We start from the raw sequence: 72,089 nt of genomic DNA, 5'->3' as shown, positions 1-72,089 counted from the left end.
GCAATGTTGTGTGCAGTCCCCATGGCTAATACCTCTATTTCTACAGGTGAGGAGGAATTTGAGTTTTAATCTGATCTGAGATACAAGGGGTTAGTAAACACAGGGAATTGTGTTTTTTTGTTATTTTGTTAGCAATCCCCACAACTGAGATATACTCAGGACCACTTTGGGGAGTGAAGTAGAGAGGGTCCCTTAATGCCTTCTAGAGTGCTTTCCTAAAGGACTAAGAAGGGGGACTCCAGACAAGATTGGAGTCAAGGAAGAATTAGCAAAAATTTGCTGTTTACCTAGTTTGTTTTTCCTTTTTTTTTTTTTTTTCTTTTTTTCTTTTCATATAGGGTAAATTCCTGAATTTATTTCTAATGTTTCAGGATTTTTTCTTGCAATTTTAAGATGACTAATTGCCAAACTTCTTAATTATTGTTTTCAAAATTTTGAGATTCTTCTAAAATGTTATTTTAATTTTAATTAGCTAATTTTTTTTTAATGTTGTCCCAACCTTGGCCAGAGTTGAAGTCCACAAGAAAAAAGTTATGTTTTTTAAGAAATTTTATCAGCATTCTAACTAGAGCATAGAGGCTTTTTCTTTCTGGTTGCATTTTAAATCTTTCCAGTAACAAAATTCAGCTCACAGAACAAACATGAGACAGACATTCTGCACAGAAATGCAGACACAGACAAAATGACATGAAAGAGTACTGTCCCATCTTTGCCAAAAGCTACAAAATTTTGCCAAAAGCTATCCTATAGCATGTCTTCTCTGGCATCCCAGAGCAGGTGAAAGGGTTGCAAAGATTCCCTAGAAACTTTGCCAAATATGACAAGAATTTCCCAGTCTTGGTGTCCCCAGTCAAGGAAAACTTGCTGAGCATGAAATTCACAATGACCTAGATAAGCCCTTTCCCAGTGGCTTGGAGTGTTACAGCTATAGGACTGTGGGAGAAAAAAATGGGGGTCTTACCTTAACAAGCAGGCAATCAAGCCAGGGAAGGTCAAACTGTCCCATACTGGGCCCCCAAATGTTGAAGTTGGGAAGGGATGACTCCAAAAGGTTGAGGGTTGCAGTCTGGTGTCTCAAGATATCTCAAAAGAATTTGCAATTTTGAACCTATCTCCAAGTCAAAGGGCAAAATTTATTGTAATTACATCAATTCAAATGGTCTAAATTCCAAGAGAATTTGGCAAAGAAACAGTAGTAAAGAAACACATTTATCTATTTCTTCATATTATAGATATGCCAATTTTATGGCTCAGTAATAGAACCAAGTAGAGGTCTCTGGAATTTGGCTATCATTGATCAACAGATTATTGACAGAACAATAGCATTTTTAGATCAGAGGGCCTTAAGATCATAGATTCCAAAGCCAAAAAGATTTAGAATCACTGACATTGTTAGAACAGAAGTCCCCTAAGGTCAGGGGATCTTAAAATTATTTCTGTCTCCCTTAGAAGCTACATTACATGAAAAAACTTACAACCAATCTGACATATGGACTGAAGACAGAAGAAAAAATAGATGATAAGAAGGGACTAAGACTTTGGATATCTTTTAAAGGGCCTTTTAAAGATGACTATTGTTTTCATTATAGTATTACTAGGATTCTGCTCATCAAATATCATTGGTAAAGTAGCCCTCAAAAAAATACGGGATTAAAAAATAGTTTTTTAGTGCCTCATGAAACAGTATAATCAAGCATTTATTTAGCAGTGAGAGCTTTCAGTGAGAGTAACAACACATTTGAATGTCTTGTATTTAGTAGGTAAGGACCTCAAAGAAAATGGGCAATTGACTGGCCAAGATCCAGTTATTTTTTGTTTCTTCCAGAAATAATCAACAATTAAAGGTTTGTCTCTGTGTTAGAAGAGAAAGTTTGAAAGTTCTTGAGAAAAACCTCTCTATTCTTTGGCTTATGATAAAGAATTAGTTGTTCCGGGGCGGAGCCAAGATGGCGGAGAAGAAACACACGACTCAGTGAACGTCCTCACTCCCTCACAACCAATTAGATAAATTAAGTCTCAAAATTAGCTCAGGACTGATAGATACCACAAGGACTGGAAGCACGACTTACCAGCTGAAGAGAATCTGGAGTTTCAACAGGAAAGGTCAGTTCTCAGGGGAGGAATAAGAAAGACCAGCACAGACGGTGGGGTAGGGGCACACTGCGCCCATTGCGCTGGGAAGGGCTCTGGGATCAGAGAAGCCACTGAGGTAAAGGAATCTGGCACAGGCTGTTAGCTCTTCTCTGCTAATTATTTAGCAGTTCAGAAGAGAAAGCCAAAATATTTTAAAACTCAGATTAGATTTCCCCCCCCCCCCACCCTGGGGGTGACTCAGCAGAACTCTTGGCACCAGGGGGTGTGGCCTCAGCTACCTCCTGAGAATAGTTAAGAGACTGACAAGTGGGTGGATACGGCCCAAGGCAACACACACTGCCTAGCTTAGCTGGAGGGAGTGGAACTCAGCTCCAGGAAGTCCCAGAGAAGCGGAACCTTTGAACTAGGGACCGCGGTTTCTGGCAGACACTTCCAGTTTGAGCGCAGGGGCTTCTCACGTCACCTGCTGCAGACATCCACTCCCCACCCGGACACATAGGCTGGGCTTCCTGCAGTCTTCACTATTCTACGCCCTCGAAGCACAGCAGTGCTAATCACCTCTGAGGCACTTCCAGGGAGGGGGTGGGGAACTCTCTCCCAGAGCTCTCTCTTAGCGCGGGCGCAGGGGCGGCTGCATCCATCCGGTCTGGGAGGAAGCTGGTAAAGAAGTAAATAATTTCCTACCCCAGGGACAGACCCCAAAAGATTTTTTTAAGTATGAGGAAAAAAGCTAGAAAAACCATAGATTCCTTCTATACAGAGAAAGAGCGGGTGTCCAACCCCGAGGAAGTTGACAGCAGAGAATCAGCAGACAACAACCTAAAGGGGAACGATTCCTGCCCCCCATCACATAACTCTCTCCTAGAAGAAGCTCTTAAAAAATTGAGGGAGATCGAAGAAAAATGGGGAAAGGAAAGGGAAGTTATGATAGAGAATAACAATGTCCTGAAATTGGAGTTGGAAAAAATAAAGAATTCACAGGAGATGCAGGGAAACAAAATTAGTGAATTAGAAAAGGTTAAAAAAACACAGGAAAGTAGGATTTCTGAATTGGAAAAGATAAAAAAGTCTCAAGAAAATAGAATTTCTGAATTGGAAAAAGAAAATAATTCTCAAAAAAAAAATTAGGGAAATGGAAAAAAATTCAATAGAGCAAAATAATTCATTTAAAAACGAAATTGGGCATTTACAAAAAGAACTAAAAACTGTGAAAGAAGAAAATAACTCCTTAAAAGTCAGGATGGAACAAATAGAAATGAATGATTCACAGAGAACCCAAGAATCAGTCAAACAAAACAAAAAAAATGAGAAGCTGGAGAACAACGTCAAATACTTACTGGGAAAATCTATAGACCTGGAAAATAGATGTAGGAGAGATAATCTGCGGATTATTGGACTTCCAGAAACTATGACCAAAAAAAGAGCCTAGATTCTATTTTACAGGAAATTATCAAAGAGAACTGTCCAGAGATAATAGAAACAGAGGGGAAAGTAGATGTGGAAAGAATTCATCGAACTCCTTCTGAAATAGACCCTAAAAAAAGAACTCCACGGAATGTTGTGGCTAAGCTGCAGAATTACCACACAAAGGAGAAAATCCTGCAAGCAGCTAGAAAAAAACAATTTAAATACCAAGGTGCCACAATAAGGGTCACCCAAGATCTGGCTGCCTCCACATTAAAAGATAGAAGGGCCTGGAACCTGATATTCCGAAAGGCAAAAGATCAAGGACTGCAACCAAGAATGAACTACCCAGCTAAGTTTAGCATCTTTTTCCATGGAAGAAGATGGTCATTCAATGAAACAGAGGAATTCTATTTGTTTCTAAGAAAAAAACCAGACTTAAACAAAAAATTTGATCTACATCCACAAGACTGAAGAGAAACAGAAAAAGGTACACAGAACCCTTGAGAACTGTAACTCTGTTGTGGGTATATAAAAAATACTCAAGGATAATTTGATTTTACTGATATAAAAGAAAAAAAGGGGGGTGTAGTAAAGGGAAGGAGGTCGGTTCAGAAAAAGGGGAAGGAGTGATAAAAAGAGGGAAACTACATCCCAGGAAGAGACACAGAAAATACACCATATCTGAGGGAACTTAGTGAGGGGGAGAATCATTGTGTGAATCTTACTCTCATCAGAAGAGGCTCAAAGAGTAAATAATTAACATATTTGTTTTTCAGAGAATTTTCTCTCACCTCATTAAAAGGGGGGAGAGGAAAAGGGGAAAGGAAAAGGAGAATAAGTGAAGGGACTTGGAGGGAGGGGGGAGGGATCCTAAAAAAAAAAAAAAAAAAAAGAGGGAGGGTTGCGCGTCACAAGGGGGGTCTGTAAATTAAATATCGGGGAGGGGGATCAGGGGGGTCAAGGGAAAATGTATAATCTGGGGATAATACGATGGCAGGAAATACAGAATTAGAAATTTTAACTGTAAATGTAAATGGGATGAACGATCCCATCAAACAGAGACGGATAGCAGATTGGATCAAAAAGCAGAACCCTACAATATGTTGCCTACAGGAAACACACTTAAAGCAGGGAGATACATACAGAGTAAAGGTAAAAGGTTGGAACAGAGCCTATTATGCTTCAGGTAAAGCCAAAAAAGCAGGGGTAGCTATCCTTATCTCAGATCAAGCAAAAGCAGAAGTTGATCTAGTTAAAAAAGATAAGGAAGGAAACTATATCCTGCTGAAAGGTAGCATAAATAATGAAGCCATATCAATACTAAACATATATGCACCAAGTGGTATAGCATCTAACTTTCTAAAGGAAAAGTTAAGAGAACTGCAAGAAGAAATAGACAGTAAAACTATAATAGTGGGAGATCTCAACCTTGCACTCTCAGATTTAGACAAATCAAACCACAAAACAAACAAGAAAGAAATTAAAAAAGTAAATAGAACATTAGAAAAACTAGGTATGATAGACCTTTGGAGAAAACTGAATGGCAATAGGAAGGAATATACTTTCTTCTCAGCAGTTCATGGATCCTATACAAAAATTGACCATATATTAGGACATAAAGATCTCAAAATTAAATGTAGGAAGGCAGAAATAATAAATGCCTTCTTCTCAGATCACAATGCAATAAAAGCTACATTTAGTAAAAAGTTAGGGGTAAATAGACCAAAAAGTAATTGGAAACTGAATAATCTCATCTGAAAGAATGACTGGGTGAAAGAGCAAATTATAGAAACAATTAACAATTTCACCCAAGATAATGATAATGATGAGACATCATATCAAAATCTTTGGGATGCAGCTAAAGCAGTAATAAGGGGAAATTTTATATCTTTAGAGGCTTATTTGAAGAAAATTGAGAAAGAGAAGATTAACGAATTGGGCTTACAACTTAAAAGGCTAGAAAAAGACCAAATTATAAACCCCCAACCAAAAATTAAACTCGAAATACAAAAATTAAAAGGAGAAATCAATAAAATTGAAAGTAAAAAAACTATCGAATTAATAAATAAAACCAAGAGTTGGTTTTATGAAAAAGCCAATAAAATAGATAAACCTTTGGTAAATTTGATCAAAAAAAAGAAAGAGGAAAATCAAATTGATAGTCTTACAAATGAAAAGGGGGATCTTTCCACCAATGAAGAGGAAATTAGAGAAATAATAAGGAGTTACTTTGCCCAACTTTATGCCAATAAATTTGATAACTTAAGTGAAATGGATGACTTTCTCCAAAAATATAGGCTCCCTAGATTAACAGAGGAGGAGATAAATTGCTTAAATAGTCCCATTTCAGAAAAAGAAATAGAACAAGCTATTAATCAACTCCCCAGGAAAAAATCCCCAGGGCCAGATGGATTCACATGTGAATTCTACCAAACATTTAAAGAACAATTAGCCCCAATGTTATATAAATTATTTGAAAAAATAGGGGATGAAGGAGTCCTACCAAACTCCTTTTATGACACAGACATGGTACTGATACCTAAACCTGGTAGATCGAAAACTGAGAAAGAAAATTATAGACCAATCTCCTTAATGAATATTGATGCTAAAATCTTAAATAAGATATTAGCAAAAAGACTTCAGAAAATCATCTCCAAGATAATACACTATGATCAAGTAGGATTTATTCCAGGAATGCAGGGCTGGTTTAATATTAGGAAAACTATTAATATAATTGACCATATTAATAATCAAATTAATAAGAACCATATGATCATCTCAATAGATGCAGAAAAAGCATTTGACAAAATCCAACATTCATTCCTACTAAAAACTCTTGAGAGTATAGGAATAAATGGATTATTCCTTAGAATAATCAGGAGTATATATTTAAGACCGTCAGTAAGCATAATATGCAATAGAAATAAACTGCAACCTTTCCCAGTAAGATCAGGAGTGAAACAAGGTTGCCCACTATCACCATTACTATTCAATATAGTACTAGAAACGCTAGCCTCGGCAATAAGAGCCGAGAAAGAGATTCAAGGAATTAGAGTAGGAAATGAGGAAATTAAACTATCACTTTTTGCAGATGACATGATGGCATACTTAGAGAACCCCAAAGACTCTGCTAAAAAGCTACTAGAAATAATTCAAAATTTCAGCAAAGTGGCAGGATACAAAATAAATCCACATAAATCCTCGGCATTTTTATATATCACTAACAAAATGCAACAGCAAGAGATACAAAGAGAAATTACATTCCAAACAAATGTTGAGAGTATAAAATATTTGGGAATCCATCTACCAAAGAAAAGTCAGGAATTATATGAGAAAAATTACAAAACACTTGCCACAAAAATAAAATCAGATTTAAATAATTGGAAAGACATTCAGTGCTCTTGGATAGGCCGAGCGAATATAATAAAGATGACAATACTCCCCAAACTAATCTATTTATTTAGTGCTATACCAATCAGACTCCCAAGAAACTATTTTAATGACCTAGAAAAAATAACAACAAAATTCATATGGAAGAATAAAAGGTCGAGAATTGCAAGGGAACTAATGAAAAAAAAGTCAGAGGAAGGTGGTCTAAGTGTACCTGATCTAAAGCTATATTATATAGCAGCAGTCACCAAAACCATTTGGTATTGGCTACGAAATAGACCGGTAGATCAGTGGAACAGATTAGATACAAAGGACAAAAAAGGGTACATCTATAGCAATCTAATCTTTGACAAACCCAAAGATTCCAACATTAGGGATAAAAATTCATTATTCGGAAAAAACTGTTGGGAAAACTGGAAATTAGTATGGCAGAAATTAGATATGGATCCACACTTAACACCATATACCAAGATAAGATCAAAATGGGTCCATGATTTAGGCATAAAGAGGGAGATAATAAATAGATTAGAGGAACAGAGGATAATCTACCTCTCAGACTTGTGGAGGAGGAAGGAATTTATGACCAGAGGAGAACTAGAGATCATTATTGATCACAAAATAGAAGATTTTGATTACATCAAACTAAAAAGTTTCTGTACAAATAATACTAATGCAAATAAGATTAGAAGGGAAGTAACAAATTGGGAAAATATTTTTAAAAACAAAGGTTCTGACAAAGGTCTCATTTCCAAAATATATAGAGAACTGACCATAATTTATAAGAAACCGAACCATTCTCCAATTGATAAATGGTCAAAGGATATGAACAGACAATTCTCAGAGGAAGAAATTGAAACTATATCCACTCACATGAAAGAGTGTTCCAAATCACTACTGATCAGAGAAATGCAAATTAAGACCACTCTGAGATACCACTACACACCTGTCAGATTGGCTAAGATGACAGGAACAAATAATGACAAATGTTGGAGGGGATGTGGGGAAATTGGGACACTAATACATTGCTGGTGGAGTTGCGAAAGAATCCAGCCATTCTGGAGAGCAATCTGGAATTATGCCCAAAAAGTTATCAAACTGTGCATACCCTTTGACCCAGCAGCGCTACTACTGGGATTATATCCCAAAGAAATACTAAAGAGCGGAAAGAGACATATATGTGCCAAAATGTTTGTGGCAGCTCTTTTTGTTGTGGCTAGAAACTGGAAGATGAATGGATGTCCATCAGTTGGAGAATGGTTGGGTAAATTGTGGTATATGAAGGTTATGGAATATTATTGCTCGGTAAGAAATGACCAGCAGGAGGAATATAGAGAGGCCTGGAGAGACTTAAATCAACTGATGCTGAGTGAAATGAGCAGAACCAGAAGATCACTGTACACTTCAACAACAATACTGTATGAGGATGTATTCTGATGGAAGTGGAAATCTTCAACATAAAGAAGATCCAACTCACTTCCAGTTGATCAATGATGGACAGAGGTAGCTACACCCAGAGAAGAAACACTGGGAGGGGAATGAAAATTGTTAGCACTAATATCTGTCTGCCCAGGTTGCATGTACCTTCGGATTCTAATGTTTATTGTGCAACAAGAAAATGATATTCACACACATGTATTGTATCTAGACTATATTGTAACACATGTAAAATGTATGGTATTGCCTGTCGTCGGGGGGAGGGAATAGAGGGAGGGGGGGTAATTTGGAAAAATGAATACAAGGGATAATATTATAAATATATATATATATATATATATATATATATATATATATATATATAATAAAAAAAAAGAATTAATTGTTCCTTAATAATATGAAAGAAATTATTTTGGAGGATAGATGATATTAAGAGGAACTGCAGGATATTCTTAGTCACCACTAAATATACCCCTGACAAAGTCTCTCCCTGTCTGGATCCACCTTCAAATTCTGGTTGACTCTCTTTCCTTGTCCCTTTCATTTTGCTCCAGGGCCCTATGATAGATTCCAGAAGGTTTTGTATTCTTCTTCCCTCACAGATTTCCCTTCTCTACAATTCTCAAATACCTAACTCCTTTCTCTCATCCTCTCTAGCCCAGACTGAATTTTTGTTTTTCATTGACCACCAATAGATTACAGGTCACGTTGGGGGAACTGATTGACTCAGATTGAATGTAAATAGCAATTATTTCTGCTTTAGTTAGAAACCCTGAGGGTCTTCTCCTCCCAGATTCATAGATTCATTCACCACTCCTTCATTCCTTCATTCTTTTGTTTATTTGTTAATTTATAGATTCTTTGCCTCTATTGTTACCTAGCCTTAATCACTGAATGGGTGTGACCTCAGTGGAACTGGCTGTTGTAGACCTTAGCTTTAAAAGGCCAAGGTCTCCCATTTTATCCAGGGCTATCTCTTGTCCTCTTGGTCTACATCAAGCCATTGGACCCAGATGGCTCTGGAGGAGAAAGTGCAGCAGGTGACCTTGTCCAGCCCTCCCTTACTGAAACACAATTTACTTACACATTATGGCATCACCTCCCTGATATCATATCTCTTCGAGAATGAAAGACAACAGCAACCTTATGTGCCTTGGAGTTTGCAGCCTTATTTTTTCCTGGTGGTGATCTATGGATTCTTTCTACTGGTATTTTCTTTTTTGTGTTCAGAAGTTCCGAGCACTTTTCTTGTTGACATTTTAAAAAAATTATCATTTTCTAGGATACCTATAATCCTTAAGTCATCTATGCATTAAAATAAATGTGAAAGCAGCACAATCAACATGTTTTGCCTTAAAGAAAACATTTTCTTTTAAGTTAATGCTTTTTGCTTCTTTTCTTCATAAATGCCCTTTATTTCTGTGTATTTTTGATGCCAATCAATTATTTCTCTGTTGTTCCTTTTGTAGGACTTGGTATTGCAGCATCAAATTTATTTTATTCTTAATTTTTTTCACAATTGTTTCTGCTGTGCAAGCCATACATTCTTTTCTCATAATTCTCATCTATCTTTTGTTAATCACCGAGGTATAGCATATTGTGGTTCCATGTTCTCAAAATCAACAATGCCCTCTGCCTCATCAAATAATGAATATTTTTTTTCTCATTTTGCAGTATTTATTCACAAATGTGTGAACTTATATAAAGGGAAAGGGAAGGAAGGGAAAAGAAGGTAATAAGCATTTAAAAACATCAAATTCTGCAAATTACCAGGAAGATCTTCAAATAAATAATTCAAACAATATAAAACTATTCTGCATCCACATAAACAAGAGCTTATCCCTTTTCTCTCTTTCACATACATGCATGTATGTATTTCTATAATACACATATTCATCTATATGAAACATATACTCACATACGTACATATTCATATATACTTAATTATCTATATATCTAGATAGATATATTATGGAGAAAGGCTAGAGGAGTTTCCAGTAAAATCATAAATGAAGACATAATTTATATTATTACCTTATTATTTTTATAGGGCCAGAATTATCAGTGAGATATTAAAAATAATTAGGTGCCATAAGTATCATGAAATGAAACAAATTTTTACTCACTAATATGGCAATTCAAAAAACCTTAAGGAGTCAACAAAATGACTAATGAAAATATCAACTTCTAGCACAATTGCATGGTATAAAATAATCTTACATTAATCATCAACATTTTGATACAGTTTTAAAAAAAGAAAAGGAAGAGTTAGAAAGAGGAATTACTTTTTTTTTCTTTTTAAAATATTTTCATTTTCCTGTTACACTTAAAATAAATTTTAACATTTATTTTTAAAATTTTGATTTCCAGATTCTCTCTTTTCTTCCTCATCCCCAACCACCATTAAGAAGTTATATGTGAAGTTATGCAAAGTATTTCAATAAAAGTCATGTTGTGAAAGAAAACATAAATTTACAACTAGCATAAAAAAAACTTCAAGAAAAAAAAGTTAAAAAAAAAAGAGTATGCTTCAATCTGTAGTCAGACACAATCAGTTCCCCCCCTCTTTGGTATGGATAGCATTTTTCATCAAAAGTATTTCAGAGTTATCATGCATCAATTATATTGTGGAGAATAGCAGTTATTCGTAGTTGATCGTTCTACAGCATTGTTATTACTTTGTACACAGTAAACTTTGCTTCAGTTCATTGAGGACTTTAAATATTTTTTCTGAAAGCATCCTGCTTATCATTTCCCTTAGAACAATAATATTCCATCATAATCATATACCACAATTTATTCAAACATTACCCAATTGATGAGCAATTCTTCAAATTTCCAAGTTTTTGCTGAGAAGAGAGCTGATATAAATTTTTTTTCACATATTGTTTCTTTACCTTTAAAAAAAAAATCTATTTTAGAACTCATGCCTAGTAGTGGTATTGTTAGCTCAAAGGACAAGCACGATTTCATAGCTTTTGGGGCATGTTTCATATATTTTAGTCATTTATCAATTAAGAAATGGCTCTTTTTTTTCTTTTAATAAGTATGACTCAATTCCCTATATATTTGGGATATGAGGCATTCATTAGAGAAACTTGATTCAATATCTGTTTCCCAACTACTACTGCTTGCTATATTTCTCCTCTCTATCCCATTTATTGTGCTTTTCTACTGACTATCCCTTTATTCAATATGCACTTTTTTCTATCACTCCCCTCTTCCTTTCTACTTTCCTGCAGGATATGTATGCTATTTCCTCTTTGAGCCAATTATGATTATAGTAATTAAGATTCACTCTCTTCTCTCCTCTCTCTCTTCCCTCTCCACCCCCATTGCAAAAGTTTTTTCCTTGCATTTTTATGGCAATCAATTTATGCCATTCCTTGTTTTTCTTTCCCTTTCTCTTAGTACATTCCTAGAAAAGAGAAATTTCATTCAAAATAAGAATATAGAAAATACTTGAGAATCCACTTGCTGGGACACACAAGGTAACAAAATGGATGCAATTACCAATAGTTTTTGGTGAAATAAAAACAGATCTAAATGACTGGAGAAATATTAATAGTGTGAGATCAGGCTTTATTAATAAGGTTAAAATGGCAGTACTTCCTAAATTAACTTACTTATTCAATGCCATGCTAATCAAAATACCAATGAAATACTTTATAAAGCTAAAAAAATGGCTTGGTGGAACAAAAGATCAATAAAACAAATGAAAATAATTTAAAAATAAGAAAAAAATTTAGGGATGTATGCATGTGTATTTGTGTGGGTGTGCAAGTGTTTGTGTGGGTGTGGGTGGTACCCCATCTCAAACTATATTACAAATCAGAAAACATCAAAACTACATGATACTACTTTAAAAATAGTTCAACTGAGGGTTAGATTAGGTACAAAATATAAAGAAGAAAACAAAGACAATATGTTTTGTAAACTGAAAAAATTCCAACTAATGTAATAAAGATTTATAATTTTGATCCCCAAATGGAGAAAAATTGGAAAGCAGTATGAAAAAAAAATCTTAAGGTAAAATAAAATAAGCTCCAAATAAGTAGATAATATAGATATTTTGATCATAGAAACAAATGAGGACAACAAGGAAGAAAATTCCTTTTTCAACTACGTAATGAGGAAGAATTCAGTGCAAAACAAAGGACAGATACTATTAGTTAGCTTTTATATACTTCTTTAAGCACTTTATAATATTTTAAGATTAGCAATATTTATTAATATCTCCCTTTATCTTGGAAATATTATTTTTTTTTACCATTTTACATATGAGGAAACTTGCAGAGATCTTAAAGGTTCGATTTGAACTTAAATTTGTTACCCAAACCTTTCTTATATTAAAATCAGAAGGCAATTGGTTACCAAAACCATTTGGTATTAATTAAGAAATAGACTAGTTGATCAGTGGAATAGGTTAGGTCCAAAGGACAAAATAATCAATAACTTTAATAATCTAGTGTTTGACAAACCCAAGGACCCCAGCTTTTGGGATAAGAACTCAATGTTTGACAAAATTGCTGGGAAAATTGGAAATTAATATGGCAGAAACTAGGCATTGACCCACACTAACACCATACTCCAAAATCAGGTCAAAATGGGTTCATGACCTAGGCATAAAGAATGAGATTATAAATAAATTAGAGGAAAATAAGGTAGTTTACCTCTCAGACCTGTGGAAGAGGAATGAGTTTATGTCCAAAGAAGAACTAAAGATCATTATTGATCACAAAGTAGAAAACTTTGATTATATCAAATTGAAAAATTTTTGTACAAACAAAACTAATGCAGATAAGATTAGAAAGGAAACCATAAACTGGGAAAACATTTTCCCAGTCAAAGATTCCAATAAAGGCTTCATTTCCAAAATATATAGAGAATTGACTCCAATTTATAAGAAATCAAGCCATTCTCCAATTGATAAATGGTCAAAGGCTATGAATTATCAGATGAAGAAATTGAAACTAAGTCTAGCCATATGAAAAGATGTTTCAAGTCATTATTAATGAGAGAAATGCAAATTAAGAGAATGCTGAGATACCACTAAACACGTGTCAGATTGGCTAGAATGACAGGGAAAGATAATGTGCAATGTTGGAGGGGATGTGGGAAAACAGGGACACTGATACATTGTTGATGGAATTGTGAATACATCCAGACATTCTAGAGAGCAATTTGGAACTATGCTCAAAAAGTTGTCAAACTGTGCAAACCCTTTGACCCAGAAGTGTTACTACTGGGCTTATATCCCAAAGAAATCTTAAAGAAGGGAAAGGGACCTGTATGTGCAAGAATGTTTGTGGCAGCCCTCTTTGTAGTGGCCAGAAACTGGAAACTAAGTGGATGCCTATCAGTTGGAGAATGGCTGAATAAATTGTGGTACATGAATATTATGGGATATTATTGTTCTGTAAGAAATGACCCACAGGATGATTTCAGAAAGGCCTAGAGAGACTTATATGAACTGATGCTGAGTGAAATGAGCAGGACCAGGAGATTGCTTTATACTTCAAAAACAATATTATATGATGATCAATTCTGATGAATGTGGCCATTTTCAATAATGAGGTGAACCAAATCAGTTCCAATAGAGCAGTAATGAACTGAACCAGCTACACCCAGTGAAAGAACTCTGGGAGATGATTATGAACCACTACATAGAATTCCCAATCCCTCTATTTTTGTCTGCCTGCATTTTGGATTTCCTTCATAGGCTAATTGTACACTATTTCAAAGTCTGATTCTTTTTGTACAGCAAAACGACTGTTTGGATGTATACATATATTGTATTTAATTTATACTTTAACATATTTAACATGTATTGGTCAACCTGCCATCTTGGAGGGGGGAGCAGGAGGGGAAAAATTAGAACAAAAGGTTTGGCAATTATAGGGGCAGAGCCAAGATGGTGGAGAAGATACATGTGATTTTGTAAGCTCCCTTCTTCCCTCAATACCAATTAGTTAAATCAACCTCAAAAATAACCCTGGACTGATAGATACCACAAGGACTGGAAGCACGACTTAACAGCTGAAGAGAATCTGGAGTTTCAACAGAAAAGGTCAGTTCCCAGGGGAGGAAGAAAAAAGGTCAGCACAGACAGGGTTAGGTGCTGAGCACACTGCGCCGATGGAGCTGGGGTGAACTCTGGGATCAGAGAAGCCACTGAGATAGAAGAATCTCGCACAGGCTGTTAGCTCTTCTCTGCTTATAAAACAGCAGTTCAGAAGAGAAATCAAGCTACTTTAAAATATAAAGCCAGATACTAGAACCACCCCAATCTGGAAGTGACCTAACATCAAGGCTGTGCAGCCGCTTTCTGCTGCCAAGCTTCACCTTGGGGTAGTTAAGAGCTTGAAAAGTGGGGACACAGCCCAAGGCAACATCTAATCCACATAGTGCCGGACTTGGTTAGAGGCTGTGGAACTCATCCTCAGAAGTCCTAGAGAAGCGGAAACTTTGAAATAGGGACCGCGGTTTCTGGGCAGACACTTCCAGTTTGAGTGCAGGGGCTTTTCATAGCAGCTTCTGATATCCACGCCCCACAGGACACGCTGGGCTTTGTGTCGCCTTTACTGTAGTCTTAAACCTCAGGGAAGTCTCTAGGACACACAGCGGGGTCCTTCACTGGGCAACTCTCACAGCGCAGCTGTACTAATCACCTCTGAGGCACTTCCAGGGAGGGGGAGGGGAACTCTTTCCCAGAGCTATCTTTTAGATCAGGCACAGGGGCCGCAGCATCCATCCAGTCTGGGAGGAAGCTGGAAAATAAATAAATAAATAAACTTCTTAGCCCAAGGACAGACCCCAAAAGATTTTTTAACCATGAGTAAAAAGCTAAAGAGAACCATTGATTTCTTCTACACAGAGAAAGAACGGGTATCCAACCCCAAGGAAATTAATAGCAGAAAGTCAGCAGATAACAGCCTAAAGGGGAATGATACCTGCCCCCCATCACATAATTCTCTCCTAGAAGAGACTATTAAAAAGTTAAGAGAGTTTGAAGAAAAATGGGGAAAGGAAAGAGAAGCTATGGTAGAGAATCACAATGTTCTGAAATTTGAGTTGGAAAAAATAAAGAATTCACAGGAGATGCAGGGAAATAAACTTTGTGAATTAGAAAAGGTTAAAAAATCACAGGAAAGTAGGATTTCTGAATTGGAAAAGATAAAAAATTCTCAAGAAAGTAGGATTTCTGAATTGGAAAAGATAAAAAAGTCTCAAGAAAGTAGAATTTCTGAATTGGAAAAAGAAAATAATTCTCTAAAAAAATTAGGGAAATGGGAAAAAATTCAATAGAGCAAAATAATTCATTTAAAAACTCAATTGGGCATATACAAAAAAAGAACTAAAAAATATGAATGAAGAAAATAACTCATTAAAAATCAGGACAGAACAAATAGAAATGAATGATTCATGAGAACCCAAGAATCAGTCAAACAAAACAAAAAAAATGAAAAGCTGGAAAATAATGTCAAATACTTACTGGGAAAATCTATAGACCTGGAAAATAGATCTAGGAGAGATAATCTGAGGATCATTGGACTTCCTGAAAACTATGACCAAAAAAAGAGCCTAAATTCTATTTTACAGGAAATCATCAAAGAGAACTGTCCAGAGATAATAGAAACAGAAGGGAAAATAGGCATTGAAAGAATTCATCGAAGACCTTCTGAAAAAGATCCTAAAAAAAGAACTCCACGGAATGTTGTGGCTAAGCTGCAGAATTACCACACAAAGGAAAAAAAATATTGCAAGCATCTAGAAAAAAGCAATTCAAATATCAAGGGCCACAATAAGGGTCACTCAAGATCTGGCTGCCTCCACATTAATAGATCGAAGGGCCTGGAACCTGATATTCTGAAAGGCAAAAGATCAAGGATTACAACCAAGAATACACTACCCAGCTAAGTTTAGCATTTTCTTCCATGGAAGAAGATGGTCATTCAATGAAACAGAGGAGTTCCATTTGTTTCTAAGAAAAAAAACAGACTTAAACAAAAAATTTGATCTACATCCCCAAGACTGAAGAGAAACAGAAAAAGGTAAAAAGAACTCTTGAGATCTGTATCTCTGTTGTGGATATATAGAAAGTCCACAAGGATAATTTAATTTTAGTGATATTAAAAAAGGGGGGGAGTAGTAAAGGGAAGGGGGTAGTATCAGAAAAAGGGTAAGGAGTGATAAAAAGAGGGAAACTACATCCCAGGAAGAGCCATAGAAAATATACCATATCTAAGGGAATTTAGAGAGGGGGAGAAACATTGGGTGAATCTTACTCTCAGCAAAAGAGGCTCAAAGAGTAAATAATTAACATATTTGTTTTTCAGATAATTCTCTTTCAGAAAAGGGGGGAGAAGAAAAAGGAAAAGGAAAAGGGGAATAAGGGAAGGGAGTTGGAAGGAGTGGAGAGGGATACTAAAAAAGGGAGGGCTCCGTGTCACAAGTGGGGTCTATAAATTAAATATTGGGGAAGGGGCTCAGGGGGGTCAAGGGAAAAAGCATAATCTGGGGATAATATGATGGCAGGAAATACAGAATTAGTAATTTTAACTGTAAATGTGAATGGGATGAACTCTCCCATCAAACAGAGATGGATAGCAGACTGGATCAAAAGTCAGAACCCTACAATATGTTGTTTACAGGAAACACACTTAAAGCAGGGTGATATATACAGAGTAAAGGTAAAAGGTTGGAGCAGAATCTATTATGCTTCAAGTAAAGCCAAAAAAGCAGGGGTAGCAGTCCTTATCTCAGATCAAGCAAAAGCAGAAGTTGATCTAATTAAAAGAGATAAGGAAGGAAACTATATCCTGCTAAAAGGTAGCATAAACAATGAAGCCATATAAATACTAAACATATATGCACCAAGTGGTATAGCATCTAACTTTCTAAAGGAAAAGTTAAGAGAGTTGCTAGAAGAAATAGACAGTAAAACTATAATAGTGGGAGATCTCAACATTGCACTCTCAGATTTAGACAAATCAAACCACAAAACAAATAAGAAAGAAATGAAAAAAGTAAATAGGACATTAGAAAAACTAGGTATGATAGACCTTTGGAGAAAACTGAATGGCAATAGAAAGGAATATACTTTCTTCTCAGCAGTTCATGGATCCTATACAAAAATTGACCATATATTAGGACATAAAGATCTCAAAATTAAATGTAGGAAGGCAGAAATAATAAATGCCTTATTCTCAGATCACAGTGGAATAAAAGCTACATTCAGTAAGAAGTTATGAGTAAATAGACCAAAAAGTAATTGGAAACTGAATAATCTCATGTTAAAGAATGACTGGGTGAAACAGCAAATTATAGAAACAATTAATAATTTCACCCAAGATAATGACAATGATGAGACATCATACCAAAATCTGTGGGACGAAGCTAAAGCTGTAATAAGGGGCAATTTTATATCGTTAGAGGCTTATTTGAACAAAATAGAGAAAGAAAAGATTAATGAATTGGGCCTGCAACTTAAAAAGCTAGAAAAAGACCAAATTAAAACCTCCCAACCAAAAATCAACCTTGAAATACAAAAATTAAAAGGAGAAATCTAATATTGAAAGTAAAAAAAAAAACAATTGAATTAATAAATAAAACCAAGAGTTGGTTATATGAAAAAGCCAATAAAATCTTTGGTAATTCTGATCAGTAAAAGGAAAGAGGAAAATCAAATTATTAGTCTTACAAATGAAAAGGGGGATCTTTCCACCAATGAAGAGGAAATTAGAGAAATAATGAGTTACTTTGCCCAACTTTATGCCAATAAATTTGATAACTTAAATGAAATGGATGACTTTCTCCAAAAATATAGGCTTCCTAGATTAACAGAGAAGGAGATAAATTGCTTAAATAGTCCCATTTCAGAAAAAGAAATAGAACAAGCTATTAATCAACTCCCCAGAAAAAAATCCCCAAGGCCAGATGGATCCACATGTGAATTCTACCAAACATTTAAAGAACAATTAGCCCCAATGTTATATAAACTATTTGAAAAAATAGGAGGTGAAGGAGTGCTACCAAACTCCTTTTATGACATAGACATGGTACTGATACCTAAAACAAGTAGATCGAAAACTGTGAAAGAAAATTATAGACCAATTTCCTTAATGAATATTGATGTTAAAATTTTAAATAAGATATTAGCAAAAAGAATTCAGAAAATCAGGTCCATGATAATACACTATGATCAAGTAGGATTTATACCAGGAATGCAGGGCTGGTTTAATATTAGGAAAACTATTAATATAATTGACCATATTAATAATCAAATTAATAAAAACCATATGATCATCTCAATAGATGCAGAAAAAAGATTTGATAAAATCCAACATTCATTCCTACTAAAAATGCTTGAGAGTATAGGAATAAATGGATTATTCCTTAGAATAATCAGGAGCATATATTTACGACCGTCAGTAAGCATAATATGCAATAGAGATAAACTGGAACCTTTCCCAGTAAGATCAGGAGTGAAACAAGATTGCCCACTGTCACTATTACTATTCAATATATTACTAGAAACGCTAGCCTCGGCAATAAGAGCCAAGAAAGAGATTCAAGGAATTAGAGTAGGAAATGAGGAAATCAAACTATCACTCTTTGCAGATGACATGATGGCATACTTAGAGAACCCCAAAGACTCTGCTAAAAAACTATCAGAAATAATTCAGAATTTTAGCAAAGTGGCAGGATACAAAATAAATCCACATAAATCCTCAGCATTTTTATATATCACCAACAAAATGCAACAGCAAGAGATACAAAGAGAAATTCCATTCCAAACAAATGTTGAGAGTATAAAATATTTGGGAATCCATCTACCAAAGAATAGTCAGGAATTATATGAGCAAAATTACGAAACACTTGCCACAAAAATAAAGTCAGATTTAAATAACTGGAAAAACATTCAGTGCTCTTGGACAGGCCGAGCAAATATAATAAAGATGACAATACTCCCCAAATTAATCTATTTATTTAGTGCTATACCAATCAGACTCCCAAGAAATTATTTTAATGACCTAGAAAAAATGACAATGAAATTCATATGGAAGAATAAAAGATCGAGAATTGCAAGGGAACTAATGAAAAAAAAAAGTCAGATGGAGGTGTTCTATGTGTACCTGATCTAAAGCTATATTATATAGCAGCAGTCACCAAAACCATTTGTTATTGGCTAGGAAATAGACCAGTCGATCAGTGAACAGATTGGGTACAAAGGACAAAAAAAAGGGTACATGTATAGCAATCTGGTCTTTGACAAACCCAAAGATTTCATTAGTGATAAAAATTCATTATTTGAAAAAAAACTGTTGGGAAAACTGGAAATTAGTATGGCAGAAATTAGATATGGATCCACACTTAACACCATATACCAAGATAAGATCAAAATGGGTCCATGATTTAGGCATAAAGAATGAGATCATAAATAGATAGAGGAACAGAGAATAGTCTACCTTTCAGACCTGTGGAGGAGGAAGGAATTTATGACCAGAGGAGAACTAGAGATCATTATTGATCACAAAATAGAAGATTTTGATTACACCAAACTAAAAAATTTCTGTACAAACAATACTAATACAAACAAGATTAGAAGGGAAGTAACAAATTGGGAAAATATTATTACAGTTAAAGGTTCTGATAAAGGTCTCATTTCCAAAATATATAGAGAACTGACCCTAATTTATAAGAAATCAAACCATTCTCCAATTGATAAATGGTCAAAGAATTTAAATAGACGATTCTCAGATGATGAAATTGAAAATATATCCACTCATATGAAAAAGTGTTCCAAATCACTCCTGATCAGAGAAATGCAAATTAAGACAACTCTGAGATACCACTACACACCTGTCAGATTGGCTAAGATGATTGGCTAAGATGACAGAAACAAATAATGATGAATGTTGGAGGGGATGCGGGAAAACTGGGACACTGATGCATTGTTGGTTGAGTTGTGAAAGAATCCAACCATTCTGGAGAGCAATTTGGAACTATGCCCAAAAAGTTATCAAATTGCTGCTATTGGGCTTATAACCCAAAGAAATACTGAGGAGAGGAAAGGGACCTGTATGTGCCAAAATGTTTGTGGCAGATCTTTTCATAGTGGCTAGAAACTGGAAGATGAATGGATGTCCATCAATTGGAGAATGGTTGGGTAAATTATGGTATATGAAGGTTATCGAATATTATTGCTCTGTAAGAAATGACCAGCAGGAGGAATACAGAGAGGCTTGGAGAGACTTACATCAACTGATGCTGAGTGAAATGAATAGAACCAGAAGATCACTGTACACTTCAATGTTATATGAAGATGTATTCTGATGGAAGTGTATATCTTCAACATAAAGAAGATCCAACTCACTTCCAGTTAATTAATTATAGACAGAAACAACTACACCCAGAGAAGGAACACTGGGAAGTGAATGTAAATTGTTAGCATTACTGTCTATCTACCCAGGTTACTTACACCTTCAGAATCTAATACTTAATGTGCAACAAGAAAATGGGATTTACACACATATATTGTATCTAGGTTATATTGTAACACATGTAAAATGTATGGGTTTGCCTTTCATCTAGGGGAGGGAGTAGAGGGAGGGAGGGGATAATTTGGAAAAATGATTACAAAGGATAATGTTATAAAAAAATACTCATGCATATATACTGTCAAAAAAACTTATTAAAAAAAAGCTTTGGTAATTATCAATGTTGTAAAATTACCCATGCATATATCTGGTAAATAAAACTATAACTAAAAAAATCAGAATGCAAGAAACTAATTGAGAAAAAATATATACATTAAGTTTCTCTGATAAATGTCTTTAAGATATGTGGGAGACTGATTAAAAAGCATATATAGATGTATTTTAATACATGTATGTTTCATGTATACATAGATATTTACATATATGAAGAGGCTGTTTTCAAGAAAGCAAATCCACCAACACCAAAAAATGCTTAAAGAAAGGATTATTAATATATGAATCCCTTCTCTGCTCTTAACTACACATTATAGAAAATGCTATTATGTCTTTGGAATGTTAGAGTCTATCTGATGAATCAATATGCAGTCTATTACTAGTGTGAATAAATAATATACTATAGGTTTTTTGACTGCTGCAATATTTGTTTATGGAGGAATTGAAGGTAATCGCAAAATGAGAAGAATCAAATATTTATTTAATGATACAGTAAGAAGAAGTGGTAGTGATATTATTACTTTCTGATTTTGTTCCCACAGAGTGATGAAATATAGTTTTCTTCTATCTGAGCCTTCATAACATCCTGCACTGGATAAAGAATCAAAAACTATCTTTAATTATTTTCCCATTTTTCAGGAAAAGTAGAAGTTGCTCTCATAATTAATCTGTGGGGACTCAGATTTATTAATCCTTTTTTTTTTTTTTTTTTTTTTTTTTTTTTTTTTTTTAGCAACTATTCCCTAAAAAACATATTTCCTTGACTGAGAGGATTTCTTCATATGGCTTCAGGATTATTATTTTTGCTGTCTATAACTTGAGCAAAGATTACATTCTGTTGAATGACTTGATCAATTTTAGGCAAAATAAAAATGAACTGATAACAATTAGAAGGAATATTAGTTACCAGGATGATTTCCTGAACTATGGCAAATTTCTACTGGTCAGCTTTTTATCAGGAAGCCTTTCTTTGTAAGGTCATTTCAAAGACAATTCATTATGTTGTGCCAGACAATCTTCAATGTGTACATAGCCAATTACCTCTTCCTTGCCTTTGCAAAAAGAAAATTTAAAAATTCACCAACATTTCTTGTAATTCTAGTAAAAAAAAAAAGTTTTAAGTGAATAGAGATGCTACATGATATAACATCTAGTTATTTTACTTATTTTGGAATGGTAAGATAGTTGAAACTTGTGGGAAAAAAAAACAACAGTGCAGTTGTGTTGTATTATAAAGTTCTTAAAGTACTTCTTTCCTCTTCTCATTTCTTTCTATAGCCAAAGTGCATTTGCATTTGCAGTTGTATCACTTTCAATAATAATGTCCTATGGCAATATGGTACAGGGCAATTTCCTTCTTTGTTATACAGTATCGTGCTAATAGGATATGAAGTCCATAATGTGAAATCAAAAGATATAATTGATAAGAGCTTGGTAAAATTATGTCATTATAGACATGCCTTGGATTGCTTAGATTAAAAGATATGCTAGTCCTAATTCCCTTTCCTTCTATCTACTTTATTACCTTTAGTTGCAATAAAAAAGAATAAGAAGATATTTCATCTAATCTATACTTCAATTTTAATTTGTTTTTCTTTTTAGAAGTATTTCTTTAAGGTTATAATGTTGTGTAGTTTTATGAAGATTACAGTGATGTTCTTTAATCTTTATAATAAAAGTCACAGTAGTTACAAAATTCAAGTAAAAAATAAAAACAGTCAATCTTTTAAAAAATTATACTAAAATATTTTCATTGATCAAAAATATTGTGAGGAATAGTAAAAATGATGAATATAAATGACCACAAAATGTGTTATTAAAAGCACTTTGCCTTTAAAAATTATTTGTTTCTAGAATTCATTAAAAAAAGTTGTTTCCAATTTTCCTCCTCCATGCTACTCTTCCACTATTCATTGAGAAGGCAAATAAAAAGATATAAGCTGTATATGTGAAGCTATGCAAGCGCATTTCCACATTAATCATATTGAAAAAAAAAACAAAAAAAAATCTATACTTAGAATTCATTAGTTCTCTCTCAGTAGGAGAATAGAATATATTCATTATTTGTCCATTAGAATTGTTTTGATCAGAGCAGTTGAATTTTTTTTTTTACAATATTTATTTATTTTTATTATTTCTACTCAAAATCAGTTTATCTTTTTTTGTTATAGCTTTTTATTTACAAAACATATGGATGGGTAATTTTTCAAAACTGACTCTTGAAAAACCTTCTGTTTCAAATTTTCCCATCCATCCCCCAATCTCTTCCCCTAGATGGCAGATAATCCAATACATTTTAAATATGTTAAAATATATGCAAAATCCAATATATGTATACATATTTATACGTTATCTTGCTGCACAAGAAAAGTCAGATCTAGAAAGAAAAAAAAAAAGCCTAAGAAGGAAAACAAAAATGCAAGCAAACAATAACAGAAAGAGTGAAAATGCTATGTTATGGTCCACACTCAGTTCCCATAGTCCTCTTTCTGGGTGTAGATGTCCCTTTTCATTACTGACCATTTGGAACTGGTTTGAATCATCTTTTTGTTGAAGAGAGACATGTAATTTAGAATTGATCATTGTATAGTCTTGTTGCCCTGTATAAAGATCTCCGGGTTCTGGTCATTTCACTCAGGATCAATTCATGTAAACCTATGCAGGTCTCTCTGAAATCATCCTATTGGTCATTTCTTACAGAACAATAATATTCCATAACATTCATATATTACAATTTATTCAGCCATTCTCCATTTCATGGGCATCCATTCAGTTTCCAGTTTCTAGCCACTACAGAAAGGGCTGCTATAAACATTTTTGTACATGTGGGTTTCTTTCCCTCTTTTAAGAGATATAAGCATAGTAGGAACACTGTTGGGTCAAAGGGTATGAACAGTTTGATAAGTTTTTGAGCATAGTTCCAGACTGCTCTCCAGAATGGTTGGATCTGTTCACAGTTCTACTAACAATGTAACAGTGTCCCAGTTTTCCCACATCCCCTCCAACATTTATCATTATCTTTTCCTGTCATCTTAGCCAACCTGAGAAGTATGTAGTGATATCTCACAGTTGTCTTAATTTGCATTTCTCTGATCAATAGTGATTTGGAGCACCTTTTCATACGATTAGAAATATTTTTGATTTCTTCATCTGAAAGTTATCTGTTCATATCCTTTAACCATTTATTGATTGGAGAATGGCTTGATTTCTTATAAATTTGAATCAATTCTCTATATATTTTGGAAATTAGGCATTTATCAGAACCTTTGAATGTAAAAATGTTTTCCCAGCTTATTGCTTCCCTTCTAATCTTGTCTGCATTAGTTTTGTTTGTACAAAAACTTTTTAACTTAATATAATCAAAATTATAATGATCTCTCTCTAGTTCTTTGGTTGCAAGTTCCTCCTCCACGGGTCCGAGAGGTAAACTATCCTATGTACTTATAATTTATTTATAATATGATTCTTTATGTCTAGATCATGAACCCATTTTGACCTTATCTTGGTATGCAAAGTTAAGTATGGGTCAATGCCTAGTTTCTGACAAACTATTTTCTAATTTTCCCAGAAGTTTTTTGTCAAATAGTGAATTCTTATCACAAAAGCTGGGGTCTTTGGGTTTGTCAAACACTAGATTGCTATATTATTGACTTTTTTGTCCTGTGAACCTAACCTATTGCACCGAACATCAAGTCTATTTATTAGCCAGTACCAAATGTTTTTGATGACTGCAGTTTTATAATGTAGTTTTAGAGAAGGTACAGCTAGGCCACCTTCATTTGATTTTTTTTCCCATTAGTTCCCTTGAAATTCTTGACCTTTTGTTCCAGATGAATTTTGTTGTTATTTTTTCTAGATCAATAAAAGAGTTTCTTGGGAGTTTGATTGGTATAGCACTAAATAAATAGATTATTTTAGGTAGTATTGTCATCTTTATTATGTTCGCTCAACCTATTCAAGAGCACTTGATATTTTTCCAATTATTTAGATTTGATTTTATTAATGTGGAAAGTATTTTGTAGTTTGGCTCATATAGTTATTGACTTTCCTTTGGCAGATAGATTCCCATATATTTTATACTATAAACAGTTATTTTAAATGAAATTTTTCTTTGTATCTCTGGCTGCTGAATTTTTTTAGTGATATATAAAAATGCTGATGATGTATGTGGATTTATTTTGTGTCCTGCAACTTTGCTATAGTTGTGGATTATTTCTAATAGCTTTTTAGTTGATTCTTTTAAGTATACCATCACATCATCTGTAAAAAGTGATAATTTGGTTTCTTCATTACCTATTATAATTCCTTTAATCTCTTTTTCAGGTCTTATTGCCAAAGCTAGCATTTCTAATACAATACTGAATAGTAATGGTGATAATGAACAACCTTGTTTCACCCCTGATCTTATTTGTAGTGGTTCCAGTTTATCCCTCTTACATATAATACTTAATGATGATTTTAAATAGATGCTATTAACTTTTTTAAGGAAAAGTCCATTTATTCCTATACTCTCTAGTGTTTTTAGTAGGAATGGGGGTTGTATTTAATCAAATACTTTTTCTGAATCTATTGAGGCAATCATATGGTTTTTGTTCACTTGATTATTGATATAGTCAATTATAGTAATAGTTTTCCCAATATTGAACCAACCCTGCATTCCTTGTATAAATCCTACTTGGTTATGGTATATTATCCAGTGTAATTTTCTGTAATTTTTTTTGCTAATATTTTATTTACAATTTTTGCATCAATAGTCATTAGGGAGATTGGTTTTTAATTTTCTTTCTGTTTTGAACCTACCTGGCTAAGGTATCTGTACCATGTCTGTATCACAATGGAATTTGGTAGGAGTCCTTCATTCCCTATTTTTTCAAATAGTTTATATAGTATTAGAGTTAATTGTTTTTTAAATGTTTGGCAGAATTCATATCTAATTCCATCTCATCCCAGGAATTTTTTGTTAGGGAGTTGATTAATAGCATGTTCTATATCTTTTTTCTAAAATGGGACTATTTAAGCAATTTTCTTTCTCTGGTTAATGTGGACAATCTATATTTTTTGTAGGTATTCCTCCATTTCACTCAGATTATCAAATTTATTGGCATAAAGTTAGGCAAAGTAACTCCTAATTATTGCTCCAATTTCCTCTTCATTGATAGAAAATTCTCCCTTTTCATTTTTGAGACTAACAATTTGATTTTCCTCTTTCCTTTTTCTAATCAAATTTACTAAAGTTTTATCTATTTTGTTGGTTTTTTCATAAGTTTGCTATTTGATTGGGGCTGTTAATTTGCTCTTTTTCTAGCTTTTTAGTTGCAAGCCCAATTCACTGATCTTCTCTTTCTATATTTTATGCAAGTAAGCAACTAGAGATATAAAATTTCCCCTTATTACCACTTTGGCTGCATCCCACAAATTTTGGTATGTTGTCTCATTACTGTCATTCTCTTGGATGAAATTAATTGTGTCTATGATTTGCTGTTTTACCCATTCATTCTTTAGGATGAGATTATATAATTTCCAATTTCTTTTTGGTCTATTTTCCCCTGGCCCTTTATTGAATGTAATTTTTATTGCATCAAGATATGAAAATAATGCATTTACTCTTTCTGCTTTTCTGCATTTAATTTTGAGGTCTTTATGTTCTAATCTGTGGTCAATTTTTTGTAGATTTTATGAACTTCTGAGAAGAAAGTGTATACCTTTCTGTCTCCATTTAATTTTCTCGAAAGATTTATCATACCTAACTTTTCTAGTATTCTATTTACTTCTTTACTTCTTTCTTATTTATTTTGTGGTTTGATTAATCTATCTGGGAGAGTAAGGTTGAGATCTCCCACTATTATTGTTTTGCTGTCTATTTCTTTTGGCAACTCTGTTAACTTCTCCTTTAGGAATTTCCTTGCCATACCACTTGGGCACATATATTTAGTGTTGATATTGCTTCATTATCTATGGTACCCTTTAGTAATATATACTTTACTTCCTTATCTCTTTTAATTAGATCAATTTTTGTTTTTGTTTGATTTTTGACTTCACCTGATGCATAATAGAGTCTGCTCCAGCCTTTTATCTTTACTCTTTATGTATCACTCTGCTTTAAATGTGTATCTTGTAAAGAACATATTGTAGGATTCTGGCTTTTATTCCAGTCTGATATCAGCTTCTGCTTTATGGGAGAGTTCACCCCATTCACATTTACAGTAAAAACAACCAAGTCCATATTTCTTGTCATATACACTCTTTATGTATACCCATAATAGAAATACTGTTTTGAAGAATTCTTTTTACTTTTTTATGCTTTTCTTGAGTCCTACATTTGGAGGTAAAATTTTTTATTTAGCTCTAGTCTTTTAATCAGAAATAAATGGGATTCACCTGTTTCATTGAATGCCCAACTTCTTCCCTGAAGACTGCTCACTTTCTCAATGTAGTTTATTATTGACTGCATTCTAAGTTCCTTTGCATTTCAGAATATCATTTTTCCAGGCCTTTTCATCCTTTAAGGTTTAAGCTGCTAGATTCTGGGTAATCCTTATTGTAGCTTCTTGGTATTTATTTATTTTTTTCTGCCTGCTTGTAATAGTTTTCCTTGGTACAATAGTTCTGAACTTTAGCCATGATATTCCTTGGTGTTTCAATTTTGGGGTCTCTTTCAGGAAGTGTTTGGTGAATCTTTAAAATGACTATTTTACCTTCTGATTCTATGAGCACTTCTCTTTGATGATTTCCTGAAAAATAGTGTCTAAGCTCTTTTATTCATCATGATTTTTAGAGAGTCCAATAACCCTTAGATTGTCTTTCCTAGATCTATTTTCCAGGTCAGTTGTTTTTCCAAGTAGGTATTTTACATGTTTTCCTATTTTCTCTCTTTTTTTTTTTTTTTTTGTTTTTTGTTTTTTTTGTTTTCCTTGACTGATTCTTGAAGTCTCATTTAGTTATTCATTTCCATTTGTTCAGTTCTGATTTTTAGTGAATTATTTCCTTCATTTTTAAAACTTTTTTTGGTAGTTGTTCAATTGAGTTTTTAAATGAGTTGTTTTATTCTATGGATTTTTTTTTTTTCATTTCACAGATAATTTTTTCAGGGAGTTGTTTTCTTTTTCTATGTTATCATATCTATCTTTTAATGGATTATATACCTTTTTCAAATCTTCTTGCAAAATTTTCTTTTCCTTTTCCCGTTTTTCTTCTAGCTCTCTTTTAAGATCTTTTAAAATTTCTTCTAGGAGGGCTTTGTGTGATGGGAACCAGGTTATATCACATTTTGGGGCTTCATCTGTAGACAATCTGCTTTTAGTTTCCTCAGGGTTTGAAATGTTTTTCTAGTTCACCATGAACTGGTTAAAATTCTCTTTGCCTTCTTAGTCATTTAAAAAAAATTGGGATCTGATTTTAGGGCAAGAGAAGTTTTCCAAGCTTCCTCTGTAAGTGGGAAAATGGCCATGGCTGGACTGAGATTGTGCTGACTCATTCCTGGTGATGGGTGGGCATAGCTATGTCTGTGAGAATCTGGTGTTTTGATTTTCATTATTTACCTTTTGTGTTTGTGTGGGATGTTTTATAACTTCTATGCTGATCTACTGGCTTTCAACCAGAGAAGAGTAGCCAACACTGGTGTAGATTCTTCCTTGTAGATTCCCCACAGCATGCAGTCTGCCCCATCTTGCAAAGTCTGCTCCCTGTTCCAATTCTTCATAGCGTGCATTGGTGTCAGTGCTCTGCCTGCTATTGGCCACTCCGCTCCATGCCTGACCAAAACAGACCTGGTGATCTTTGAAATTATCTTCTCCTATAAGATCAAAATGGGTCCATGATTTAGGCATAAAAAAATGAGATTATAAATAGATTAGAGGAACAGAGGATAGTCTACCTCTCAGACCTGTGGAGGAGGAAGGAATTTATGACCAAAGGAGAACTACAGATCATTATTGATCACAAAATAGAAGATTTTGATTACACCAAATTAAAAAGCTTTTGTACAATCAAAACTAATGCAAACAAAATTAGAAGGGAAGTAACAAATTGGGAAAATATTTTTACAATTAAAGGTTCTTATAAAGGCCTTATTCCAAAAATATATAGAGAACTGACTCTAATTTATAAGAAATTAAACCATTCTCCAATTGATAAATGGTCAAAGGATATGAATAGACAATTTTCAGATGATGAAATTGAAACTATATTCACTCATATGAAAGTGTTCCAAATCACTATTGATCAGAGAAATGCAAATTAAGACAACTCTGAGATAACACTACACACCTGTCAGATTAGCTAAGATGACAGAAACAAATAATGATGAATGTTGGAGGGGATGCGGGAAAACTGGGACACTGATGCATTGTTGGTGGAGTTGTGAAAGAATCCAACCATTCTGGACAGCAATTTGGAAGTAAGCCCAAAAAGTTATCAAACTGTGCATACCCTTTGATCCAGTAGTGCTACTACTGGGCTTATATTATATCCCAAAGAAATGCTAAAGACAAGAAAGGACCTGTATCTGCCAAAATGTTTGTGGCAGCTCTTTTTGTAGTGGCTAGAAACTGGAAAATGAATGGATGTTCATCAATTGGAGAATGGTTGAGTTGTGGTATATGAATGTTATGGAATATTATTGCTCTGTAAGAAATGACCAGCAGGATGAATACAGAGAGGTTTGGAGAGACTTGCATGAACTGATGCTGAGTGAAGTGAGCAGAGCCAGAGGATCACTGTACACTTCAACAGCAATACTGTATGAAGATATATTCTTATTGAAGTGGATATCTTCAACATAAAGAAGATCCTACTCACTTCCAGTTGATCAATGATGGACAGAAACAGCTACACCCAGAGAAAGAACACTGGAAATTGAATGTAAACTGTTTGCACTACTGTCTTTCTACCCAGGTTACTTATACTTCTGAATCCAATTCTTACCGTGCAACAAGAAAATGGAATTTACACACATATATTGTATCTAGGTTGTACTGTAACACACTTAATATGTATGGGATTGCCTGTCATCTAGGGGAGGGAGTAGAGGGAAGGAAGGGAAAATTTGAAAAAAAAATGGATACAAGGGATAATGTTGTAAAAAAAATTACTCATGCATATGTACTATCAAAAAAAATTATAATTATAAAATTAATTAAAAAAAAAAAAGAAATTATCTTTAACTGGTAATTTGCTTCACTCCCAATATTCATGGATTCTACCAGTCCCGAACTAATTCGGAGGCTGAATTTGCTAAGTAGTTGAGGATTGTAGGGAGAAGATCAAAAAGAAGTATGTGTCTTTTCTGCTACCTGGCTCTACCCCCAGAATAGTTAAATCTTTAAGTTAATCATTAATACAATATTTCAGATACTGTGTTTACCATTTTCCTGGTTCTGCTCACTTTACTTTATATCATTTCATACAGGTCTTTCAAGGATTTTGTGGAGCCATCCTGACCATCATTTCTTATAACATCACAGTACTCTATCCCAATCACATGGTACAACTTGCTCAGCCATTATCCACTTCTTGGACATACCCTCAATTTCCAATTCTTTGCCATCATCAGAAGTTATATAAATATATTTTTGTATGTATATAGGTCCTTTTCTGTTTTCTTTGATGTCTTTAGGGTTAGAGTCAGTGATATTGCTGATTTACAAGTTTCTAGCCATTTGAACAGTTTCAAATTGTTCTCCAGAATTATTGCATTGATTCATAATTTCACCAACAATTCATTGGTGCACATATCTCCTCCCTCCATTTCCACTAGCACCTGCCAGTTCTAATATGTTTGAAGGGGTACTTCAGACTTGTTTTTATTTGAATTTAGATATTGATATAGAGACTTTTTTATTTTATTTGACTATCAGTAACCTTAATTTCTTCTGAATACTGCCCCTACATATCTTTTGACTGTTAATTATGTAATAATTTATACTAATTTGGCTCATTTCCCTATATAATTAAGAGATGAGGCCTCTATTATCAATATTTGTTGTAAATTTTTTTGATATTAATTTATCTATTGTATTTCTTAGCCAAATGTGAATAGGGTTTTCCTGAAGTATTGGCACTTCTAGTGTGAGGGCTTGTTGAACCCTTTTTAGGGCTGCTTATCTATCTTTGATGTCCAACTGTCATTCACATTGTCAGCTGTAACTCAAGAAAACCACAACATATCTACAGTTAAACTCTTATAAACCTGTGTTTGAATGTAGGTTAACAACTTTCAAGGAAATTGACAGTTTACAAACACATTGGTTAGTTAGAAGAATGTCTCCTTTTGTTTTATTTTTCTTTTCTAAAATATTTTTATTTAAAACTCAAATGCAAAATAACAAAAAATAGAAAAAGAATAAAACAAAAAACAAAAGACAAAAAGCCACATTGTCATGTGCCCAACAGAATATCAGGAAAGATTCAAAATATATAACAATATATTTCCATTTCAAGAAAGCATATATAATAATAGAAGGCATTGTATTAATAACTGTCCATCTTATCTTTGCTTCCATATAGGTTTTCTTTTGTTTTCTGAAATGCACTTTTTATTTTATTTCTTTTTCTCCTTTTCTCCCCCTATCTCCTCTAAGCTAACTGATTTAATTTCATATATTTATGTATGCATATGTATGTACACCTACACCTATACCCACCCTCCTCCACACCTACTCGCACACACATACAAACACATCTATATACATACATGCACGTATATAGATGCATATAATACACATAAATTCATATACATCTAAAATAGTACTAATATATCTGACATACAGATTTCTTTCTTGAGTCTTTTTAAAGTTTGACTTTTTAAGATCAATGATTAATATTTCTACTTTTTTTCCTCCCGGATTCTACTCCCGGATCATTGTCATTATGTTTGTGAATATCTCTTATTTCCTCTCACTACTAACTCTTCTACTATACTTCTACCTGTTAATTTGCCTCATTATTACTTAATCTCTTACTACCCCATTGGATACTTCCCATATCTTCTCTACCAATTTTTCTCTCTCACTTTTTATTGTTTTCCCATTATTTTACACACCCATTTTCACTCTATTTTATTTACTCACTCTTCTATACCTCTCCTTAACCTGTTCCCTCACCTCTTATTTCTTTATACCTTTTAGAGAGTACTATACTTTTTTTGGTATATAATTGTATCATTCCTTCTTTAACCCATTTCTGATGCAAGTAGGCTGTCAGAACTACCAACTCATTCCCTCATCTAATCCTGTGTGGATACTTGCAATTGTTCTTCATTCATATAGCATATTTACTATTTTTACCATTTTTAGACAGTTTTGCTTTTTAGAGTTACATCATACTCAGCTCTACCATAATATTTCTTTTAGACTATGTAATTATTAATATAATTCTTAGATATATAGATAACATTTCCAAGTATAACAGATAAGCAATTTGTCTTTATTGAGTCCCTTGAAATTAGTCTTTGACATTGGCTCTTTTATATGAAATTTTCTTTTGAATTCAGGTTCATTTGAGACAAAATCCTGAAAATCTGACAGTTGTTTTGAATGTACATTTTTTTCCATTCAATACCATACTAACTTTTGTTGGATATAGTTTTTTGGCTGCAATCCTAGTTATTTTGATTGTTGATATACAGTATTCCAAGAACAAGTTTCTTTTATTGTAGTCAATGATAAAACCTATGTAATTCTTATTGTAGTTCCAGCATATTTGAGTTTTGTTGTTGTTTGCAGAATATTCTCTTTGATCTGTGGGTTTCAATATTTACCAATAATATTTCTATATTTTTTTCTTTGTGGGAACGCTTTGAGGTGGTGATGGATTGATTTTTTTCTGTTTCTACTTACCCCTCTTGTTCTATCACTTCAGGACAATTTTCTTTAATTATTTCTTATATTTTTGTGTCAGAGTTCTTTTTTTGGTCATAACTTTCAGGTAGTTTAATTATTCTTATGTTTTCCCTTCTTGATTTATTCTATAGATTTGTTGATTTTCTTATAAGATGTTTTATATTCTCTTCTATTTTTCATTCTTTATATTTTGTTTTATTTTCTCTTGGTCTCTTATAACTTCACTAGTTTTTTCTTGCCCAATTTGAATTTTTAAAGAGTCATTTTCTTCTTAAAGATCTGTATTTCCTTTTCTTGTTAGTTGGCTTTTTTATAATCTTGTTTTTATTGGATAATTCTTGGATTTTTTTTTTAAGTTTTTTTTCTCAATCTCTCTCATTTGCTCTTTAAAGCCTCTTTTGAGTTCTTTTGTACATTCTTTTTGGGCAGGTAAACATTTAACATTACTCTTTGAGGTAAGGGAAGCTTTTTATTTACTGCAATATCTTCCTCTGATGATGAACCCTGGTCTTCCCTATTTCCACAGTTAATTTCCATGGTTGAGTCCTCTCTTTTCCCAATTCATTAAAAAAAAAATCAAGAACTTATTAGCATAATCACCTTTAATACTGTGATGCTGGGGTTGGTGCCTCTGGCTTCACTTCAGTTCTGATCCCTGGCCTGGGATCCTAAATCAAGAATTAATCTATTCTCCTGTAAAGTGTCCAAAGCCAGAAGCTTTTATGTCTTACTGCTTCTGTACTCACAGAATGTATTCTGGTTTCTTCTCACTCAGGGTCAGATTTCAGCAGCACAGTTAGACCTTAATTTTCCCACACTCAGAATCCTAACTCCTCAAGTCCAGGAGGTGAAAGTTCTTATGGTTGAGTCTTTTAAAGTGGAAATAGCTAAATCTTATGTGATCCTTACTAATGAAAACAGAGGTAAGTATATATATTGTCACACAGCTAGTCAGTTCTCAGACCAGATTTATTTCTGAATCAGACCTTATCCATTGAGCCTTCTAAATGCCCATTTTATTTTGCATTTGAGGTGACAATTTCTTGAAACAAGGAACATTGATAATTAAAGGTGAGCATTTTTCAATTTCTAGCTATATTATCAGTTACAGAAGGGTAAATTATGAGCCTCTTAATTTTGTCTTCTGGCTCTTGATATTTATCTTTACTCAGAAATGTTTAGGACAATGATATAAAAGCTAGGATTGTTGGAGTGGGCATAAGTGTGGTTATGGAAACCATGACCAATTCTTCCAGGCACCTTGTGGTGCAGCATAGTTCTTTCCACAGTTGAAGTCTTCATATATTGTAGCTTGGTCTACAGTTTCTCTGAAGTGACAAAAGAATAAAGGAAAGTATACAATTACATAGTCATGGAATAATCAGACTTCCTCGGTAATGCAATGAAAAATCATTACAAAAATTCATAACAAAATTTTATGTTGATAAGTACAAAATCAAATAGTCTATAAAGGTCACTAGATTTTAAAAAATTAGTTCAAAAGTGTAGTTTATTATTAATGATTTAAAGTGATGAAGTCATGTAAAAAATGTCTTCTGACCAGGTGTTCACTAGGGAACCAACAAGTCAGGGCATCAGTCAGGGCATTATGTAAGTATGTATAATAAAGGCTTTTAAGATTACACGTGGCTGTTCTTGAGTGTGCTACTGGTTATTAAGCTATAGATTCAAGAGATTGTGGCCAGAGAGTTTTGAAGGCCTCAGAGGAGGCGAGCCGGGTAGAGTTGACACTGCAAAGGACAGTGGTCAAAGGTACTCTGTTGGGCCTAGGACAGACTAGTAATTGTAACTGCCAGGAGAGCATGTTACATTTGAATTTTAAACATTTCAAAAAAGTACAATTATATTTTAAAATGAATGATTGTTGAGTTTTTTTTTTTTTTTTTTTATTATATTTCTGAAAAAATAGATTCATTCTCTTCACTCATAAGGATACACTGCTTTAATTTAGACCCTCATCAACTTTCTCTGGAATTGTTGTAATGATTTTCTTTTTTTTTTTTCTTTTTTTTTTTTTTTTAGATGCAGTTTGTCAAAAAAAGACTTTAATGAAATCACAGAATGTATGTTTATATTTATACATAAAAATATTTCAAGGTCAACACTGAAAACTACTATAATATCCCCATTAGTTTAACCAGTTAAATTATTTTTTTTCTCTTCTACTTTACATACTTACAATTTATCTGACCAATGATCTATATTTTTAAAACATTTCCTGATGTGGAAAGAGTTATGCAATGATTTTCTAATCTCAAGTATTTGTCCATTCCAATTAAAATCACCAGTCAATTTGCTGAAGTGATTTTCCTTAAGTACCTTTAAGAAAATACAATACAATTAGTCAGGAGGTAACAATCCAGAAACAATCTTCTGTGCTGAAGATATGAAAAAGAAAAGAGCAAAAAATAGCCCTTGCCTTCAAGAAGCTAACATTTTAATATGGCAAGCAATGCAAAATTAGGTAAGCATATAATGAATTATATGAAGAATAGCCAAATAGTAATTTGAATCAGGAAGTTACTAGAAGCAGTGTCTTCAGAAAACTTCCTTTAGAAAGTAGCTGAGTTGAGTTGAGTCTTGCAAAAGTTAGAAAAAACAAGAGTTGGAGATAAATGAGATGGGAGAGGAAGTACCATATATGAGAAACTATAAACAGGAAAGTCATGCACAGGCTAGAATATTAAGTGCAGTAAATGCTAAACAGCAGAATTTACATTTGATATTTAAGATAATAAAGAAAGTGACTGGAGACCACTCAGGAATAGACAACATGGTCTGATATATACTTTAGAAAATCACCTGGGAAGCTAATGTAGGGAGAGACTTGAGGCAGGAAAATCAGTTAGAAACCTATTTTCATAATTTAGATGAGATGATGTAGAGTTGGGCAAGGATTGTGACAGAATAAGTGATTAGATGGGGACAGATAATAAAGATATGAATGTAGACATGACATTTGGCAAATATGTGGCATGAGTGTGAGGAATTTAGGACTGCAGGCCTAGGTATTTAGAAGGATAGTGATACAATCAAGAATAATAGAGCAATTATAATATGCAGAAAATATCAAAAGAAAGATGATTTTATTTTATTTTTCAGCTATAGAATTAAAATACCTATGAGACCTCTTATGTGAGATTTCTAGAGGTAATTGTTGATGCATGATTGCAGCTCAGAAAAAAGACTAGGGCTAGAAAAATATATAGAAATCATTTGTTTATGCATGATATTTTATTCCATGAGAATTGATGTGATCATCAAGTCAAATAGTAAAGAGCAATAAGAAGAGAGTCTAGAACAGAGCACTGGCAGACAACTGTAATTATTGGAAATGGTATGGATAAAGAAACATTAAAGATAATTGAGAAGGAGTAATCAGAAGCAATAAAATGAATAGGAGAACTACAAGAGAGCTGTGTCAAAAAATATTCAGAAGGATAAGGTGATCAAAAGTCATATACAATAGAATGGTAAAGTAAGGTAAGAACTGAGAAAAGCACATTAAATGTATCAATTAGGAGATTATTAATGACTGGACAAGAAGTTTCAGTTGAATGATGAAGCTGAAAGCCACATTATATAGAGTTTAGAAATTAATGAAAGGAGAGAAAGTGAAGACCATGAAAACAGAAGGCTTTCTCAAAGAGTTTAGCTATAATGAAAAGATAAAATATTGAATGCTAGCTAGCAAGGATTGTAGTTCAAGTGCTGGAACTCTATCTTCCCAGGAATCAGCCAGAGTCAGGATCACTAAACATCTATATTCTTGATCTTTTACAGTCAAGGTCAGGGGAGTAAATCTAGCAATCTCACACACCTTCCTCCCTCCAATGCCACCAGAGAAAAAGACTGAGAAAGAGCAAGCGTCTTCCTCCTCCTACTCCTCCCACACACGTCACTTCTCCCTCTTTGTCCCATCAATCAAGTCAGCACAGAATAGCTGGGGAGGGTCAACCTTCAAACAAGTTAATAGGGAACCTTCCAATTGGCAATTAGTCTCACGTGCTCCATTATCCAAGTGCATCTGCTCAGTTCTAGCCCTTTACATCCCTGACTTTTCAGGGAGGTGAGAACCCCAAAAAGGAGATAATCACGCCCTCCCTGACATCTAAGGAAGGGAGACAAAAAGTACCAAAGGGAAGTGGGGATTGCTAGTGGGTTTCTGGGTTGAAGGACCTTATTAGAGACAAATATGCACAAGTATGCATGAGAGTTATTACACAAACACATAGCAATAACACAGAGGCTATTAGTGATGACTCTCCCCACAGCCAGTGCAGATGCAATGTGGTGTAACAAACAGGAATTGTACATGCAAGTAGTGATACAACAAACAATATAAATCAACACGGTTTTGTAAAAGATTTCCAGAAGTCCTAGAGAAGGAGGGTATGCAAACATCAGTCACACATACGCCTTCTTCAGCAACCAAGAGATAGTCCAAAACCAATCTATTGTTCATTGCTTCAAGTGTTAGGGAATCCAATGATCCCTACAGGTTTTGAAGTCCCGCAATAGTCTTATGATGCCTCAGAGAATCCAATGATTTCTGAGGATTTTCAATTCCAACAATTTTTGATGTCCATGAGTGAAACACCATAACTGCCAGATTCTTTCAGTGGTGGGCATAGTCAGCAATGGAACCACCCGATGTTTCTTGGGTCTTCTCCTTTGTTTCAAGGGTCTGCTCTGTCTCTCTCTGATGGACAAGGCGAATATGGCTCATTAGCACCCATCTGATTCCTTCTCCATCTGTGGAGATACAAGCAAACCCTCTCCCCCAAGCAGTTAACCTATCTGGTCCCTTCCATTCACCATCTTCTGGGTCTCTCCACATCACCTGGTGATTATCTAAAGACAGTGGAGCTGCTTGCACTGGACACTGCCCTTCTGGTGGCTTATAAAACCTGTCTGCCGGAACCAGTGTATCTTTGTCAAAAATTAAAAAATTAATGGTATAGAGAACTAAATTTAGAAGTTCTCTAGGGTTACCCGTGGCTCCCCCTTTCTTTTGTTTTTGGAGGAGTGTCTTAATATCTCTGTTTCTTCTCTCTACTATTGCCTGCCCTTGAGGATTAAAGGTATGCCGGTTGTATGTAAAATCTTATACTGTGCACAAAAGTGCAAAATGTTTAAATGTATATGCAGGTCCATTGTCTGTTTTTATTGCTTGTGGTACACCCATAATTGCAAATGCTTGTATAAGGAATTCAGTGACCACTCAGGCTGTCTCTTTTGCTGCTGGCATTGCAAATGTGAATCCTGAAAAGGTGTCTACCACAACGTGGATAAAAGATAGAGGACCAAAAGATTTATAATGGGTCACATCCATTTGCCAAATTTCATTAGGTCTCAAACCATGAGGGTTCTTCCCTGGAGGGAGTGTAGGAGCATTGAAAGGAAGGCAAGCTGTACAGGCTTTTACTATGCTCCTAGCTTCTTCTCTTGTTATTCCAAATTGTAAACATAAAGCTTGGGAAGCCTGATGATATTTAGAATGAGATTCTTGTGCTTCTTGAAATAAAGGAGTATTGGCCAACATGGTTAGAAGGCTATCTGCCTTTGAATTACCATCAAAAATAGGACCTGGAAGTCCACTATGAGAGAAGGCATGTAAGATATAAATCTTACCTGAATGCTTTCTCATTAATTTTGAAGTTCCTTAAAGAGCTGATATATATTTGAGGTTATAAATTTTATTTGGACTGTGGCAATTCTTTGTACTACACCTACTGAATAGGCTGAATCAGATATTATATTTATGTCTCCAGGATAATAAACAAGAGCTAGAATGATTGCATACAATTCATTCTGCTGAGTTGACTGAAAAGGAGTTCTGATTACTCTCTTTATAGTTAAGTCACGAGAATATACAGCGCAAATATTATGTTTTGATCCATCTGTAAAGATAGTTAGTCCTTTAAGAGGAACTTTAGAAACCTTTTCTTCAAGAATCCATCACCAATTATGTAACAGTCTGGTTATCTTTAATGGAGACCTGTGTGTAAAATTTGGGGTTATGGCTAATAAAATTTGCCACTCTCAGATGGTTTCACAGCACACATTAACTTGTGCATTCGTATAAAAGGTGTATATCTTGTGAGGTCTTATCCCAGATAATTGTACTGCTCGTTTAATGGCCTTTAATAAAATTCTAGCCACAAGCACTGGGTAAGGAATAAGGCTTTGCTCTGGTTGTGCTGGGAGGTTCACCCACTCTATCACACTGTCTCCTTGATGAAGGACTGCTGTGGGTGCCTCTTGTGTAGCAAAAACTGATATTTCCAAGGCTTTTTGAGTGACTCTTTCAACCACATTGGATAAAGCCAGTTCAACTTGTCTCAGAGTCTCTTGAGCTTCTTTTGTAAGTTGTCATGGTGAATTTAAAGCACTGTCTCCCCTTAAAATGTCATATAATGGTTGCAATTGACAGGTAGTCAAGCCTAGGACGGGACACATCCATTGGATCTCTCCTATCAATTTCTGGAAGTCATTTAAGGTGTTTAGCTTCTCTGTTCTTAAGGAGAGTTTTTGTACTGTAAGCACCTTAGGATATACTTCATATCCTAAATATTGAAAAGGATCATGTCTTTGTATCTTTTCTGAAGCTATGTGCAATTTATAATTCCTTAGTGTTTCTATGTTTTTTTTGTAGACATGCTTCTAACATTTGTTCCTCAGGTGCACATCCCAATATATCATCCATGTAATGTAATAACATTACTTTTGGAAATGCTTTTCTTACTGAAGGAAGAGCAGCAGCAACATACATTTGACACATAGTAGGGCTGTTTTTCATTCCCTGTGGCAAAACTGTCCATTCATATATTTTATAAGGCTCAGCTAAGTTAATGCTAGGCACTGAAAAGGCAAATCTTTTCATGTCCTCCTTATCTAGAGGGATAGAATAGAAACAATTCTTAATGTCTATAACCCACAGAGGCCATTCTCTAGGCAACTGAGTAGGAGATGGAAGTCCAGGTTGAAGAGTTCCCATAGTTTCCATCTGTTCATTTACCTTTCTTAAATCAGTTAACATCCTCCATTTTCCAGATTTCTTTTTTACAACAAATACTGGGGAATTCCAAGGACTTAGAGAAGGTTGTAAGTGTTCCTTGGTCAAGTTGTTCCTGTACTATGTCTAGTAAGGCCTGAATTTTATTGCTACCTAAGGGCCACTGTTCTGTCCACACTGGTGTATCAGTTTTCCATTGGATAGGAACAGGTGAAAGTGTTGGCAAGCCTTCAACAGCAGCCCTGCCTAAAAAAACGAAGTACTCATTTTTTAACCCTAATTGTTGTAAAATGTCTCTTCCCCATAGATTGATGGGGATTTTTTCAAATATAAAAGGAGTAAAAACTCCTGTTTCACCTTCAAATATCCATCTTAAAGGGGTAGCACTAACTTCAGCTGCTATTGATCCTCCTACCCCAGACATGTAGGTGTCTGCTTTAGTCTCTGGCCAGTGACTAGGCCAGTTGGCACCTCTAATGACTGTGCGATCTGCACCTGTGTCCACCAGTCCTTCTAATGGTATACCATTTATATAGATGGTGAGCATAGGTTGGTCAGCTATCACAGCTGCTGTGCAGTATGTCCCTGGGTTTTGCTGCTTGGAGTCAGAACGTGGGTGACTGTCACCAGATTGCTTATTAGGGGTTTGTATCAATAAACCTGATGCTACTATTTCCCCTGGTTGATAAGTCACACATTGTCTACCTGTGTTAGTGACTGAGATATTATCTACACATTCCCCAGTTTCCCACATCAGTGTATGAATGAACACTGTTTTGCAAGTACTCCCAGGAGGTGAAATGATCAAGCCTACTGTCTCTGGAGGCAAGGGATCCATAGGCTGGATAGAAACATATTTCACCTTTCCAGGGGGTATCTCAGTTGTCCCAGCTGCATACAACTCTATCCTCCCTAATTGTAGTCCCTTTCTCCCATCATGTTGCTTCCTGGCTAATTGTGTAATCCCTTTCTCCCCTCAGATGGCTTCCTGGCTAATTGGTCATGTCTGGGCATTGGACTTGGAGGCACTCTCTGGGTGTGGCATCGGCTGCCATCATACCCCAAGTGTTTTTTGCCTGGGGCCCTGGAGCTGGGCCCCTCATCCCGTTTCCCTGAATCAGTGTACACTCTGATGCCCAATGGAGTCCTCTGTTGCATTTTGGACAGGGGGTTTTGGGTCTAGTTCTCCCAGCCTGTTTTCTCATTCTGTCTCTATGCCAACATTGAGCTTTCAGATGGCCTACTTTACCACATTGAAAGCATTGATGAGTCTCTCTGGAAGTCCATTGTCAAAAGGGACCCTGTCTTCCCATGTTGGGATCTGGGGAAGTCTGCACCATAGTCTGGCGATAAAAGGTATTTGTGCCCACTGTGGCACAGTGTCTTATGATCTCCTCTAAACGAGCATCCCTATGTAGTCTTAGTATAATCCTTCTACAAACCTCATTGGCATTGTCTTTAGCAAGTTGCCTTACCAAAGTGTCTGTTACTTCATTTTCACCATTAGTCTGTGTGACAGCTATCTGCAAACGTGCCACAAAATCAGCAAAGGGTTCATTTGGTCCTTGTACAATTTTTGTGTAGGTCTCACCCTTGTAGTTTTTACTGGGGAGAGAAGCCCATGCTTTGATAACAGCAGCAGCAATTTGCTCATATGCTGCTATGGAGTAATTAATCTTTACTGAAGCTTCTGCATAAGAACCTACACCCGTTAGTAGGTCACAGGTGATTGAAGTATTAACTCCACTTTGACTATTTTGTTGGGCTTGAATCCTACAGAGCTCACTATATTCAGAAAATCACAAGTTTTGTCCAGGTTCTAAGCACACCCTTGCAATGACTTTCCAGTCACTAGGGGTTAAGGCTTCATAAGACAAATTGTGTAGTAACATCTTAACATAATCTGATGTAGCCCCAAAGAGAGTGCAAGCTTTTTTCAGCCCTTTAAGGACATCCATATTAAAAGGAGCATATTTTCTACTTTCTTGGCCTGCAGAATTATGCTGTTGAATCACAGGTAAAATTTGAAGTTTGAAATCATTATCTATTTCTTTTCAATTTTTAATCACTTCAATAAGCCCTTTCTGTAATCTAGTTATGGGGGTTGGTGATTGCTGGGGGGAGGTGCTGATGATATCACTGCCCCTCCCACTATTCCTCCTCCCTCTGTCCCTGAAGGTGGAGTTGATGTGGGCTGATCAATAATCTGCTCTGTAGGAGGGGTTGAAATTTCTTCAGGAAAAGAGTCAACACACCCTAATTCCTCATTCAAATCCCCTTACCCTCTGGCAAGATCTTGAGTTTGCTTATCTTTTATCTTTTGTTCCTCACACTTCCTTCTCTATTCATTTTTAGAACTTTTCCTTCTCCTATAACTTGCTCAATAGCTTAAGTCTAATTGAATCACATTGTATATATAAAATACTTCTGCAGAAATAGAATGAGACCCATTTTTTTGAGTAAAATTCTTTCATTTCAAGTCCCACTAGCTTCAAGTTATCTACAGTTAGTTTTTCTTCATTTAAGAACCAAGGGAACGTGAATTTCAATGAGTCTAAAAGATTATCCATTTGTGGGCTGGTTATAAGTAAACTCTTCTCATCAATTATCTTAATTACATCCTCTATAGCATTTCTAGATGAGGCTGAAGCAGGGGCTAGGGTTGGAACAGGGTCGGCTGAGGCCGAGGGAATGTCTGTACCTAACACCTGCCCCATCTCAGGTATTAGAGATTGCTGGTTTAGTCCTTAACAAGGTAAGTTCCTTATTTCTATTAGAATACTCACATAATCTCCTGGTCACCTGAGGACTTCAGTGGAAGTAGGTTGCGGCTCCACATTGGGCGCCAGAATGCTGGAACTCTGTCTTCCCAGGAATCAGCCAGAGTCAGGATCACTAAACATCTTTATTCTTGATCTTTTACAGTCAAGGTCAGGGGATTAAATCTAGCAATCTCCCCACACACCTTCCTCCCTCCAATGCCACCAGAGAAAGAGACTGAGAGAGAGTGAGCGTCTCAATTTCCTCTTCCTCCTCCTACTCCTCCCAACCACGTCACTTCCCCCTCTTTGTCCCATCAATCAAGTCAGCACAGAATAGCTGGGGAGGGTCAACCTTCAAACAAGTTAATAGGGAACCTTCCAATTGGCGATTAGTCTCATGTGCTCCATTATCCAAGTGCATCTGCTCAGTTCTAGCCATTTACATGTAAGGACAGAGGATGCAAAGGCATGTTTATAGGCAGCAGGGCAAGAGACAGTAGATAAGGAGAAATTGAAAATAGATTAAAGTATGAAAGAAAATGGGGAGGTGGGAGAATCTGCTGGTAAAATGTAAAGGAATGGGATAAAAGATGCTTGTTGTAGGACTTTATAACATATAAAGGAGGAATGATGAAGATTTGGACAAGGATTGTGACAGCATATGTGATTAGATAATAAAGATGTGAAGGCAAAATGACATTTGGGAGATAACGTGGTTTCAGAGTGAGAAATCTAGGACTGCAGGTCTGCGTAATTGAGAAATTAATGGTGCCCTCAAGAATAGCAGAGAAGTTGTAAAAGGCAGAGGTATCCAATACCAGATGATGTGATATGAGGAGAATGAACAAGGTGATTTTGGTGAATAACGTAAATTTTTTATTAAGCATAATGTGTGGTCTTCAGCTAAAAGATTTGGGAAAAAGATTGCTAGAGATGAAAATATTCAAAATAGTCAAATGCAGTATGGGAGAGCAATATGCTTAAGAAGAAATAGTTTCACTAACTGGAATGGCCATGCTTGATATTAGATAATGTTAATTTGCAGTAAACCCAGTGATCCCAGTTTTATATTTTCCTCATGGTCTATTCATGTTCCATTCATTAAATGTAAATAGAAGTTTTATAAGTCTTTTTGGAAAGTAACTGAAATAAAATGTGAACTCAGGTCTTCTTGGCTACAAGTTTAGCTGGTTGGCTATTTGTTGTTCTTCATTTGTGAAGAGAACCAAAATAACATCATTATGTTAGAGTCTAATTTCAGTGGGTCCAACTGTGGCTGATCAGACCAAAGCTACTATTTGGGGTAGCTTTTATAATTTTGCACATCTCATGTTTCTTTTGGGCTAACTCAATTTTGTTTTCTTTATAGAACACAGCATCTTCTCTATTGAAGGCATACCATGCTGGGCAGTCCTGCGCCATTGTCTCCTATGTCATAGAATTGATTCTAAAGTTCTTAAGAGATACCTTCAGAATGTCCTTGTATCACTTTTTCTGACCACCTTGTGAGGGCTTACCATATGTGAGCTCTCCATAATTTTTTTTTTTTTTTTGCAAGCATACGTTTGGCATTAGAACAATATGGCCAGTTCAACAGAGTTGTGCTCTCTCCAATAGAGTTGGAATGCTTGTCAGTATAATTCGAGAAAGAACCTCAGTGTCTAATATCTTATCTTGTCAGATGATCTTCAGAATTTTCCTAAGATAATTCAAATGGAAGCAATTCAGTTTCCTAGCATGGTGCTCGTATACTGTCCAGGTTTCAAAAGCATACAACTATTAGGTTAATACTACACCTCTGTAGATCTTCAGTTTGGTAGTCAGTATAATACTTCTCCTTTCCCACACTTTCCTTTGGAAAGTTTGGCACTCAAATATTGTATGGCATGAAGCTATATTGTTAGAGACCATATATCTCTATTTTTTTCAATCAAGTATAATTCAGTGGTGGTTTTTTTTTTTTTTTTTTTTTTTTTTTCTAGTACAGTATGAAGTAAGGTTTGGAATAGCCAATGTGACAAATGGGCTATGGAATCAATCAGGGAAGAGTAAAGCAATTATCTAGCAGTAATTTGAAACAACTAAACAAGGTATGTTCATTACTCTATAGAATCTCATACCTAAAACAAGTCCTCTTACATTTTATATACATGTTTATACAGTGGTAAAACTACTCTGTTTTAATAGTTGAACCCGTTGCTTTGTAATATGTATGTGGAATCTTAAATCTGGATTGTTTAGTACCAATCAGTACTTGAAGAGGAATAAAGGAAGTGGATGGTAGGAGAAATCAAAGCTTAAGGTTTCCCAAGGTGTGAATGTTCACAGAGGGACTAGAGATTTGAGAGTAAAGAACAGTGTAGAGTTAAAGTAATTAGAAAGTGGATTAAATTTTTTTTATTAAAGCCTTTTATTTTTAAAACAGGTGCATAGATAATTTTCAACATTCACTTTTGCAAAAACTTGTGTTACAAATTTTTTTCCTTTCCTTTCTCCCACCCTTTCCCTAGGTGGCAAGTAATATGATATGTTAAACATGTGGAATTCTTCTATACATATTTCCAAAATTATCATGCTGCACAAGAAAAAGTAAGATCAAAAAGGAAAAAAAAATGAGAAAGAAAACAAAATGCAAGCAAACAGCAGTAAGATGAAAATACTATATTGTGACCCTCAGTCCCCACAGCCCTCTTTCTGGATGCAGATGGCTTTCTTCATCATAAGACTATGGGAACTGGCCTGAATCGCCTTGCTGTTGAAAAAAGCCAAATCTATCAGAATTGATCTTTGTATATCTTCTTGCTATTTACAATGATTTCCTGGTCCTGCTCATTTCACTTAGCATCGGTTCATAGTAGTCTCTTCAGGCTTCTCTGAAATCATCCTATTTTTCAGTTCTATAAGGTAAATTTTGGAAAGGAAGGAATGTGAGGTTAGAATAATAATGATGTGTTAGCAAAATATTGAGGAATAATGATCTCAGTAAAGACAAAGAATCAATTTGGACTGTTAAGTCATAGGAGGAGGGGGGAAACAATAAGAGGTTGTAATGTAATAGAATAATTTTGGAGTTTTTACTTGTTGAAGGGAAATTTTTAAGGATAGAGGTGTGTGTGACTGAATTTGATGACAAGTGAAAAGATTGAGGGATTTGGAAGTTTGAGCTTTTGAGAAGACATTGACATATATGTTGAAAGTTCTTAGTATAAGCAGAGGGGGAAAATGTAAACTAGGTATTTAATTCAGTGGAAAAGAAAGAAAAATAACTCAGAGACTATGAATAACTTATACTAGGATTTGAATACATTTTAACAGAGCATTTTAACTCCAGGTGCCTGAGATAAAGTTACTGGCCACATGGATCATGAGAATGTGATGACAAACCATATCAAGATTTTAGCAAAATATTTGGCAAAATTTCTCACATTATATTGTGAATATGATCTCCATCTTTCCATATATGTGTATCTATAAATATGTATAACTAGATAAATATAAATATAGATATAGATATGGGATGTAAATATATAGAGCATGATAATATAGTTAAGGTAGTTTTGGAACTGAACCAAAAGTGACTTGTCTGTGCATTGTGCTATTTTAACATTTCTGTAAAACAACTTGAATGAAAACAAAGATTATATGTTTATCATATATATATATATACATATATATATATATATGTATGTATATACATATACATATACATATATATATATATATATATAAATGATAAGAAGCTGAGGTATGTTATTTACATTTTTGATGTATATACCAATTTGGTTGATAGGATCCTAAAAAGCTTTGACAATTTAGAATGATAGACTAAATTTGATAAGATGAAATGCAATAAGAATATGTATGTATATATATGCTTCATTTGGGTTTAAAAACTCAAATCTCCAAATTCAGGATAGAGGGAAGTGTCTCTTTGTCTAGCATAATAGTTCGTCTGGATTGATAAGAGTAACTAGGTGGCACAGTGGATAGAGTGCTAAGACTCTTGAATACCTAAGTTCAAAACTTGCCTCAGACCATGGAAAAATTGCTTAATTCTGTTTGCCTCAGTGTCCTCATCTGTAAAAAGGTGGAAAGACAATAGTCAACTACCCTTTGCTAACAAAGGGAGTCACAAGGAATCAGAAATGACTGAAAACGTCTAAACAACAATAACCAAAAAAACAATAATGTGATCTAAATAAGAATTCACTTAAAAGGATATAGAGCCAGTTAAACAGTGTGACTTTGCATTAAAAAAAAAAAAGCTAATGTCAGTTTAAGCTGCATAAAGAGGCCTAACATGCACTCCTGGTAGTTACAATTACTAGTCTGTCCTAAGCCCAACAGAGAACCTTTGACCACTGTCCTTTGCAGTGTCAACTCTACCCCGGCTCGCCTCCTCTGAGGCCTTCAAAGGTCTCTGATGACAATGATTTCTTGAATCTATAGTTTAATAACCGGTAGCGCACTCAAGAAGAGCCACGTGTAATCTTAAAAGCCTTTATTATACCTACTCACATAATACCCTGACTGATGCCCTGACTTGTTGGTTCCCGAGTGAACACCTGGTCAGAAGACCCACGTGTTCACTACCAAACTCCTTACCTCTTTTGGTTATCCATCTCGGCTTGGCCACCCAGGTTAGGGAGCCAGGTTAAAGAGCGTACATTATCAGTCCTGTAGTCAAGTTATATAGTAAGCATCAAATTCTGATCTGGCCATTGATTTGAATCAATGATTTGATTAAAAGACCATGTCAATGAGAAATTAAATATATTTAGCTCTGAACTCTCTCGAACCATCTTGTTTCATTTTCACCCCTGCTTCTTCACTTTCTTCCACAGACCATGCAAAAGATCTATATTACTTAATATAGAGAACTTTTACCTGAAGTGACATTCATGTTATTGAAAGCTTGTTTAACAGGAATTGGGACTTGTCCTAAAAGGAAGGAAGTAATTTAGCTTTGAACTCCCTGGGACCCTGTTGTTGCTACATTCCTCATAATGTCAGGATGGCAGTGAAGGCACATTTCTGAGACCACTCTACTGTTCTGTCAAAATGGAATGGAACTGTCAGGGAGGTGAGAAGAAAAGGCTTTTTGGCTATTATGTAGAATGCTGATGGAATGAAATGTATAGAGGTCAGTCTAAAGACAGAAACCAAAGAAGAATATGAATATATCCCAGAGGAGAGCTTTTATGGAAAGGAGGGGACTGAAGAGAAAATGTAAAAGAATTTCAATATCAAGGTTAAGAAACCATTTGTCTTTTGAAAGAAGATACAGAACTAAGAATAGAAAAAAATAAGTACTGATGGAATAAAAAAAATGAAAACTCATTTACAGAAAAAAAGAGGTCAAAACTCTAGTTTGAATCAATATGATAATCTGATTGTCTTTTGTCTTATTCTATATCAAAAGGTATGATGATTTTAGTCAGAGTTAATTTTTGCAGGGAGCATAATAGATTTTAATTTTGTAGATTGATAACTAGAATCTTTATCTATGATATCAAATTAGGCTGAAATTAATGACAAAGCATCACTAATAACAACATGTTTAGTTAAATCAGGAAGAGGATTCTATATAAGAGATTTAACTTTTTCTGAGAGATAACAAGTATCTTCATATGATTAATCATTTTTAGCATTCTAGACATTTTGCTGAAAACATTTCCCCACAAATTATAGTAATCTAATTACCTTAAATGGGTCTTTATTAATATTTGGAGACATTTATTGATGCCAATTTATTGGCATGTCCTTAGGATGGAAAATATCTCAATGAATATTTGTGGAGATTCAGCATCTGCTAACCCAAGTCAATTCTTATCTTCATTGTATTTTAGACATAAAGATTCCAAGAAAGTGGATATTACGGGTATGGAATTACTTAGGAAATTTATAGATACTACAAGTCTCATGACACTCAGGAAGGTAACCAATAGGTTATAAAAATTCACATATAAGAGACATATCTACCTAGCAACTCTGACTTCTGGGCTGTGCTCTCCATCTATGATCATAAATATTACCTGATTCTCTCATATAAACATGCAAATCCTGTATAAGCTATAGAAATCTAGGCCAGTATCCCTAAAATATACTAGCCTTTTAATCTTTTTCTCTTAGTACATGGATTGTTTCATTCTTGAGCATTAAGCTACGAAGAAATCAGCTGGTCTGACAGCTCCTAAATTTAGTAGCCACAACATAATTTAAACCTCTTAACATAGCATCTTGAGTGCTAAACATGATGTAGTGGTACTCACCTTGATTCACATGGCTTGCTGCAATTCTCTCTTCCAACAATAATATTAGAATGCTAAAAATTAATCTAGATAGTTTCTCCATTGCCTTTTATAAGCCTTTCCTTAGAAATTTTTAATAATTAAATTTTCAGGTTCAAGTTTAAATATTTCATATTGGGGATTAGGGAAAAACATACTTATATATAATTTTGCATGATAGTTATAGTTGAATAAAAGGGTGGGTACTGGGGGAATGGAATTTTTTTGTTCAATTGGAAAAAATTATAGAAATGGAATAGTAGTAGAGAAAGATGGCCCAATTGCCTTAGACATATAAACAATAAAATATGGGTTCATGTTCATTAACTTCAAATCTGTGGAGAATTCCATTATTGTAGCTGTTCTATTGAATCACTCTTTGCATTGTAGTAGAAATGTTATTCTTTGATTAGAATAAGGAAATGACAAATGCCCTGGATAAATTTTTATTGATTAAAATGGCTTTATAACACACATGATCAATATGAGTGAAATGGTGCTAGATTTGGAATCAAAAGATTAGCTGAGCCACTTGATTTTAGTTTCATTTTGGACAATTCACCTAACTCCTCTGAGTCTCTCACTCTTTGTATGTATAAAAATGAGAAGACTAATATTTGAGATCTCATGTAGATCTAAACATAAGTAAAACAATGTAATATGTGAATAACATGAAGAAATAGACAGCTTATAGATAAGAATTATGAGTACCTAGAAAAAATGAAATGAAATTCAAAATAGAATAGCCATGAAGGAAAAATGGCAAAGGAGTTTTACTTTAGAATTATCAATAAAAACTTCAACCAAGAAGTAATGTCTTGAAAATTAGAATGTAATAGAAAGAAAACCATAATCATATAAAACAATAAGAGGCAATTGAATAATGGGTAAGGAAGAAAAAAAAGACCCCAAGATACAACCCAATATTCTATATTGACTAAACATGAGTCTAATTATTAATTTAAAAGTTGAAGTAAAATGAAGAATATGTCCCCCATCCAGGATGCTTCAAGTTATTTGTTTTGCATATGTCCCAGACTATAAAAACAGAAGAAAGTTAAATACATGCATTAGTTAAGAATAGCAATAAATTAAAAACAGTGCTAATTAAAATTTTTTTTTTCTAAAAAGACACAAGGAAACACAGATGAAATATAAGCCAGATAGGCAGGATGGTTCAGAAATAGGTCTGAAAACATCATGGACTGTTTCTCACAATACCCAAATTACTGACAAATCAGTGTTTCTGTGGGATTAAATTATAGAACATGAAGCCACATAAAAAGGCAGATGAGAGGAAGATAAAAAGGAATAAGTGATCTATCCTAATCAAAACAAAGGTTATAAAAAAGGGGGAAATCATTCCTGTATACTCTCCAGAAGTGAAAAGCTTACAGGAAAAGGAATTAAGAGGCAAAAGAGTAATTAAAATTGGAAGAAAGAAAAAAAGGAAGATCATTTTGGTGGTGGGTGACATATAACTGCTGAACACTTCCATGTGAAGAGTTTATTCTATAAAGGGATGGATAGTGTCTACAGACATTTGGTGCCTAGACCAGTCATTCTACCTTAGGAGGAGAGAAATCAGAGCTGACTGGTAACTAATGTTCAAAAGAAGAAGAGAGCAGGGAGATTTCATGGCAAGTGGGAAGTTGCCTGCACAATAAGGGATTTATGGAAATTCTTAAAATAGGACAATATCCTCTATTACATTCAGAATTTGTAATTTCTAAGAGTGTAGCATAACAAAAAATAGAGTCAAGGGTTCAAGTGGCAACAACATAGTACTTGTTTAGAAGAGGCAATGCAAAATAGGTACCTGAGGAGCATAAGTAATAGAGATGAAAAAAAATGACTACACTAATGTAAAGCCCATGAATCAAAGAATCAGAGTCTAAAGTGAACAGGAGAAGATAAATATTCAAGAAAATAAAGAAATCCTTTTTCAAAAAAAGATAGAAAATAAAATTAAAAATTTAATAAGCAAAACATTGAAAGAGAGGAGAGGAAAAAGAATTTTGCTTGATGACAATGAAAATAGAGAAAAGAAGAGAGAATAATGGTAAGACAAAAAGAAAAACCTAACTATCTTAGCACAGCTAATTTTGTTACCTTCAAAGGATAACAGATAGGGCTGAGGGGCTTGAAGGTGAGGGGAAGACAGACAGTGAGAATCAGTTTGTCTTAAAATAGATTAAGCTAAAATGACTGAAGACACAAAGTACTATCTACAGAAAAAGAGGGAAAAAAAAGAGGGAAAATTTAGAATTTAGGGGAATATTAAGGATAAATGGAGAAAAATATAAACCTAAAACTCATAACATTAAATTTTCATATATTAAACCATGAAACAATTAAAAAGGAGAGAGCACATAGAAAACAAAAATGTAAATATAAACAAAATAAAGGTTAGGAAGTGGGAAAAAAAAACATTACTATACATCAAGTGGAGAAATAGAGACAGAGACAGAGAAAGACAGAGAGAGAGAGAAACAGAGAGAGAGAGAGAGAGAGAGAGAGAGAGAGAGAGAGAGAGAGAGAGAGAGAAGAGAGAGAGAGAGAGAGAGAGAGAGAGAGAGAGAGAGAGAGAGAGAGAGAGAGAGAGAGAGCAGGAGTTGCAAGGATGCTTTAAGAGAAAATAAAACAATAACAACTATAGCAATAATTTAAAACAGAATAAAGGAGGATAAATAAGGAAACTCCATTAAACTGAAAGTACCATGGAGAACAAGTCAATATCAATACTAAAGTTGTAGATTCCAAATACCTTAGTATCCAAATATAAAGAACACAATAATGGCTGGCATTTATAGAATGTTTTAAATTGCTTTATATGTGTTATTTCATTTAAGCCTCAATAATTTTTTGAGGCAGATTCTATTAGTATGGCCATTTTACAGGGAAAATATAGAACTGGCCAAATTATTGGAGAAACTAGAGTTCAAAGATTTAGATCACCTTCTTAATGGAACTACTAGATATATATTTCTCAGTACCACATGAAACTTATATAAAAATTGACCATGAATTAGGGCACAAAGATATTGCAAATAAACATAAAAAGGCAGAAATAGTAAATATATTCTTTTTATATGATTACTTAAAATTACTAACCAGTTCAAGAAATACAACCAAAGGATAACCAAAGGAAATGAAGATAACAAGAAATCTTAAATAATGAGTGGGTCAAAGAATAAATTGTGGAAATAATGCATGATCATATGAAAGAAAATAATAATGATGAAACATTAGACCAAATCTCTGAGATGCAATTAAAGTAGTTATCAGAGGAAAAAATTATATATATAAACACATATTAAAATAGTAAAGGAATGGAATAATGAATAAATGTGCATTAAGAAATTTAAAAGTCAAAAATAAGCAGAATAGGCATAAAGGATGACATATTAAAAATTAGAGGAGAAATAAACCAAAAGCAAAAAAAAAGTAGACATGACAAGTAAACCTAAAATCCTTTTCTTTAAAAACTAATAAAATTAATTAAGCCTTTAACAACTCTGATGAAGAACCCCCAAATAAATATAAATTATAAACAAAAAATTGGTAAAGTGAAATCAAAAAGAAGAAATAAAAAGTTATCACAATCTATGTTGTTATATATTAAAAAATATGTTCATAAAAATAGGCTTTAAAACATAAAAAAAAGAAACAGAAGACCAAATAGACATCTTTAATAATCTATTGTTAGAGGAAAAATAGAACTACATAAAAAGGATTTCCCAAAGTGAGAATGGCAAGAACTTCTTTATTCTGATTAATTCACAGGAAAATTCTTTCAAACTTTTAAAGAACATTTAGTGCCAATATTATTTACATTTTCTCTCAAAACAGTGAATCTTATCATAAACAGGGAAGAATACTGCATAGGAGAGCTATTGAGTATTGATACAATGGGTATTAATTTTAAAATTTAAAAAAAAAGTAATAATTTACTATGATCAAGTTGAATTTGTACTACGGATTCTTGGATTATTCAATATTAGAAAAATAATCAACATGATTAATGTGATTGCATAAATTACAAAATCATTCCAAACCATTGGATTTTCTCAGTTGAAACAGAAAATGCTTTGATAAAGTATAACACTCATTTATAATAATATCATTAAATCTTGCAAAGTAAAAGTGTCAAGTTAAAGTTAGATGCAAACATTATATTGTAACAAGTAAATAGGAAGTCAAGGTACCCTTTTCTTTCTTTTCTTTCTTTTTTTCTTTTTTTCCTGAGTCTATTGGAATCATACAGATAAGAAGTGTTAAGTGTCTGAGGTCAGATTTGAACTCAGATCCTCCTGATTTCAGGGGTGGTGCTCTATCTACTGCACCATTTCCCCTGGTACCATTTTCTTAATGGCAAAATAACAATTTTAAGAATGGTGTTGCATATACTTTTAGTAAAATGGGTCATCCTGGCACCTCAGCAATAAGCCAGAGATTTGACTATGATCATTTTATTAGATTAGCAGCAAATAATAAATTGATGACCAAAGATAGGGCAGACAGGGACTTTTAAAACTAATCACCCCACCCACAAACACAAAAACCCACCCCCAAACATCTCAAAGCCTGGACTATCCAGATTAGAAGAAATTTTAATGAGGAAATATGCTAAAAGTTCTTACATCTTCCATATTACTTCATCATGATGAGGCAAGAGACTTCAAGTTAGAGTATTTGTCTGTAGCTGGGAGAAAGTGAGGAGGCCTTCAAATGTGACTGATTATCAGCCTATCTCTGTCACTCTGTCTCTGTCTTTGTCTCTGTCTGTCTCTCCCTCTCTTTTTGTCTTTCTCTCTCTCTTTCTCTTTCTCTCTCTTGTCTCTCAAATGTGACTGATTATGAGCCTATCTCTGTCACTCTGTCTCTGTCTCTGTCTGTCTCCTTCTCTGTTTCTCTCTTTCTCTGTCAATATCTATCTTTTCATCATAAGTCCTTCAGAGTAGCTGTGGAACATTGTACTGCTGAAAATAGCAAAGTTATTTACATGTGATCATCCAAGAACATTGCTCTTACTTTGTACAAAATACATGTCATTTTGCTTAAAGTAATGTGTGCTTCTCCAAGTTTTTCTGAGAGCATCTTGTACATAATTTCCCATGGAACAATAATAAGCATAATATTCACATACCACAATTTATTCAGTCATTCTTCAATTGATGGGCATCTCCTCAGTTTCAAATTTTTTGCCCTGAGAAGAGAGCTACTATAAAATTTTTTACATATGTAAAGGGGGAGGAACTATAAAGGGGATTCTAAAGGCAGAAGGCTGCTTGTAGCAAGTAGTGCTCATAAGTAAAGTACTGGGGAGGGGGCAAAGGGACAAAAAGAGAAAAGTATAATCTGGGGATAATAAGATGACAGGAAATACAGAATTAGTAGTTTTTTCCCCAAATTTTAGAAGATGTATTTATTTTAGAAATAAGGAAAACTTAGTTGGAGTGAAAGTTGCTAAATCCTACCAAGCATAGGGGAACCTTCAAGATTCTCTTCTTTCTTTCTTCTATACTATTTCACTTGATGATCTATCTCATCAACTTCCAAGATTTCAACAATTATCTCTTTTTGGAAGATGGTGGCGTGGAGGGGCACAGCTGCTTGAGCTCTGCATTTTCTCTCAGGACATGACAAGCCTCGGAGTTAATGCTTGAACGGAAGAGAAACCTACAAATAATCAACAACAGAAGACATCCTTGAAATTCGTGAGAGAAGGTCTGTGTTTGCTCAGGGGAGGGTTGAACAGACTGGGTGTAGACTGAGGGCAGGCAGCAGCCAGAGCGAGACAGGCACCTCACACTCTAGACTGGAGGGGGGAGGGGTATGATCTCTTCGGTTTCTGCAAAAAGACTTTTACCCTAGAGTGGATACTCCGTCTTGGCAGCAAGCCAGGAGCAGCAGAGAAGGTGTAATTACTGGAGGTGAAGAATAAAACCCCCAGAAAGCTAGCGTCTCTCAGGACCCCCACCCCTACCCAGAGTGACTCAGTGCATTCTTAGAGCCTCAGAGCTCAGACTATCAAGCAGCCATCGCTGTCCTGTTAGTGCCTCGCTGCTGTCTCCCTCAGTCTGTAAAGGAAACTCCATAACACCATCCAGCCCCATCCCTGCCCAGAAACAAACCAATTGTTTCTCTTGTCAATTTGTTTTCTTCAATTCCCACTCTGACAAAATGAACAAAAAATTTAAAAGGGCTCTAACCATTGACAGCTTCTGTATGGAGAGAGAGCAGATTTCAAATACTGAGGACACTAAAAGCAGATTGTCTCCAGAGGAATCCCCAAAGGGGGATATGAGCTGCTCCTCAATACAAAAGAATCTCATAGAGGAAATCAAAAAGGCTCTCATAAGAGAGCTAGAAGAGAAATGGGAAAAGGAAAGAGAAGCTTGGCAAGAGAGTCTGGAGTAGTCATCCAGCATAGGTAAAGAGATCAAATCATTGAGAAATAAAATTAGTGAATTAGAAAAGGTAAACAACTCCAAGGAAAACAGGATTAGTGAGCTGGAAAAAGAACACAGCTCTATAAAAAATAAAATGGATGAAATGGAAAAAAAAATTCCATAGAAGAAAAAAACTCACTTAAAAACTTAATTGGACAGTTACAAAAAGATATAAAAAAGGTGAGTGAAGAAAATACATCATTGAAAATTAGACTTGAACAAGTAGAAATGAATGACTCAAGGAGAAACCAAGAAGTAGTCAAGCAGAACCAGAGAAATGAAACAATTGAAAAGAATGTCAAGTACCTTATTAGAAAGAAAACACATCCAGGAGAAACAATTTGAGAATAATCGGACTCCCTAAAAAATTTGAGGAAAAAAAGAGCCTGGACAATACTTTCTAAGAAATTATCAAAGAGAACTGCCCAGATGTTTTGGAAACAGGGGGTAAAATTGACATCGAAAAAATTCATTGATCACCTACTGAAAGGCACCCTAAAATCAAAACGCCAAGAAATATAGTGGCCAAGTTCAAGAACCATCAGATGAAGGAAAAAAAAGTACTGGAAGCTGCTAGAAAAAGCAATTCAGATATCGAGGAGCCACAATAAGAATAACCCAGGATCTAGCAGCATCCACATTAAAAGAACGAAGGATCTGGAACATGATATTCCAAAAGGCTAAGGAACTTGGTATGCAGCCAAGAATAACTTACCCAGCAAAAATGAGCATCATTTTGCAGGGAAGAAGATGGACATTTAATGAAATAAATGAATTACATCTATTCTTGATGAAAAAAACAGATCTACACAAAATGTTTGCTCTTCAAATACAGAACTCAAGAGATTTCTAAAAAGGTAAAAAGAAATCTTGAGAACTATATTTCTGCCATAAAGATATGTAAAGAACACATGTATAATTTGTCCTAGAAACTAGAGGTGGAAAGGAAATTATATCATAAAAAAGGGTAAAGTAGTGGTACTACATCTCATGAATAGGCAAAGGTAACCTATTATATCTGAGAGAAAGAAAGGAGGGAGATGAACATAGTGTGTATCAATAGACATATTTGATTTATGGTGAAACGTCTTCCATTTCATTGAAAAGTGAGAGGGAAGGAGTAAGCTAAGGGGAAGGCAATACAGAAATTGTGAGAAAAAGGGCTAAACTAGGAAAAGGAAATTTAAGGTGGGGGAGGGATACTAAAAAAGGGAGGGCTGTGAAAAGCAAGTGGTGTTTACCAGTTTAATACTGGATAGGAGGGTAAAAGGGAAGGAAAGGGGAAAAGCATAAGCAGGGGTTAACAGGATGGCAAGCAATATAGGATTAGTCATTTTAACCATAAATGTGAATGGGGTAAACTCCCTCATAAAGAGGAAGCAGTTAGCAGACTGGATTAAAAGTCAGAATCCTACTATATGTTGTTTACAGGAAGCACACCTGAAGCAGGGTGATACATTCAAACTAAAAGTAAAAGTGTAGAGCAGAATCTACTATGCATCAGGTAAAGCCAAAAAAGCAGGGGTAGTCATCCTCATCTCAGATCAAGCAAAAATAAAAATTGATCCAATTAAAAGAGATAAGGAAGGAAACTATATCTTGCTAAAGGTTGCCATAGATAATGAAACAATATGAATATTAAACATATATGCACCAAGTGATGTAGCATCTAAATTCTTTTTTTTCCCCTGAGGCTGGGGTTAAGTGACTTGCCCAGGGTCACACAGCTAGAAAGTGTTAAGTGTCTGAGACCAGATTTGAACTTGAGTCCTCCTGAATTCAAGGCTGGTGCTCTATCCACTGCACCACCTAGCTGCCCCAGCATCTAAATTCTTAAAAGAGAAATTAAGAGAGTTGCAAGAAGAAATAGACAGCAAAATTATAATAGTGGGAGGTCTCAACCTTGCTCTCTCAGAATTAGATAAATCAAACCACAAAATAAACAAGAAAGAAGTTAAAGAGGTAAATAGAATACTAGAAAAGTTAGATATGATAGATCTTTGGAGAAAATTGAATGGAGAGAGAAAGAAGTACACTTTCTTCTCAGTAGTTCATGGAACCTATACAAAAATTGACTACATATTAGAATATAAAGACCTTAAAATCAAATGCAGAAAGGCAGAAATAGTAAATGTATATATTTTTTCCAGATCATGATGTAATATAAATTACACACAATAAAGGGCCAGGGAAAAAATGACCAAAAATAAATTGGAAACTACATAATATCATTCTACAGAATGAATGTGTGAAACAGCAAATCATAGACACAATCAATAAGTTCATCCAAGAGAATGACAATAATGAGACAACATACCAAAATTTGTGGGATGCAACCAAAGCAGTAATAAGGGGAAATTTTATATCTCTAAAGGCTTATTTGCATAAAATAGAGAAAGAGAAGATCAATAAATTGACATTGAAACTAAAAAAGTTAGAAAAAGAAGAAATTAAAAATCTCCAATCAATATTAAAATTTAAATTCTAAAAATAAAAGAAGAGATCAATAAAATTGAAACTAAAAAATACTATTGAATTAATAAATAAAACTAAGAGTTGGTTTTATGAAGAAAAAAACAAATAGATAAACCTTTAGTTAATTTGATTAGAAAAAGGAAAGAGGAAAATCAAATTGTTAGTCTTAAAAATGAAAAGAGACAACTATCTAACAATTAAGAGGAAACTAGAGCAATTATCAGGAATTATTTTGCCCATCTTTATGACAATACATTTGATAACCTAAGTGAAATGGAAGAATACCTAAAAAATATAGCTTGCCCAGATTAACAGAGGAAGAAATAAATAGTCTAAATAGTCTCATTTCAGAAAAAGAAATAGAACAAGCTATTAACTAACTCCCTAAGAAAAAATCCCCAGGACCAGATGAATTTACATGTTTAGAAGGGAAGCAATAAACTGACAAAATATTTTTACATCCAAAGGATTGATAATTAATAAAATATATAAAGAATAGACTCAAATTTATAATAGTCCAATCCATTCTCCAACTAACTGATAAATGGTCAAAGGATATAAACAGATCCTTTTCAGATGAAGAAATTTAAACTATTTGTAGCCTGGTCAAAGGATATGAACAGACAATGATGAATGTTGGAGGGGATGTGGGAAAACTGGGACACTGATGCATTGTTGGTGGAGTTGTGAAAGAATCCAAACATTCTGGAAAGCAATCTGGAATTATGACCAAAAAGTTATCAAACTGTGCATATCCTTAGATCCAGCAGTGCTACTACTGGGCTTATATCCCAAAGAATTACTATAGACGGGAAAGGGACCTGTATGTGCCAAAATGTTTGTAGTGTCTAGAAACTGGAAAATGAATTGATGCCCATCAATTGGAGAATGGTTGGGTAAATTATGGTATATGAATGTTATGGAATATTATTGTTCTGTAAGGAATGAGCAGCACAATGAATATAGAGAGGCTTGGAGAGACTTACTTGAACTGATGCTGAGTGAAATGAGCAGAACCAGGAGATCATTATACACTTCAACTATACTGTATAAGGATGTATTCTGATGGAATTAGATATCTTCAACAAAGAGTAGATCTAATTCAGATCCAATTGATCAATGATGGACAGAATCAGCTACACCCAGAGAAGGAACCCTGGGAAATGAGTGTAAACTGTTTGCATTTATGTTTTTCTTCCCAGGTTATTTTGACCTTCTCAATCCAATTCTTCCGTGCAACAAAAAAATTCTGTTCTGCACACATATGTTGTATCTAGGATGTACTAACATATTTAACATGTATGGTAATGCCTGCCATCTAGGGGTGAGGGTGGAGGGAAGAGGGGGAAATTCGGAACAGAAGGGAATGCAAGGGATAATGTAAAAAATTACTCATGCATATGTACTGTCAAAAATGTTATAATTACAAAACTAATAAAAAATAAAAATTACAAAGGTAAAAAATCTTGGGAACTATATTTCTGCTATAAAGATATATAAAGAACACATGTATAATTTTTCTAGAAACTAGAGATGGAAAGGAAATTGTACCAGAGAAAGGGTATAGTGGGGGTTCTACATCTCACAAAGAGGCAAAGGTAACCTATTCTATCTGAGAAAAAGAATGGAGGGGGATGAACATAGTGTGTATCATATTCTCATCAGAATTGGCTTAAAGATAAAAATATAAACATATTCGATTTATGATGAAACTCCTACTTCATTGAAAAATGGGAGGGGAAAAGTGAAAAGGGAAGAAGTAAGCTAAGGAGAAGAGAATACAGAACTTGCGAGGAAAAGGGATAAAATAGGGGGACGAACTCTAATGTGGGGGGAGGGATACTAAAAAGGGAGGGCTATGAGAAGCAAGTGGTACTCACAAGTTTAATACTGGGGAGGGGGCTAAAGGAGAAGGAAAAGAGAAAACCATAAGCTGGGGTTAACAAGATGGCAAGTAATACAGAATCAGTAATTTTCATTATAAATGTGAATGGGGTAAACTCCCCCATAAAGAGGAAGTAGTTAGCAGACTGAATTAAAAGCCAGAATCCTATATGTTGTTTAGGGGAAACACGCCTCAAGCAGGGTGATACATACAGAATAAAAATAAAAGGTTGGAGCAGAATCTATTACACTTCAGGTGAAGCAAAAAAAAAAAAAAAAAAAAAAAAAAAAAAAAGCAGCATTAGCCATCCTCATTTAAATCAAGCAACAGCAAAAATTGATCTAATTAAAAGAGATAAGGAAGGGCAGTATATCTTGCTAAATGCTAGCATAGACAATGAAACAATATAAATATTAAACATAATATCATATTAAACATATATGCACCTGTAGCATCTAAATTTTTAAAAGAGAAATTAAGAGAGCTGCAAGAAGAAATAGACAGCAAAACTATAATAGTGGGTGATATCTCAGAATTAGATAAATCAATCCACAAAATAAATAAAAAAGAAGTCAAAGAGGTAAATAGAATATTAGAAAAGTTAGATATGATAATTCTTTGGAGAAAGGGGTACAGAAAGGAGTACACTTTCTTCTCAGCAGTTCATGGAACCTATACAATAATTGAACATATATTAGGACATAAAACCTCAAACTCAAATGCAGTGAGGCAGAAATAGTAAAGCATCCTTTTCAGACACATTGCAATGAAAATTACATTCAATAAAAAGCCAGGGGAAAATAGACCAAAAAATAATTGGAAACTAAAGAATCTCATGCTAAAGAATGATTGGGTGAAACAGCAAATCATAGACATAATGAATAACTTCACCCAAGAAAATGACAATAATGAGATGTTATACCAAAATGTGTAGGATGTAGCCAAAGCAGTAATAAGGGAAAATTTTATATTTCTAGAGGCCTACTTGCATAAAATGGAGAAAGAAAAGGTCAAAAAATTGGGCTTGCAACTAAATATGCTAGAAAAGGAACAAATTAAAAACCCCCAGTCAAACACTAAACTTGAAATTGTAAAAATAAAAGGAGAGATTAATAAAATTCAAAGTAAAAAAAAAACAAAAAACAAAACTATTGAATTAATTAATAAAATTAAGAGTTGGTTCTATGAAAAAAAACCCCCAACAAAATAGACAAACCCTTAGTAAATCTGATTTTAAAAAGGAAAGAGGAAAATCAAGTTGTTAGTCTTAACTCACCACTAATGAAGAGGAAATTAGAACAATAATTAGGAGTTACTTTGCCCAACTTAATGCCAATAAATTCGATAACTTAAATAAAATGGAAGAATTCCTTCAAAAATATAGTTTGCCCAGATTAACAGAGGAAGAAATAAATTGGTTAAACAGTCCCATCTTAGAAAAAGAAATAGAACAAATTATTAGCCAACTCCCTAAGAAAAAATTCCTAGGACCAAATGGATTTACATGTGAATTCTACCAAACATTTAAAGAACAATTAACTCCAATGTTATATAAACTATTTGAAAAAATAGTGATTGAAGGAGTCCTACCAAATTTCTTTTATGACCCTGACATGGTACTGATGCCTAAACTAGGTAGGTTGAAAACAGAGAAAGAATTATAGACCAATCTCCCTAATGAATATTGATACTAAAATCTTCAATAAAATATTAGCAAAAATATTACAGAAAGTCATCTCCAGGATAATATACTATTTCCAAGTGGGATTTATACCAGGAATGCAGGGCTGGTTCAATATTAGGAAAACTATTAGCATAATTGACTATATCAATAACCAAATTAACAAAAATCATATGATCATCTCAACAGATGCAGAAAAATCATTTGACAAAATCCAACATCCATTCCTAATAAAAATACTTGAGAGTATAGGAATAAATGTTCTTTTCCTTAAAATAGTCAAGACCATATATTTAAAACCATTAGTAAGCATCATATGTAATGGGGATAAACTAGAATCTTTCCCAGTAAGATCAGGTGTGAAACAAGGTTGCCCACTATTACCATTACTATTCAATATTTATTAGAAATGCTAGCTTCAGCAATGAGTCGAGAAAGAGATGAAAGGAATTAGGGTAGGTAAGGAGGAAACCAAATTATGATTCTTTGCAGATGATATGATGGTATACTTAGAGAACCCCAGAGATTCTTCTAAAAAGCTATTAGAAATAATTCACAACTTTAGCAAAGTTGCAGGATACAAAATAAATCCACATAAATCTTCAGCATTTTTATACATCGCAGACAAAATCCAACAGCAAGAGATACAAAGAGAAATTACATTCAAAATAACTGCCAATAGCATAAAATATTTGGGAATGTATCTACCAAAGGAAAGTCAGGAATTATATGAGCAAAATTACAAAATGTTTTCCATACAAATAAAGTCATATTTAAATAATTGGAAAATATTAAGTGCTCTTGGATAGGCTAAGTGAATATAATAAAGATGACAATGCTCCCTATTCTATTTATTGAGTGCTATACCAATCAGACTCCCAAGAAACTATTTTAATGACCTAGGAAAAAAATAACAAAGTTCATATGGAAGACCAAAAGGTTGAGAATTTCAAGGGAATTAATGAAAAAAAATCAAATGAAGGTGGCCTAGCTGTACCTGATCTAAAGCTATATTATAAAGCAGCGGTCTCCAAAACCATTTGATATTGGCTAAGAAATGAAGAAGTTGATCAGTGGAATAGGTTAGGTTAACAAGACAAAATAGTGAATAACTATAGCAATCTAGTGTTTGACAAACCCAAAGATCCCAACTTTTGGGAAAGAATTCATTATTTGACAAAAAGGGCTGGGAAAACTGGAAATTAGTATGGTCGAAATTATGCATGTACCCACACTTAACACCATATACCCAGATAAGATCAAAATGGGTCTATGATTTAGGCATAAAGAATGAGATCATAAATAAATTAGAGGAACATAGAATAATTTACCACTTAGACTTGTGGAGGAGGAAGGGATTTGTGACCAAAGAAGAAGTAGAGATTATTATTGATCACAAAATAGAAAATTTTGATTACTTCAAATTAAAAAAAGCCTTTTTACAAACAAAACTAATGCAAACAAGACTAGAAGGGAAGTAATAAACCAGGAAACCATTTTTATGGTTAAAAGTTCTGATAAAGGCCTCATTTTCAAAATATATAGAGAATTGATTCTAATTTATGAGAAATCTAGCCATTTTCCAATTTATAAATGGTGAAAGGTTATGAACAGATAATTTTCAGATGATGAAATTGAAATTATTTCCACTCATATGAAAGAGTGTTCCAAATCACTATTGATCAGAGAAATACAAATTAAGACAACTCTGAGATACTACTGCATACCTGTCAGATTGGCTAAAATGATAAGAAAAAAATAATGATGAATGTTGGAGGGGATGTGGGAAAACTGGGACACTGATGCATTGTTAGTGAAGTTATGAATGGATCCAATCATTCAGGAGAGCAATCTGGAATTATACCCAAAAATTATCAAACTGTGCATACCCTTAGATCCAGCAGTGCTACTACTGGGCTTATATCCCAAAAAATACTATAAAAGGGAAAGGGACCTTGTGCCAAAATGTTTGTGGTAGCCCTTTTTGTAGTGTCTAGAAACTGGAAAATGAATGGATGCCCATCAATTGGAGAATGGTTGGGTAAATTATAGTATATGAATGTTATGGAATATTATTGTTCTGTAAGAAATGAGCAGCATGATGAATACAGAGAGGCTTGGAAAGATTTACATGAACTGATGCTGAGTAAAATGAGCAGAACTAGGAGATCATTAAACACTTAAACAACATTATTGTATGAGGATATATTCTGATGGAAGTGGATATCTTCAACAAAGAGAAGATCTAATTCAGATCCAATTGATCTGATGGACAGAATCAGCTACTCCCAGAGAAGGAACACTGGGAAATGAACGTAAGTTGTTTGCATTTTTGTTTTTCTTCCCAGGTTATTTTTATCTTCTAAATCCAATTCTTCTTGTGCAATAACAAATTTGGTTCTGCACACATATCTTGTACCTAGGATATCCAAAACATATTTAACATGTATAAGACTGCCTGCCATCTAGGGGAGGGAGTGGAGGGAAGGAATAGAAAAATTGGAACATAATTGAATGCACGGGATAATGTTGTAAATATCCCCCATGCATATGTACTATCAAAAAAAGTTATAATTATAAAATAAAAAAAATTAAAATAAAAAAAAAGAAAATCCTCTATTTTCTTGGAAATATTTTATACTTTTGCCCTGAAGGATTACATTCAATTTTGCAGGGTAAGTGAATTTTTATTGTCATCCTAACTGCATTGCTCTTCAGAATACCATATTCCAAGGCTTCTGATCGTTTAATGTAGAAGCTGCTAAATCTTGTGTTATCCTGATTGTAGATCCACTCTACTTGAATTTTTTTCTTTCTGGATGCCAAAATATTTTCTCTTTGACCTGGTAGTTCTGAAATTTGGCTATAATATTCCTAATATTAGTATATCTTTCAGGAGATGACTGGTAGATTCTTTCAATTTTTATTTTACCATCCAATTATAGAATAGCAGGATAGTTTTCCTTGATAATTTCTTGAAACATGATGCCTGGTTCTTTTTTGATCATGACTTTCAGGTAGATCATCCTGGACCTATTTTCCAAGTCAATTGTTTTTCCAATGAGATATTTTGTGGGTTTTTTTTTCTTCATTTATTTGGTTTTGCCTTATTTATCTTGATTTCTCATAAAGTCATTAGCTTCCATTTCTCAATTTTTTTTTTAATTTTTTATTTTATTTTATAATTATAACATTTTTTGACAGTACATATGCATGGGTAATTTTTTACAACATTATCCCTTGCACTTACTTCTATTCAGATTTTTTCCCTTCCTCCCCCAACCCCCTCCCCCAGATGGCAAGCAGTCTTATATATGTTAAATATATTACAGTATAATTTAGATACAATATATGTGTGTAGAACCGAATTTTTTGTTGCACAGGAAGAATTGGATTCAGAAGGTAAAAATAACAGTTTACATTCATTTCCCAGTGTTCCTTTTCTGGATGTAGCTGGTTCTGTCCATCATTAATCAATTGGAATTGGATTAGCTCTTCTCTATGTTGAAGAAATCCACTTCCATCAGCATACATCCTCGTACAGTATCATTGTTGAAGTGTATAATGATCTTCTGGTTCTGCTCGTTTCACTCAGCATCAGTTGATGTAAGTCTCTCCAAGCCTCTCTGTATTTCTCCTGTTGGTCATTTCTTACAGAACAATAATATTCCATAACATTCATATACCATAGTTTACCCAACCATTCTCCAATTGATGGACATCCATTCATCTTCCAGCTTCTAGCCACTATGAAAAGGGCTGCCACAAACATTTTGGCACATACAGGACCCTTTCCCTTCTCTAGTAGTTCCTTGGGGTATAAGCCCAGTAGTAGTATGGCTGGGTCAAAGGGTATGCACATTTTGATAACTTTTTGGGCATAATTCCAGATTGCTCTCCAGAATGGTTGGATTCTTTCACAACTCCACCAACAATGCATGAGTGTCCCAGTTTTCCCACAGCCCCTCCAACATTCATCGTTATTTGTTCCTGTCATCTTAGCCAATCTGACAGGTGTGTAATGATACCTCAGAGTTGTCTTAATTTGCATTTCTCTGATCAATAGTGATTTGGAACACTCTTTCATATGAGTGGAAATAGTTTTAATTTCATCATCTGAAAATTGTCTGTTCATATCCTTTGACCATTTATCAATTGGAGAATGGCTTGATTTCTTATAAATTAAAGTCAATTCTCTGTATATTTTGGAGATGAGGCCTTTATCAGAACCTTTAACTGTAAAAATGTTTTCCCAATTTGTTACTTCCCTTCTAATCTTGTTTGCATTAGTTTTGTTTGTGCAGAAACTTTTTAATTTGGTGTAATCAAAATGTTCTATTTTGTGATCAATAATGGTCTCTAGTTCTCCCTTGGACACAAACTCCTTCCTCCTCCACAAGTCTGAGAGGTAAACCATTCCATGTTCCTCCAATTTATTTATGATTTCGTTCTTTATGCCTAAATCTTGGACCCATTTTGATCTAATCTTAGTATGTGGTGTTAAATGTGGGTCCATACCTAGTTTCTGCCATACTAATTTCCAGTTTTCCCAGCAGTTTTTGTCAAATAATGAATTCTTATCCCAAAATTTGGGATCTTTGGGTTTGTCAAAGATTAGATTGCTATTTTTATTCACTATCTTGCCCTGTGAACCTAACCTATGCCACTGATCAACTAGTCTATTTCTTAGCCAATACCAAATGGTTTTGGTGACTGTTGCTTTATAATATAGCTTTAAATCAGGTACACTTAGACCACCTTCCTCTGACTTTTTTTTCATTAGTTCCCTTGCAATTCTCGACCTTTTATTCTTCCATATGAATTTTGTTGTTATTTTTTCTAGGTCATTAAAATAGTTTCTTGGGAGTCTGATTGGTATAGCACTAAATAAATAGATTAGTTTGGGGAGTATTGTCATCTTTATTATATTCGCTCGGCCTATCCAAGAACATTGAATGTCTTTCCAATTATTTAAATCTGACTTTATTTTTGTGGCAAGTGTTTTGTAATTTTGCTCATATAATTCCTGACTCTCCTTTGGTAGATATATTCCCAAATATTTGATACTATCGACTGTTATTTTGAATGGAATTTCTCTTTGTATCTCTTGCTGTTGGATTGTGTTGGTATTGTATAAAAATCCTGAGGATTTATGTGGATTTATTTTGTATCCTGCGACTTTGCTAAAATTCTGCATTATTTCTAATAGCTTTTTAGCAGAGTCTTTGGGGTTCTCTAAGTATACCATCATGTCATCTGCGAAAAGTGACAATTTGATTTCTTCATTTCCTACTCTAATTCCTTGGATCTCTTTCTCTGCTCTTATTGCCAAGGCTAGAGTTTCTAGTACTATATTGAATAGTAATGGTGATAGTGGGCAACCTTGTTTCACTCCTGATTTTACTGGGGAAGGTTGCAGTTTATTTCTATTGCATATTATACTTAATGACGGTCATAAATATATGCTCCTGATTATTCTAAGGAATAGTCCATTTATTCCTATACTCTCAACGTTTTTAGTAGGAATGGATGTTGGATTTTGTCAAATGCTTTTTCTGCATCTATTGAGATGATCATATGGTTCTTATTAATTTGATTATTAATGGGGTTTATTATATTAATAGTTTTCCTAATATTAAACCAGCCCTGAATTCCTGGTATAAATCCTAATTGATCATAGTGTATTATCCTGGGGATGATTTTCTGAAGTCTTTTTGCTAATATCTTATTTAAGATTTTAGCATCAAGATTCTTTAAGGAAATTGGTCTATAATTTTCTTTCTCAGTTTTCGATCTACCTGGTTTAGGTATCAGTACCATGTCTGTGTCATAGAAGGAATTTGGTAGGACTCCTTCAATCCCTATTTTTTCAAATAGTTTACATAGCATTGGAGTTAGTTGTTCTTTAAATGTTTGGTAGAATTCACCTGTAAATCCATCTGGTCCTGGGGACTTTTTCTTAGGAAGCTGGTTAATAGCTTGGTCTATTTCTTTTTCTGAGATGGGACTATTTAGACTACTTACTTCTTCCTCTGTTAATCTGGGCAAGCTATATTTTTGAAGGTATTCTTCCATTTCATTTAAGTTATCGAATTTATCAGCATAAAGTTGAGCAAAATAGCTCCTAACTATTGTTCTAATTTCCTCTTCATTAGTGGTGAGTTCACCCTTTTCATTTTCAAGACTATCAATTTGCTTTTTCTCTTTCCTTTTTTTAATCAGGTTTACTAAGGGTTTGTCTATTTTGTTGGTTTTTTCATAAAACCAACTCTTAGTTTTATTAATTAATTCAATAGTTTTTTTGCTTTCAATTTTATTAATCTCACCTTTTATTTTTTGAATTTCAAGTTTTGTGTTTGTCTGGGGGTTTTTAATTTGTTCCTTTTCTAGCAATTTTAGTTGTAAACCCAATTCGTTGGCCCTCTCTTTCTCTATTTTATGCAAGTAGGCCTGTAGAGATATAAAACTTCCCCTAATTACTGCTTTGGCTGTATCCCACACATTTTGGTATGATGTCTCATTATTGTCATTTTCTTGGGTGAAGTTATTAATTATGTCTATGATTTGCTGTTTTACCCAATCATTCTTTAGTATAAGATTATTTAGTTTCCAATTATTTTTTGGTCTATTTTCCCCTGGCTTTTTATTAAATGTTATTTTGATTGCATTATGGTCTGAAAAGGATGCATTTACTATTTCTGCCTTACTGCATTTGATTTTGAGGTTTTTATGCCCTAGTATATGATCAATTTTTGTATAGGTTCCATGAACTGCTGAGAAGAAAGTATATTCCTTTCTGTCTCCATTTAGCTTTCGCCAAAGATCTATCATATCAAACTTTTCTAGTATTCTATTTACCTCTTTGACTTCTTTCTTATTTATTTTGTGGTTTGATTTATCTAATTCTGAGAGTGCAAGGTTGAGATCTCCCACTATTATAGTTTTGCTATCTATTTCCTCTTGCAGCTCTCTTAATTTCTCTTTTAAGAATTTAGATGCTGCACCACTTGGTGCATACATGTTTAATATTGATACTGCTTCACTATTGATGCTTCCCTTTAGCAGGATATAATGCCCTTCCTTATCTCTTTTAATTAGATCAATTTTTGTGTTTGCTTGATCTGAGATGAGGATGGCTACTCCTGCTTTTTTGGTTTTGCCTGAAGCATAATAGATTCTGCTCCACCCTTTTACTTTTAGTTTGAATGTCTCATCCTGTTTCAGGTGTGTTTCCTGTAAACAACATATAGTAGGATTCTGACTTTTAATCCAGTCTGCTAACTGCTTCCTCTTTATGAGGCAGTTTGCCCCATTCACATTTATGGTTAGAAGGACTAATTCTATATTGCTTGCCATCCTATTAACCCCTGCTTATGCTTTTCCCCTTTCCTTCCCTTTTACCCTCCTATCCAGTATTAAACTGGTAAACACCACTTGCTTTTCACAGCCCTCCCTTTTTAGGATCCCTCCCCCACCTTAAAGATCCTCCCCTTATTTTACCCCTTTTCCTCGAAATTACTGTATTCCCTTCCCCTTATCTTACTCCTTCCCTTTCACTTTTCAATGAAGTGGAAGAAGTTTCACCATAAATCGAATATGTCTATTGATACACGCTATGTTCATCTCCCTCCTTTCTTTCTCTCAGATATAATAGGTTACCTTTGCCTCTTCATGAGATGTAGTACCACCACTTTATACTTTTTTATGATATAATCTCCTTTCCACCTCTAGTTTCTAAGACAAATTGTACATATGTTCTTTACATATTTTTTTGACAGAAGTATAGTTCTCAAGATTTCTTTTTACCTTTTTTTAGAAGTCTCTTGAGTTCTGTATTTGAAGATCAAACCTTTTATGTAGGTCTGGTTTTTTCATCAAAAATAGATGGAATTCATTTATTTCGTTAAATGTCCATCTTCTTCCCTGGAAAATGATGCTCATTCTTGCTGGGTAAGTTATTCTTGGCTGCATACCAAGTTCCTTAGCCTTTCGGAATATCATGTTCCAGGCCCTGCGTTCTTTTAATGTGGACGCTGCTAGATCCTGTGTTATCCTTATTGTGGATCCTCTATATCTGAATTGTTTTTTTCTAGCAGCTTCCAATATCTTTTCCTTTGTCTGATGGTTCTTGAACTTGGCCACTATATTTCTTGGCGTTTTGATTTTAGGGTCCCTTTCAGTAGGTGATCGATGAATTTTTTCAATGTCTATTTTACCCTCTATTTCCAAAACATCTGGGCAGTTCTCTTTGATAATTTCCTCGAAAATGGTGTCCAAGCTCTTTTTTTCCTCCCATTTTTCAGGGAGTCCGATTATTCTCAAATTGTCTCTCCTGGATCTGTTTTCCAGGTCTGTTGTCTTTCTGGTAAGGTACTTGACAGTCTTTTCAATTGTTTCATTTCTCTGGTTTTGCTTGACTCCCTCTTGGTTTCTCCTTGAGTCATTCATTTCTACTTGTTCCAGTCTAATTTTCAATGATGTATTTTCTTCACTCACTTTTTTTATATCTCTTTGTAATTGTCCAATTGAGTTTTTATCTTCTATGGAATTTTTTTCCATTTTATCCATTTTATTTTTTAGAGAGCTGATTTCTTTTTCCAGCTCTCTAATCCTGTTTTCCTTGGAGTTGTTTACCTTTTCCAGCTCACTAATCCTGTTTTCCTTGGAGTTGTTTACCTTTTCCAGCTCACTAATCTTGTTTCTCAATGATTTGATTTCTTTATCCATTCTGTCTTTGAATGCATGGGATGACTTTTCCAGGCTCTCTTGCCAAGCTTCCCTTTCCTTTTCCCATTTCTCTTCCAGGTCTCTTGTGAGAGCCTTTTTGATTTCCTCTATGAGGTTCTTTTGTATTGAGGAGCAGCTTATATCCCTCCCAGGGGATACATCTGGGGACAGTCTGTTCCTAGTCTCCTCAGCATTTGAAGTCTGCTCCCTCTCCACACAGAAGCTGTCAATGGTTAGAGCCCTTTTGAATTTTTTGTTCATTTTGTCAGAGCAGGAATCAAAGAAAACAAACTGACAAGAGAAACAATTGGTCTGTTTTGCGGGGGATAGGGCTGGATGGTATTAATGGGCTTCCTCTACAGACTGGGGGTAGGGCAGCAGAGAGCCACTAACAGAACAGCAATGACTGTACTGAGTCTGCACTCCGAGAACGCACCGAGTCAGTCCAGGTGGGGGTTGGGGGTGGCCGGGCTCTGAGAGACGCTGGCTTTCTGGGGTTTTAATCTTCACCTCCGGTGTTTACACCCTCTCCACCGCTCCTGGCTTGCTGCCAAGACGGAGCATCCACACTGGGGCAAAAGCCCTTTCACAGAAACGGCAGAGATCACACCCCTCCCCCTCCGGTCTGAGCTGTGTGAGCTGCCTGTCTTGCTCTGGCTGCCTGCCCTCAGTCTGCGCCCAGTCTGATTGACCCTCCCCCGAACAAACACAGACCTTTTCTGGCGACTTTCAAGGATGTCTTCTCTTGGTGATAATTTGTGGATTTCTTTCTGGGTCAAGCATTAAGTCAGAGGCTTGTCATGAAGTAAGTTCTGAGAAAAAACGAGGAGCTCAAGCAGCTGTCTGCCTCCACGCCGCCATCTTGGCCGGAAGTTCCATTTCTCAATTTTAATTTTTAAGTGATTATTTTCCTCAGTGAGCTATTTGCAATTAGCCAATTTTGCTTTTAAAAGTATTCTTCTTTTCATTAGCACTTTTTTATTTCCTTTTGCACCATTCTCAATAGTGGGTTTGAGGCCCATTGGTTACCCTCAATCTAATTTAGCCTGTCTGCTAATATGGTTTACTAGTTTGGCCACAGGTGAGAGTTGAATGTCAGGTGTACATCAAAATTATATGAACAGCCCTGAAAAGGACTTGACAAACACTCACAGTAGAGGTGATAGCTCTACTTGAACACCATAATGAATGATTTTTTGCTTTTATCCAGAGGTCTCTAGTAGCCTTGGTTTAAAAAGCAGAAATCATTTCAATCAGTTTCCCCCTTGTTTGGCCTCCCACTTAAGTTTAAATACAAAGAGCAAGAAAAGATGAGTTGTATGCTTAAGACAAGCAATTTTTCCGTTTATTGAGCAAACAGAAGGAGGAATGAGGAGGAAGAATTCCCATTTTGAACTGACAAATAAGTAGATGGGGAGGTACAGGAGTGGGTGGGGGCTACCAATGATAACACTCCTCAACACTGCAGTTCTTGACTGTGAAAGGTATCTTTTTGGTCTAGGCTAAGAGCTAGGTTATTCTTTCTTTTACAATATTGGGGAAAGTATGGATTAAAAAGTAATATTAATTATTAAATAATATAACATAAATTAATTTTCCTCTATATGCAACAAAGGTATGCTAGAACTTTTTCAGTAAATATAGGAATGAAGCAAGTTCCCACTATTATTTTATAGAATTCTAGAATTACTGGCAACAACACAAAAGGAATTCAAGGCATAAAGATAGATAATGAGATAAAATGATTCTTATTTGCTGATTATATGATGATATATTGAAAAAGCCTAGCCAAGTAGCAAAGTTACAGTTAGCCCAGTTAACAGCTTTACCAAAGTGTCAGGCTAAAACAAAAGCCCTCAACAGTGAACTGCATTTTCATATAATAATAACAAAATAC

This window comes from Sminthopsis crassicaudata, chromosome 1 (assembly GCF_048593235.1).
Source record: "Sminthopsis crassicaudata isolate SCR6 chromosome 1, ASM4859323v1, whole genome shotgun sequence".
In the NCBI taxonomy this organism is placed as follows: Eukaryota; Metazoa; Chordata; class Mammalia; order Dasyuromorphia; family Dasyuridae; genus Sminthopsis; species Sminthopsis crassicaudata.
The sequence above is the reverse complement of the archived record's forward strand: the minus strand, read 5'-3'. Positions refer to the sequence as shown.